At 39.3% G+C, this 72089-nt stretch overlaps 3 protein-coding genes and 2 long non-coding RNA genes across 5 annotated transcripts; 2 read left to right on the forward strand and 3 right to left on the reverse strand.

Moving 5' to 3' along the window:
- Window positions 1–11566: 11566 nt before the first annotated feature.
- Window positions 11567–36404, forward strand: aig1 (androgen-induced 1 (H. sapiens)). The gene is made up of 6 exons (XM_044376611.1): window positions 11567–11908; window positions 16112–16267; window positions 20515–20616; window positions 33036–33151; window positions 33368–33534; window positions 35802–36404. Exons 1-6 carry the CDS (start codon window positions 11768–11770, stop codon window positions 35819–35821), a joined length of 702 nt encoding a protein of 233 aa, XP_044232546.1. The 5' UTR covers window positions 11567–11767; the 3' UTR covers window positions 35822–36404.
- LOC122999594 lies at window positions 28758–33287 on the reverse strand. Its single transcript, XR_006407780.1, has 3 exons — window positions 33274–33287; window positions 33084–33188; window positions 28758–29249 (listed from the first exon to the last, which is right to left on the reverse strand). It is a non-coding gene; the product is annotated as an uncharacterized LOC122999594 (long non-coding RNA).
- On the reverse strand, window positions 33485–33969 carry LOC122999595. The gene is made up of 2 exons (XR_006407781.1): window positions 33929–33969; window positions 33485–33514 (listed from the first exon to the last, which is right to left on the reverse strand). It is a non-coding gene; the product is annotated as an uncharacterized LOC122999595 (long non-coding RNA).
- A 6924-nt stretch (window positions 36405–43328) lies between the features above and the next one.
- Window positions 43329–46445, reverse strand: adat2 (adenosine deaminase tRNA specific 2). The gene is made up of 6 exons (XM_044376612.1): window positions 46190–46445; window positions 45286–45390; window positions 44977–45127; window positions 44416–44522; window positions 43649–43721; window positions 43329–43444 (listed from the first exon to the last, which is right to left on the reverse strand). Exons 1-6 carry the CDS (start codon window positions 46259–46261, stop codon window positions 43416–43418), a joined length of 537 nt encoding a protein of 178 aa, XP_044232547.1. The 5' UTR covers window positions 46262–46445; the 3' UTR covers window positions 43329–43415.
- A 559-nt stretch (window positions 46446–47004) lies between these two features.
- pex3 (peroxisomal biogenesis factor 3) lies at window positions 47005–55828 on the forward strand. Its single transcript, XM_044376610.1, has 12 exons — window positions 47005–47281; window positions 48386–48517; window positions 48615–48696; window positions 48825–48868; window positions 48999–49120; window positions 49568–49634; window positions 49769–49823; window positions 50841–50979; window positions 51102–51172; window positions 51260–51382; window positions 52758–52854; window positions 53461–55828. The coding sequence occupies exons 1-12, from the start codon at window positions 47209–47211 to the stop codon at window positions 53542–53544; spliced, it is 1089 nt and encodes a 362-aa protein (XP_044232545.1). The 5' UTR covers window positions 47005–47208; the 3' UTR covers window positions 53545–55828.
- The last annotated feature ends 16261 nt before the right edge of the window (window positions 55829–72089 follow it).

Below are 72089 nucleotides of genomic sequence, written 5' to 3' on the forward strand. Positions count from 1 at the left end.
CAATTAAATTAAATTAAAACCTAAATGATTTTGGATCAAAAGACAATTGACGAGATAGGAAACAAGAATCATGACAATTATTTGCTGTTTTACTGTAAAATAAAGTTTTACCTGTGAGGAAGCTTTGTCAGAGCTACACTGATATCCTCTTTCATTTCTGCTCTCTCTCAAATTAACATCTCTCCCTTTAAATAGGCCCTCCAATCTATCTTGGCAGAACCATATTTCTATCAGGGGTGTCCTTTCCCTTAGACCAACAACTGGTGAATGACATCGTCACTTGTATTAGTTAACATTGTTTACACACACATCAACTACAGCATTGTTCCTTACCATAAACCAAAATAAGTACAAATAACATGAATACAAAACCAAACATTTAACTAAATAAAATAAGCCCCCCTATACTTGGTCTAACCCATGACATCACTGGTGATGTCAGCAAGATCTTACAATCAGGAAGTGGTTCAGCGCTTCCTCTTTTTGTGAGCATCAGGTTTGATATGAGTTACATCATTTTACATTTTTCCTGAAGCATTTAGACTAATAAATGATTGCCAGCATTCAGAGGACTCCCTGATCATATTCTGGGTTATTACATAATGAATTCACAATCAGGATATCAATAAATACAGATGCAAATAATGAATAAATAATATAAACGCATTCTGCAAGTAGAAACGGTTCCCGTGCCTCTGAGCAGGACACAGTATAAATACAGAATGCAGGTTTTTATTCATGTGCAGGTGTTTGCTAAACAGGTAACAGGCTGCAGAGAGAAAGAAAGAGAGAGCCCAATATTTGTATTTGTATCTGTATTTGTTGAGGCAGCAAAATTATTTGTATTTGTATTTTGTTTTTATTACGCTTATAATTTTAGAAAATTAAAGAAATGTGCGTCATGTAGCAGGTGGATGTGACTCCCCTCATTGAGACCTGCTGATAGACGTAACAGCGGAGCAGAGGAGAGACACTGAGATAGCGACTATAACTGACCTGTTCACTGGTATTTGACATGTTTTGTTTTTTTCTTCCCAAAAACAAATAATTTTAAAAATATTTGTATGTAAAAAAAACCCCACTATTTGTACTTTGCTGAATAACATATTTGTATTCAGGCACACCCCTACTGTGCACCTTTTATTAATATCAGCACAGTTCACATGTGTGCAGACACAAACTCCATCACAAGTCTCTACAGCTGTTAAAGCCACCTGACAGCTGTGAGCAGCTGCAGACGTCATCAGAAACGGACGTCACTTCACGAGATGCGTCAGAGGAAAGGACGTCTCATTTCTCTAAAAATATATTTCCTCGTTTCCTCTCTCCTCGCCGCATCTTTTCCTTGCATCTTTAGTGGGAGGGACTAAGGATGCAAGTGAGGGAAACGTGGATGCAGTTTAAGGGAAATGGGATGTAGCCTTTGTTTATAAGAGTAGAGTTGTGAGGAGCAATGTCCTGAGCTGGTGTCAAACCCAGAACCTTTCAGTCTAACAGGGAAGGCTGATTGTTAGAACCACAGAGCCAGCAGAGATGTAGCGGAATAATAAAGAGTGAAAAGAAGAAAGTGTGATTGCTACAGCGACTGGTTCAGCAATCACACGGTTACATGAAATGTCATATTTTTAATTTGACCGTTAAAGATGCGTCCTGCATTTTAATATTCAGCTGAATGTAAGTGTGATGTACTGTAGCTCATATGTGAAGTGTCGGTACAGACAGATGCTAATTAGATTATGTGATGATTTAATGTCCTCAATCTGTCTTGCCGTTATCTAACTTCACCAATGCAATGAAATTATATTATAGATCCATACATGCATAAAAATAATAGCTAAAAAAATTATACTTTAATCAAGGGGATGATATAATTATGATCATGAAACTGTGAATCCTGTATGTTACTTTCTCTTTCTGTCTCTCTAGCAGTCAGCAGAGTTTCCACCGTGGAACGTTTTGGAGAAAGATGGAGGAAGACAGAGAGAAGGAGGAGGAGGAGGAGGAGTGGGGAGGAGGAGGAGGAGGAGGGTGGAGGGAGGGAGGAGAAGGGAGGAGGAGGAGGGAGGAGGGTGGAGGGAGGGAGGAGAAGGGAGGGGGAAGGAGGAAACATGTTGCTGCCAACTCTTCAGAGACCCTACAGAGCTGGCATAGTGTGTGTGTGTCCCTCTGTGAGGTGGGAAACTGACATCCTGGTACAGGGAGGCTTATTTCCACAACGGGAAACTTTTCACACATGCCTTCAAATGCACACACACACACACACACACACACACACACACACACACACACACACACACACTCTCTCTCTCCCTCTCCAGCGTTCTCCAGGATTCTCAGGGATCTACAAGGGTCAAAACATTCCATCCGGCATTTTCCACAAAACTCCTCCACATCCCAAACAAGCTGCATGAAGCTCTTTCTCTCACAACAACCAGGTTTACTGGTTTGAATCCCCAGTCTGAACTGTTTCCACACCCTTTTATAAAGGCACTCAATCCCAAACATCTCCAGGGGTGTTCTCAGTTTCTATTTGACTTATTTCAGAGGAAAAGTTTTTAAAAATGTACTCTGATTCACGACTTGTTGTTCCAGACAAACAGATGATTCTTATCACTTGTTTTTTAAGTTTGATTGACACTATTATCACCACAAGCTTTATTGTTTTGTAGGGGTGTGCCCGAATACAAATACATTATTTGGCAAAGCACAAATAGTGGGTTTTATACAAATATTTGTTTCATACAAATATTTTAAAAATGATTTGTTGGGGGTGTTCCCCAGAGATAAAGCTGAACTACTGACACAAGCAAAGTGCTCCCAAGAGACTCTCCATAACCTGTTGTTCCTCTTCTCCTTTCCACAAAGTTAGGTTGTAAAAAATAGAATAAATGAAAAGTGCAAAGCAATAACTGCCTTTTGAGTTCTTCACTACACATTACACGTGTTATGGGTGTATAAATAGGTAGAGGTTTGTCTGCAGTGAGGCGATGAATAAAGTTTTAGCTCAGTAATCAGCGCAGTCGTCTATGATCTGGGAGACTCCAGTTTGAGACCTGGTGTGGGGACCTCCTTCATTAGATAGTTTATTCATTTGCAACACTTTAATTTTCTAAAATTAAAAGTGTCATAAAAACAAAAACAGGATTTTTAAGCCTCTTTCCACTTTTATTCGAATACAAATACGGATACAAATACTGAGATCTCTGCACATCCCTATTGTTTTGTTTTGGCTTAAAGACAATAATCGACCCATCATTATCATCATCATCATCATCATCATCAAAACCTAATCAGTTGTTTCTTGGTTCAAGTCCTGCTGACAGACAGGAGAGAGACCCAGTGGGTCAAAACTGATGGTCGTAACTATACAGTAAATGGTAGAGATACATAAATAACAAAATATTTTAAAGGGACAATTATTTATTCAGTTGCATTATGGGATTTGTAGGATTGAGTGATTTTGGAGCTTGACACATATTAGGGATTTGCTGCATTGATTTTGATCTTCTTTTGTGAGTCCCCCAACTTTATGGAAGTGCAGTGCTAAATTACCAGAGTGCTCTTTTATGTACATGATTGTGGAGGTTGGTGTTCAGCTGCAGGAGAGAGAAGATGGCTCAGGAGAGCGGTGCCAGGTGAGTTGAATGGCACAGCTGGTGCTTGTTGACTAATTGTTCTCTCCCTTTCAAATGCGGTAGCGTGCTGGACCTCAGATGACTGCTGCTCACCACAGAGACAGACGGCACACTGGCTGTCAGATATTGTTTGGCGAAGCCTGAAACTATTATTTTGTGGGACTGAATGACTCCAGAGACCAGGCCGCATGCGCCAAAAGAAGCCGGGCAACGACAGGCGCATGATGGCTTGATAATTAGTTATGTTAACGTGCGTGCATGCAGTGGGGAATAAAAGGAGTTCTCTGTGATTGATCTGTGGTGTCGGTGAAACTCTGTTAATATTCTCAGGCTTGTAGACAATGAATGTGGTTATTTGTGCAAAACTGCAGCAAACATCAACCCGTGAAAGATGAAGACTGACCATCATGTATTTAAGTCTCATTGGATAACTGATGAAGATTCAGCCTCTTGTAGAGTAGGCGGTAGGCTTTAAATCACCCTGATGAAGGTCTTGTTCTTGCAGAAGACAGCTTAGTGTTGCAGAGTTCAGGTAGGAACAAGAGTTTCCACATCGCAATGAATGTCTTAATGTTTTGACTTGTCACCCGCAGCAGATGTTTTTAACTCTCAAAAAATTTTAAATTTCAAGAAAAACTTTGGGTAAATTTGAAAGTGCTAGTCTCTGAGTATGAAGCTTCTCAAAAATGCAGACATACAGTATGAATGTAAGAAAACAATGTGGAAAAAATGTCAAAAAATACATCTAGTTTGACAACTATGTTAATGGGTCACTTTACTCGAATCTAGCCTCTAGTTTGTAGACATGCAGAAATGCTTTTTGCTGCGTTGAACCGAACCTTTACTTGCTTCTGTCACCTCCAATTATCTCTGTAATCATAATTTGTATGCCAGTGTAGCCATTTACACAATAAAAGTACATTAAATTACACAATTTTGTAATGACTGCGCAAGTAATGTATGCAGTCATCAACAAGGGTCAGAAAAAGTGACACTTTTTATAGTGTTTTTAGTTTATTTCAGTCCAGAAAATGTATTCATTTGTTCAAGAACTTAACAATGACTTGTGTTTATGTGGTGGTACAATGACTCTCCTCTCTGAGTAGCAAAAACGGAGGAAACATGACGTCATTATGACGCCACAACAGCTCAGGATGGAAGGTGACTTCAACAGGGTTTGACTCGTCAGTCATCCTTTGTTTCTTTTAACCATTAGTGTGATATTTTCCTAACCTTAACCAATCAGGAAGGAAAGGCTCTCACAAACAACTTATTTTGTCGTTGCTACGTACTTGCTGTGATATTAATATTGGTCTAAAAAAGGTCATTAGAGAGGAAGAGTTGGAAGCAGCGTAATGGAAATTCACCCTGCTGAGACCAAATGGGGAGTTCGGCCATCTTTGTCCAACCCGTCTGACCACTCTACTCGCCAGATGGTGGAGGTACTGCACCGATTCATTGTTGGCCGACTGCCATTAAATTCAAAGAGAATCTTTATAATGATAAAGGGTTTAAATCATATGCAGAAATCTCCCCAAAAACAGATACCTTGGTGGAGTTATCAGCAGTTATTGCTTTAAGGAATCAGGCGAAAGATTTTATTGGGACAAATGTTTACTAGCAAGAGATATATCTCTATTTAAACTCGATAAAGAAGTTATAAACATAATATCATCTGATTTTTTCCAGCTCTGAAAAGGGACTGGGTCATGGATCTGAGATGTAGTATAACAAATGATGAGTGTAATGAGGTCTGGAGAAGAGCTCAGTTAATCTCCAAGAATGTCTCTAACTCAGCTGAAATCATTACACAGCTATGACTGGACTCCCAGTAGGTCATGGAGGGTGGGGTCCGGGCCCGACGGCACTTGTTGGAAATGCTTGTTTAATAAAGGGTCACGTCTAAATGTGTTATGGGAATGAAAGTTTTGGACTGATGTTTCCCAGAAAATCTGTGCTGAGATAAAACTTTGCATTAATCCTGATCCCTGACTTTGTATAACAGGGATTTTGTCAAGATTAGCTAATCAACAACATAATAAATGGCTGTCTGTAACTTTGGCTGTTGCAAAAAAGTAGATTTTTCTTTTTTTTTGTAAATGGACAGACAGCAGATTCAACACTTGACTGACGCTCTGTTGAAAATAGCTAAACTTGAGAACTTGTGAATGTCGGATCTCTAGATAAGTATCAGTCAGTATGGTCACCCGTAGCAACCGTCTCCTGAAGACTACAGATAGAAAGACGAATGTAAACCTATCCACCTGCTACAGTAAGGTAGCAAGTTTATGTCCTTTTCCTAAATTAATTACATACTTATTTTATCTATTTATTTTTTCTTTGTTATTATTTTGTTATTTATTTATTTATCTATTGTTACTGCTGTTGTTTGCTTGTTAGTTTGTTTGCTGGATCTTTGAAACTGACTGGTTGTCTGTATATGATATGAATTATTGCTCTGCTGTCTGGTGTTTTTTTTGTATTAGATCATTTAAAAAACTTTAAAAAACATATTCAGAGATAAGGAAGAAGAAGAAGAGCTGTAGGCCGAAGGCAAAATGTTGTTTTCATGTGATTTAATTCATTTTTACTGGTTGCAACTCATGCAGGAACCAAACAGAAAAGACCCTGTTAGGGGTTTTTTAGTGTCTGTAAATGCATCATGATGTGTTGCAGAGCATACTTTACGTCTTTAATGTGAATTCTTCTGTACAAACCAGGGAACTTCCAACTGTATGTTCTTCTCAACAGTGTGCTTTTATATCTGGGAGAGTGAAACCCAGCATGGTTTTATTGATCTGGAGGTCAAAAGACTTGTAAATGGAAAGGTTACAACTGGACTACAATTGTGTAAATGACTTGTGAAGCAATGCAGATTACAATATAATATTTAAAATACTATTAAAACAACAGTTATAGCTAATCTAGATGTCATTATTAGCTTAGTTTAAACGAGACATCCTTTGACTTTAACCTGTTGAGCTACTTAGCAAAATCTTTCCCACCAGTGCATGAACACAACATGCTGGATGTGGCTGAAGTCGACTTTATCTAAAGCAGAAATCTAAGATAATGAAGATAATAATCAACTTTATTTGTGTAGCACCTTTCAAAACATACTTACAAAGTGCTTCACAACAGCATAATGAAAGGCAGAAGCCAGAAAAATGACAATAAAATAGAGGCATTATAAAAAAGAACATAAAAGTAAGAAAGCCCTGATAGCTGATAGCACCACTGGTTTTCTATCTAGATCTTAGGATCTCTAAACTGTTTTTGAAACTGGGTTGCATCACCCACATAAAGAAGAAACATGACAGATGTTCGTCTCTCTAATCACGAATATACACAAACTACAAGATTTGAAAATAATGGCGAATCACACACTAAAGGATATTATTAAAGGGGACCTATTATGCTTATTTTCAGTCATATTTATATATAATGTTACAATGTTGGATGTTCATATTAATGTCAGAAGTATCAAATAACGAGGTAACGTATGTAGCAGTAATCCCTGCAGCTTCAGGCTGCTCTGAACGCTCAGTTTCCAACGTTTTTTTCTACTTTCAGCGCGAGCCGACGTCGGTTCATGACGGATTTCTTTATATGGTCGTCTGCTCCACACACAGCGCGCCAGTTCACTGCTACGATCCACTGACATTATGGCGTTTTTCCATTGTTTTGGGGTTGGTCACACCGAGCCATCGCTCCAGTACACAGCAGGGCAAAGTCAAATAAGTAGGAGCTGTGCTGGTCATCTGCAGCTCTTCATCAAACATCGTCATCACTGTGGTTGTTTCTGCTTGTACTCTGCGTTATTTCTATCTGATCTGCTTAACAAATAGCTCCAAATATCTCTATAGCTTGTTGTGTCGACTGGTTTTTAGCAGATGTAGGCAAAATATAGACTGGTATGGTGCAACAACTTGCTTTATTAAAGCTCTTTGTCTGTACGGTTATGATTTAAAGACACGTTATATAGGCAGTCATGTTCTTGCCAAATCTTTCCTCCATCTCAGCTGTCCATCCACATTTTAAATCCTAAATATCAAACATGTTTGGAGGTTTAAGACTAGATCTGTAAACCCTTCACATTACCAGATAATCTGTGCCGAACTCCTCTGATTGTCGGGAGGGTCAGAACTCCTGTAGTCTGAGCTTAAAAGGGATCCACCAGAGGATCTCAGGCTACACTTAGGCTCATATGGGATTAAACATTCATTGATAAACTCAGCAGACAGTCCCATCCGCACAGGTAGCCAGTGAAATGAAGCTACAATAGGGGTTATATGTATTATTTTGTTTTAGTTATTGAGTCTGGCAGCCTTGAAAGGTTATGTTTGCTTTAAGCACGAGTGAAGTGAGTTACAGTAGTCTAGATGGTTTGATAAAGATCAAAACAGATGATAAACTATAAAAGGCGTCTGTATAGCAGGAATAAAGTGTGTGAAACTTTCCTTTTGACCGTGAGAAAACAGTGGGTGCAGCAGCGCACATCTCCGTTATGAACAAAAGAAATCAAACAGATGTTTCAGGCCCTTTAGAGAGAAAGATACCTGTCAAACCAAAGTTGTACCTCACTCACACGGCCTGGATTTAAAGGTCTCGCTTCCTGCTGCAGTTAAGGCTCATCTGCAAAATTCAAATCTAGTGATCCTCTCTCTCTGCAGCTGACCGAAGTTACAGAATGACCTGAAACTGAGTGGTTACAAAAGAATTTTGTTACTCATCCTTTTTCTGGGAACAAACTGACACTTGTATGAATGCCAGTGCACAATCTCTACTGTATCTAACCCTCAAACTATCACTTTATAGGGCTGAAAGTCATTGGTGGAAGAAGTACTTAGATCCGTAAGTAAAAGTACCAATACAGTAATGTAAAAATACTCCAAGTCCTGCATGAAAAATCCTATTTAAGTAAAAGTACATAAGTATTATGAGCTTGATGTAGTTAAAGTATTGCAGTAAAAGTACATAAGTATTATGAGCTTGATGTAGTTAAAGTATTGCAGTAAAAGTACATAAGTATTATGAGCTTGATGTAGTTAAAGTATTGCAGTAAAAGTACATAAGTATTATGAGCTTGATGTAGTTAAAGTATTGCAGTAAAAGTACATAAGTATTATGAGCTTGATGTAGTTAAAGTATTGCAGTAAAAGTAGTGGTTTGGTCCCTCTGACTGATATATTATTATATATGACATCATTAGATTATTAATAGTGAAGCATCAGTGTTAGAGCAGCATGTTACTGTTGTAGCTGCTGGAGGTGGAGCTAGTTTACACTACTTTATATACAGTTAGCTAGTTTAGTCCACTGGTTCCCAACCTAGGGGTCGGGGCCCCTCCAAAGGGTCAGCAGATAAATCTGAGGGGTGGTGAGATGATTAATGGGAGAGGAAAGAAGAAAAAACAGAGTTCTGATACACAAATCTGTTTTCAGTTTTTGGACTTTTTCTCTAATCTTTGATTTTTTTGTGAAATATTGAATCATTTGAACATTTATTGAAATGAAAGCATGTGAGAAGTTTGTCTTGTGGTCAGAAAGTCACAGGTTTGAACCCTGCAGTGGCTCATGTAATGAGAGAATGACGTCTGCATGCGATCACCGAACATACACGTGAATCCTCTGGTCCTGCTAACACTGTAGCCGCTACATGAAGGTTGGGTTTAAAGCTAATAACAGACTTTTATAATGTGAGTCTGTGTGTGTTTGTGTCCATCCATCCATTCACCTGTAAGTGCAGAAACAGCACCGCATTCAATGTCTGAGTGGAGGTTTTGTGTCGCCGTGGCAACAGCATCACCTCTTTCCTCTCTGCTGCAGCTCCTTTTCATGTCTTTCAACACCCCCCCCCCTCCCTCTTTCCCCTTTTTCCATTTAAATCAGTTAATTTCTATTTCAATAGCTGCTTTATTGGCACATCGCTGGTAACTAATCCTGCATCACAACAATAGACAACACAATATATTTACATTCAGTCTATTCACAACAATTCAGGAAATAATGTTTGGTCCGATCAGAGCTTTTCTTCACTCAGTGTTGCAGAAATGTGAAGCTCCACAGTGAAGAACATGACACAGTCTGTCAGCCTGCTGGCAAAATCCAGGAAATAAGAATAAATGAGAAAATAACAGGAATAATCATACGTGACAACAGTTGATACAATATAAAGGTAAACAGCACACAGGCTCATTAAAATCAAATTAAATTCTGCATAAATTAGCATCAACACGTCCGACACCACGTGTAATTAATGTTATTATACATGCGTCCTTCCTCAGGCCATATATCCATCTTTAACAAGGACAGATACATAATTTTGTCCTTTTTTTAAAAATAGTTTTTAATGATTTAAATGTTTATTTACATGCTATATCATGCATTAGTTGTGTTTATTGTTAATAGTTGTCAGATGTGTGGATTTTAATGTCCAGTTTGAATGTGTGTAATAATAAGTGTTGAATCGGCATGAAATAACAGGCGTATAATATAAAGAAATAAATGAATATGTAAATAAACACTAATTATATTCATTATAGATTAATCTGACAATTATTTTTAAAATCAGTTAATCAGTTTTTTCTATAAAATGTCAGAAAATAAAGTTGAAAGTGACATATTCCGATAGATTGTATGTACAGCTGCAATTATTAGTTAATTAACTGATTAGTCCACTACATTTATTTGACTTTATTTTTTTACATAAAATAACATAATAATAAACTGCATTGTTACAGATTAAACCAGAGGTTCCCACTTTTTGGCCTTTTACATTAAATCAGTGTATTTGTGTCTCTTTGTCATGTTTGTTCGTCTGTGAGATGTTTGTAGTTCCACCAAAGAGAGAAAATGCTTAAAGATTAAAGAAAAGTTCTGAGAAATGAATCCAAATGTATGTAGCAGATCTTTGCTACCCGATCTATCATCTCATGACCCTCACAAAGCAGTTCAAACTAGCTCCACCTCGAACAGCTGCAACAAAACGCCGCTTATGCATTTAGCCGTAGTCGGGGTCACATTTCACATGTCTATGAGTTGTTAACAGCTCCACCAAATAGTGATTGTTCCCTCGAAACTTCTCACATGCTTTCATTTCAATACATGTTCAAATTTGTGTATCAGAACTTTGTTTTTTCTTCTTTCCTCTCCCATTAATCATCTCACGACCCCTCAGATTTATCTGCTGACCCTTCGGAGGGGCCCCGACCCCTAGGTTGGGAACCACTGGACTAAACTAGCTAACTGTATATAAAGTAGTGTAAACTAGCTCCACCTCCAGCAGCTACAACAGTAACATGCTGCTCTAACACTGATGCTTCACTATTAATAATCTAATGATGTCATATATAATAATATATCAGTCAGAGGGACCAAACCACTACTTTTACTGCAATACTTTAACTACATCAAGCTCATAATACTTATGTACTTTTACTGCAATACTTTAACTACATCAAGCTCATAATACTTATGTACTTTTACTGCAATACTTTAACTACATCAAGCTCATAATACTTATATACTTTTACTGCAATACTTTAACTACATCAAGCTCATAATACTTATGTACTTTTACTGCAATACTTTAACTACATCAAGCTCATAATACTTATGTACTTTTACTGCAATACTTTAACTACATCAAGCTCATAATACTTATGTACTTTTACTGCAATACTTTAACTACATCAAGCTCATAATACTTATGTACTTTTACTGTAGTAGGATTTTTCATGCAGGATCTGAATACTTACAGATTACAGACACTGAGTGAAACATTTAACATTTTTTATAAATATTATGAAATAATTCATGTTTGAGTCATTTAAAACTACACATTTATATGTATACAGTAACATACAATAGACTCGCTGTGTGTACTACAGGGCTGCAGACAGTTGAGATTACAACACACACCCTCCCCTCCCCTCCCCTTCGCATCATCATCATCATCATCATCATAACACGGAAGCAGTAGACAGAGGGGGGGCAGGAGAGGCGAGGATAGACGAGGGGGGTTGAAGACAGGTAACAATAAGGAGCACCAGACACAGACAGACAAGCAGGGACAGGTGCAGAGAGGTAAAACAGCAGACAGGTAAACAGAAAGACAAGACAGCGAGCATCATGGCGCTGATCCCCTCGCAGGTCCTCCGGGTCGCCATCCTGCTGTCTTATTTCTCCATCCTCTGTCACTACAAAGCTTTGGACATGCCGGCTCACCAGACCTACGGAGGCAGCTGGAAGTTTCTGACCTTCATCGACCTGGTGAGACTGAATGTTTCATTGTTTTGTTTTTTTTTAACCCCAAACAGCCCGGTAGGTGAGCTAGCTTAGCATGAGGAGCTGCAGCCCCGGTGCTTCATGTTGTGTCACATTTGAGTGATTATTCAGCGTTTCCGCCTCTCTGCCCTTATTATTCGGCTGTTTAATGCATAATTATACAGAAAAATATGTATTAAATTATACTAAATCATGTCCAGAGTCACTATTGTAGCCCCCAGCGTGTGTAAACCGGTGAGCGTGTAGAGGCTGAACCGGAAAGCAGGTGTTATGGTGCAGACTGCGCTGCTGTCACAAACGATGCCTCAGCGCGGGAGCGTGCCGCGCGCGCACTCCCCATTCATTCCATATAGCCAACAGAAGCGCCCACAAAGAGATCAATATTCACACATTTTACCGCTAAAGGTAAAGTATTAGTGTTGTTAAAGCGTTCAGTAATTCCTCACAAACTCCTCTCAGTTTATTTTTGACGCTTTGAAAGCCACAGTTCATGGTTTAGTGTTTAATTTATTGTTTTTGTATATACACATAGGAAAAAAGAAGTGAAAACTCTTTTATTTTATTTTATTTTCTGCAAAACACTTTGATTTGCTCTCTGTATGAGCTGTGCCATATAAATAAAGTTGCCTTGCCTATATATGTATATAGTCTGCAGCCTCCATCACTGAATAGGCTTTAAAAAAAAGGAAGTAAAACATTTAAATAAACATTTGTAAAAGCTGTGTATCAGTTAAAGAGTGTCAGCACGCATTAGGCTTAATATCTATTATAGATTCTGAAGGTAAATTAAATTACTCTCTAACGAGCAGTGAAAACAAGAAGACTGTGACGTAGACACACACACACAGCTCCCATTCATCATTCCCTGCAAACAATGCACACATACATACACGCGCTCACAAAGAGGCGGTCGATGGTATGAGCCAGTCATTCACAAACACAGCATGTCAACAATAAACTTACACAGAGATGTAACGAGCTATAAAAAGCTAATTATTGTAAACAAATAGTCAGCAGGAGGTCGCCCCCTCTCTCTCTCCATTTGAAGAACAAATCAACTTACATGTCTTGGGTGTTTCTGTCTGTTTATTTCAGTAATAATTTATCCTTTAGTCAAGCAAGAAATAGAAACAGAAATAATAACATGTGTTCAGTATAACTAGCTGGTTAGTGGGGATGCGTTCAAGACCAGAGCTCCAACAATTAATCGATTAATCGCTTAGTTGATCAACAGAAAATTAATCGAATAACTGTCATTTTTCAAGTAAAAACATTAAATATTCTCTGGTTTCAGTTTTTTAAATGTGAGGATTTGCTGCTTTTATTCATCATATGTGACAGTTAATTAAAAATCTTTAGGTTTTGGACTGTTGGTCGGACAAAACAAGCAAATTGAAAACATCACTGCAGGAGCTGAGACATTGTGAATGCCACTTTTTTTTCACATTTTATAGACAAAATAATCAATTAATCGCGAAATTAATGAGCAGACTTTTCACAACATATAGCTAAAAGTCAACGGCTCATACAGTCTGAACGTTAGCTGCGCTTCCAGCTGTTGTAGGATATCATTGAAAAATTAACTTCTTATAGGAGAAACGTCTTTATTATCAGCAGATGTTACTTTGCTTTTGTTGTTTTCAGTTTGTTGTGTCATGTAAGAACTGATATCAGAGACAAGTCTGTGAGAAAAAAACAACAGTTGCAACTTTTAGCCGATTAATCTTTAAGTCGATTGACAGAAAATTAATCGGCAACTGTTCTGCTGATCAAATAATCAGAATTTTTCAAAGCAAAATGCAACAAATTTGCTGGTTGCAGCTTCTGTGTCGTACATGATGTTAAAATAAATATCTGTAGATTTTGGACCGTTTTTCACTATTTTTTTGACACTTTATAGACAAAACAGTTAATCATGAAAATAATTGTTTGTTGCAGCTCCACAATTGAATTAATCATAAGTATTGTTATTTATGATAATAACAGTCATCTGTAACAAAATACTAATAATATGTGTGTGTGTGTGTGTGTGTGTGTGTGTGTGTATGTGTGTGTGTGAGAGAGAGAAATAGCGATGTCATATTTTCCACATTAGACCTCTCCACCTGGTTAACTGTGCCGTTAATGACCTGTACGCACCAGCAGCCAGGAAACACACACCGCTATAACATCTGGCTCTTAATCATAGTGTGTGTGTGTGTGTGTGTGTGTGTGTGTGTGTGTGTGTGCGTTTGAACATGGGGCAACATGAAACCCTGCGAATGTGCGCTACGCTGACACTGAAACGTCGACATGATTGCTTTTAGATCCATTTCTCAAATGCAGACGCTTAGATTATATATGTGTGTGTGTGTGTGTGTGCGTGTGTGTGTGTGTGTCGTTACTGCTCGGAGCCTCATCGCTAGCTGACTTCTCACAGAAACCTTTTATTCATGTAGCAGCCAAGCTTGACGTCAACACAATTCTCACTTAGTAGACACACACACACACACACACACACAGCGAGCAGGTTAGCAGTCAAGTATTTACACACACACACACACACACACACACACACACACACATATAACTGTAACATCTGATAGCATTAAAGCCCTCCAGCGTCCAGCCGTCTCTTCACCAGGCGGATGACAACCGATACTCCCGGTGGGAGGAGAGCGTGCGCATCCTCTCCATCTTCCTCCGGTGAAGAAGGTCAGATCCATCGTAGCGAACATATTGACGAGGGTGTTTCATTACACACAGAGAGGTGAAAATACAGCGCACCACGATGCACTGAACGCTCTGCAGCTCCGTCTGAATTCAAGTGTTTAATCTGATTAATACTTATGTGAATATACTGGTTATAAGGGAGGTATTTATATGTGTTGATAGAAGCTCCAGTGTTTTCTACTGGTCTACTGGAGGTGGTGAGGTTGTGTTTCCAACATGGGAAGTCAAGGATATGTTTAGCATTCAAGTGGTTTTAAATTGAGGGAACTCCGTTGCTAGGTAACTGGCAATAACATGCAAATTGGCAAGTCATTTTTTTTTTTTTTTTTTTTTTAGCATTTAAATGTCAAGTAACTTTAGGAAGAAGAACAAAAAACCTGAAAAAAACATGTTGGTTTATCTGAATATTCTCATTTTACAAACATCAGTATGTCATTAAAACAGGTTTCATAAACCCCGTCGTGAAGCGTTTAGCAGCTACAGAGAATGAACACTGGACCTACATTCACCAGGTGGACAGAAAAACAGAAACACGTCTCCACATGAATGATAATAATGTTGCTGCGTAGCTGCTGGATGTGGAAATAAACGACTGTTTGCTGACAAGTTCAACATATCAACTGAAAAACTGATGATGCATCAGTTTACTGTTTGTCGCTGCCGTCACCGTGTCGACGAGGCCCACCTCAGCAGATCAAACCCAGAAAATAATATATAGAAAGACGTCCTATATTATCATAACATAACATCCTACTATGAAGAACCTCGGAGCCAGCTTGTACAAAAAAGTTTCCATCCACAGGTTGCTCTTAAACCTGAGAGGAAGAGAGTCAGTCATCATCATCATTATTTAGATTATTGGGGGACAACGACTCGATCTGAGAGACTCTCTCCTGTACTCTCAACCACTCGAGGCTCTCAAAACGAGAAGGGTCTCGTCAGGAGTTTCAGAATAACTCTGACTATTTTGTTCTGAGAAAGTGTGAAGCCTGTTTTTTTAAGGTGTGAAGTGAAGCCGTTGCACCATAAACATGCTGGACAAGAGCTCCTGCCAGCATCACCATCGCTTTCCTGCCCAGAAATTGTGAAATCCTGGCTGAGAAGCGTGTTCTTTAATTGAGTTATATGACCATCCAGCAGCATACAGCAAAGGTCATCGACTGTAAGATTGAAGTCTCTTCTCTGGAGGGCGTAACGTATGAAATCACTGACTTGAAGTAGAAGCAGGTTAAAGAAAAGTGGATCCACAAGATGAAATGATTGCAGTTTCTACTCTAATGTCTGGTTTCTCTCCACCTCTCTCTCCTCGTCCTCTCTGAACTCTTCTCTGATAAATTTCCTGTCTCAGCTCTTTCTCTCTCCCTCTCTGAAGTATTTGTCGTGTGAAAGAGTGCTGAACTCCTCCTCTCTCTCTCTCTCTCTCTCCGTGTGCGTGTGTGTGCGTGTGTGTGTGTGTGTGTGTGTGTCTCTCTGTAGGTGATCCAGGCGGTGTTTTTCGGCCTGTGCGTCCTGATCGATGTCTCCAGCCTGCTGACTAAAGGAGGCGACAGCAGGGAGCAGGAGAGGCAGCTGAGGAAGCTGATTGGCCTGAGGGACTGGATGATGGCCGTCCTGGCCTTCCCTGTCGGAGCGGTGAGCAGATGGATGCGCACAACACACACACACACACACACACACATATACTGTACACACGATAGCCTGGGGGGGAAGAATGAGCCTGGCTCACAGGAATCAAAGGCTTGAGTTATGCATTTGCAGTATAATCAGCTCTCTCTCTCTCTTTCTCTCTTTATATCTGCCTCTCTCGCTCTTTCTCTCAAGGGTGACAACAGTTTTCTCCTAAATGTGAAGATTTTTAGTTTCAGAATAATTTGTGATGTGATTATTGTATCAGCTCATTAGAAAAATTCATGTTAAACAACACAGAAACGTTAGCTTACGGTCAGGTTTGGGCTATTTATTTAGATTTTTTTCCAAGTTTGTCACATGTTCAGTTAGCCGGAGGCTGTCAGAGAACGTTCAGGCTTGAGGGTTTCCTTAACAACAACACTAAACTATTCAACAGCATCTCCCAGTTATAAAAAAACATGTAAGAGAATCTATCTGGAAACAAGGATACAACTAGACAAATGTGAGTACAGCTGAGTATATAAGAGGAGTTGTCCTTTCTCTGTTCTAACATTAAAAACTATCTTTTGTAGTTTCCTGTCAAGTGTTGAGATAATTAGTTGATGAATCAGTTGAATAATTTATAAAATAATTTAATAACCACCCGTTTATTTATTAAGCAGAAACTTCAACACTTTCTGGTTTCAGATGATCAAACGTGAGGGTTGTCTTCTTCCTGCTTCCTGTTTCAGGTTATTATAAACTGAATATGTTTATTCAACACTAATTAAGATAAGCAATTAATGGATCAAGTCATTTATTAAGCTAAATGCAATTAACTGGTTTCAGCTGCTCAAGTGTTTCCTGATTTTCTTTCTTCTAATATTGTCGTAAATAAAATATCTTTTGGTTCATTTGACGTTTTTTTCGATACAATGCCAGTATAATACTGGGTTTAGGTACCAATACAGAAACAATACCTTTTTGATACCTAACTTTAAAAATGTAACACGATTCTCTGCAAAACCTTTCTTTTAACTTAAGGTGACATATCATGCACATTTCCAGGTCTCTGTATTTATATTCTGGGGCTCTACTGGAATATCTTTGCATGATTTCCAGTTCAAAAAACTCTTTATTTATCTTGTACTGGTCCTTTATGCAGCCCCTCAGTTCAGCCTCTGTCTGAAACAGGCCGTTTTAGCTCCTGTCTCTTTAAGCGCCGCCCCTCCTGATGAGCCCACTCTGCTCTGATTGGCCGGGTTCAGGAAGCTTCAGGATTCAGATTTCGCTTCTTTTTCTTGTTCTTTACTCAAAGTATAAACTTCTCAAACGCGTCATACACCGAATCCGATCTGAAATATGTGAGTAGACGACGTGAACAACCTCAGCAACAAAGACTACAGGATGTACGGTGGTGTGTGCGCGTGCACGAACAATCTGATGTCATCTTGAGGAGGAAGGCTGAAGCCCTGACTTTTGACTTGCAGGAAGCTTTTTTTTTTTTTTACATATGTTTAACTCAAAAGTTTTGGAACTTTCATCATGTTTTACAGACATTTAACATCATAACAATATAAAAACAGCAGAAAATCACAAAAAGCCTCATATGTCCCCTTTTCTCACAGCGCTGGCAGACACAGATCACATGGTTCTGTCACACTAACACACACACACACACACACACACACACATACACTTTTATACAGGATTTCAGCTGGCAAGGTGCCCTGTGTCAGCCCACAGCTGTATTCTAGTTTTGACACGCATGTGCGCACACACACACACACACACACACACGTGATCACGCACAGTTGATATCGATTGTTGCCACGGTCGGAGCCACAACACACATCCTCTCTCTTCCTCTGTTACACACACACACACACACACACACACCTATAGAAGATTTCAGCTGGCATGGTGCCGTGTGTGTGTGAGTTGCCGTGTGGGCACCGAGTTCAGTTTACACACAGTACAATAGACATGATTATCACCACGGCTAATGTCTGGAAACCTGGCCTGCCTGATATGGAAAGTGTGTGTGTGTGTGTGCTTGCATGTTTGTGTGTGTGTGTGTGTGTGTAGCTCCGGTTGTACGTGTTGTATACATGCATGAGTGTGCAGGTGCATATGTTACATGTTTATATGTCCGTGTGTGTCCATAAGCAGCTCTTTTTGTGTGTGCGGGATTGTGGAAAAATGTGGAAGTCTGCTGCGTGTTGATGTGACACACAGGTACAGGGTGTCTGGTGTGTGCATTTCCTGCCACCGTTGGCCTGTTGAAAGCAGAGAACATGTCGGTCAGGGTACAATAGGGGGGGGCGGAGGGGGGAAAAGGGGGGGGGGCTGGTTGGTTCACATGCCTCGAACTGGAACCCAGATGACGGTCAGGTAATTCCACCCCCATCCTGCAGAACATGGTCTGGCCCGAGTCCAAACCGTCTGCTGGAGATACGTTAGACGAGGAGTTTGTTAGTTTATGTTGCGCTCACATCATGTGGGATAGAAGGTGGCTGGATCTGCTGGCTGCAGGATTTTCTGGCTGCGTCCCAGTCGACCCCAGGCATAATGAAAATAACAAGACTAAACATCTATAGCCGTGCAAGTGTGCTTTTGAGGCGGTAATGCTCCTCTTTACACTCATACAAATTGCAATGTTTGGCCGTAGGGTGACACAAACACAAACACAATCACAAATCCAATATATTTTCGCGTTACTCATCTTAACTTTTTCTGGCCTTTAACGGTGCTATGGACCATTGTTTTTAATGAGTCGCTCACTCGCATGCATGTGCACATACACGAGTGATGCAATACACAGTGTAGCGATCTACATGTGGTTATAATGTGCCAAAATACTAGGGCTGCAACTTATTATAGTTATATTATTATAGTATACAATATGCATGATTATTATTTTACAATCCATCAAAAAATAGTGAGAAATTCTCATTACAATTTCCCACAGTCCAAGTAGACGTCTATAGCTTTCTCTTTTAGTTCAGCCAACAGTCCAAAATCAAAAGATATTCAGTTTACTATAAATTATGACAAAGAAAAGCATCAAATCCTCTCCTTTGAGAGGCTGCAACCAGAAATGTTTAGCATTTTTACTTAAAAAATGACTATTCAATTATTAACATAGTGCACAATACATTTTGTGTCGGTTGGCTAATCGGCTAATCGTTGCAGCTCTATAAAATATGCAGCAAAGTTAAGAACGAAGAAGACTGCAAGCCAGTAAACATGAATGTAAACAATGCAGGTGTAGAAGTGTGTTCAACATGTTTGTTAGACCTCAAGAATACACACACAGTATTTTGTTGAGTAATAAATTTTGTTTGTTTACAACAAAACTGCAGGGTTCCTTTTAATGCTAACATTAGCATGCTAACGTTAGCATGCTAACATCGAACTGTTATGCTAAATGTTAACAGGATAGCCCACTAACATGAGCACATTACATGTTAAATGTTAGCATGTTAACATACCAACATTAAGAGTGTAACATTGTGCATGTTACCATGGTAACATTTTAAAATGCAGCACATTAGCATGCTAATATCTCATCAGTTATACGTTGTCATGAACTAAAGTGAAGGACAAGTAGAAATTCTTGAAGTTATGAGGATTCCTCTGGAGTTCCTGACTGATTTAATGTTTGAGCAGCTTTCATCAGCTCAGCTCTTGTTCTGTTAGAAATGAACATTTGTACAAGTTTCACAGTCAGTTCTGTGAGCTGTTTCTAACACCACAGTCTCACCTGGTGACAAGACTTTACCTGCCAGTTCCTTTCATCAACCTGCTTCTCTAACGATGAAACTACAGATCAGAACATTTAGCATCCTTAATAAAACACTGACTGTAGGTGAAGCTTCATTATGACATTTTCAGATTCAACAGAGACAGTATGTTCTGCTTATTGAGTCGTTGCTGCTGCTGCTGCACGACAAAAATAGCTTTAATTACTGTAACCAATGTCCTCGCGACACTCATTGGCATTTTCAAACGAGAAAAAAAATAGTCAACTACTCCCACAGAGTTGTTAAAAACCCCCTCCTGACACAGTGCAATAACACGTACGGCTGGATATGAGGATTATTTCTTATCGCCGACCTGACCGCATCCCACTCATTCATTAATCTTGATGCATACTTAATTTGAGTGTTTTTGTGCAGCTGCTTGGCGTTGATACGTGTTATATGAGGACTCCTGCACACTGTTTGCTAACTTTTGTTTCTTTTCTTTCTCTCTCTCTCTCTCTCTAGTTTGTGGTCTTTACGTTCTGGTCTCTCTACCTGTACGACAGAGACCTGGTCTACCCCAGACTACTGGACAACTTCATCCCTCAGTGGCTCAACCACGGCATGGTGAGTCATACCGCCTGTACTCTCACACTGGTGACTGTTAATAGTTGGTTAAAGAACATTAAAATTTATAACCGCCTGGTACTAAATGCGTTTGTTGTGTTCTTTAAAAACATGCGAAGAAAGTAGGTTCCTAAAGTTTTATGTTTGTTAAACGGAGCAGCAGACTTGACAGCTTTTTTCCCCCCGGTTCAGTGCAGACCTTAGAGACGGGAAAGCAGATTGAAGTTCCAAGAGCATAAATAGAAGTTAACGGCCTTTTGTAGAGTTAAATTTGCAAGTCGCCGAAATGACGGCGCCTCAGACAGTGGAGTGTTTGAGGTGGAGCCGCTCAACTTTTTCAACTTGCCGCCGCGACTTGCCTTGTGACCGTGGCAACCACAGAAACTATAATGAGGGGAAACTCATTCGGAGAAAACGACGCAGGAGCTGCTTCCTGAATGGTGCACCTCCTCGCTAGCAAAGGAACAGACAGGAACAGGTATCTGTAGCTGCCATGGCAACCGCTCGCTTTGTGGAAGCACCTTTTTAGGGGACGGAGTGAGTTGGTTTTGCAGGATTCCTCCTGGACGCCTTCTTGTAGATGCAGACTAGGGCCATGCTAGGGGTGATTAGCTTGATACGGGTTTTGCTAACCTTGCTAACCTCTTTAAATGAACTTCCTGTGGGTTGGGTGCAGGTCTCTGTAACATATAATACATTCTAAAGCTGCAACAATTAGTCAATTAATCGATTAGTTGCCAACTATTAAATTAATCACCAACTTTTCAGTCATTTTTTAAGAAGAAAATCTCAAAATTCTCTGATTTCAGCACCTGAAATGTGAATATTTTCTAGTTTTTTAGTCCTCTGACAGTAAAAAAAGTACATTTTCTGACATTTTATGGACCAAACAACTAATCCATTAATTGAGAAAATAATCAACAGATTAATCGATAATAAAAAATAATTGTTAGTTGCCTTCCTGTAGATGCAGACTCAGAACATGCTAGGGGCGATTAACTTGATACAGGTTTTTGTGTTGCTAACCTTGCTAACCTCTTTAAATGCACTTCCTGTGGGATGGGTGCAGGTCTGCATCATATAATACATCCTAAAGCTGCAACAATTAGTCGATTAATCGATTAGTCGCCAACTAATAAATTAATCACCAACTATTCTGATAATAGATCAATCGTTTTCAGTCATTTTTTAAGAAGAAAATCTCAAAATTCTCTGATTACAGCATCAGAAATGTGAATATTTTCTAGTTTTTTTAGTACATTTTCTGACATTTTATGGACCAAACAACTAATCCATTAATTGAGAAAATAATCAACAGATTAATCAATAATAAAAATAATTGTGCCCTAATTAATGACAGATCCTTCTATTAGCATCCTACATGTCAGAACATGTAAAACGAGCCCTTCTGGGGTCATTACTCATATCAGTGGATTATAAACTTCATAAAGTACTTGATTAATCTTATCAGCGGTGAACGCTGGTGTGGGTGAACCTCTGAATTTGAATAGAGTCAGCGGCGGGTCGCTGGCTTTGATTTGCCATCTAGAGGAAGAAGGTTTAATCTAATGTTTAGACAGCGACTAACACACACTGTGCACCATGTCGCCTGACTGATAACACCGTCAGCTGTGTGTGTGTGTGTGTGTGTGTGTGTTTCAATCAGCCTGTGAGATAATCTGACATTTTTCCAGCACTCTGTACGCAATATGCAAAAATCTCCTCATCAAACTTCCTACTGCCAGAACACTGACCGTACTGACACGCTGGCACGCACACACACACACACACACACACACACACACACACACACATGCAGAGAGCAGTGTGAGGTGAAGTGAGGTGGTGTGTGTTTTGTGTTTAAAGAATTATCATTCCCATAACACTACTTTAATTGAAAGAGACAAAGACAGCGTGTGTGTGTGTGTTCGCTGTCTCTTCTCCTACTCCAGGAGGTGATGTAATAGCTGAGCGGTTGCTATGGTGGCGTCGCCAAGGACCAAAACAATCAGAACACCACCAACTGCTGTCTGTGTGTGTGTGTGTGTGTGTGTGTGTGTGAGAGAGACAGAAAACGTGAGAAAGTGTGTGTGTGTGTGTGTGTGTTTCTGTTCGAGTCCAGCGTGGTTGTAAATATTTTGCGGTATTCCATGGTATCGCTGTTGTTTATTTGTACCGGCTGCCACGGCAACCGTGTCACCGTTCCCTTTGGAGGAGGGAGGGGTCGACAGATGTAGAGGGAGTGGGAGAAAAAGATACAGTAGTTTATTAAATGTGTTTAACGGCCATTGGAAGTGATTAAGGGTGTACACGCAATAAACAATTATGTGGCTATCAATTACCAATCTGCCTTTTTTTTTTTTTTTTTTTTGTGTTAAATACATGAAGGATATTACGTAATGAAGAAATACTGATATTTCAACTCTTAGATGAATATTCCTCCTGTCTTTTTTCATGCTTTTTTTGTTGAAGTTGGACGTCTGTGTTAAACACGGTCACGGCTTGTTTTAACAGATGGCTTCACCTGCTGTGAACGCTCCGGTTGCAGAGTTACCTCTGCTTCCTCCTCCTCCTGATGACATATTGTTCGCTCGTGCCCGCAAAACATCCGTCGTCGGTGGCCTTTTGTTGCAGAGCCCGTTCCGCTTGGTTGTTCGCCTTCTGCATATATCCGATCGGATTCAGGCTCAAACATGCACGGATGTATGTGAGAGGAGTTAAAACAGCCTGTTTGAGACAGAGGCTGAACTGAGGGGCTGCATATAGGGACCAGTAGAAGATAAATAAGGTGTTTTTTAACTGGAAATCATGCAAAGATATTCCAGTAGAGCCTCAGAATATAAATATAGAGCAGGAAATGTGCAGAATATATCCTCTTTAAGGGCTTTACAGTAGTTTTGCATAGTTAAAAACACTTCCAGTAAAGACTGGAGACAGGCCTTTTGATGTTTTTACTGGAAGCGATGGTGAAACCGGACCCCTTAGTGACAGTGCACTGTGTCACTGGTTCCTTCTGAGCAGCTCCATCGATGAGTGATCTCCCCGTATTAGATCGTTTGATATGATTTGTTTCAGACGTCTGAAGAGGTGAAACTATATTGCACAAAAGTACTAAAGATGAGAGAAAAGTTTGAAAAATAAACTTTTTTTTTTTTGGTGGTATTTTCTACACCAGTAATCATCTTTTGATCCCTTAGATTAATCTCACCAACCACTGTGAAAGCTGCTGCTGCTGCCATTTCAGGGATTACTGTCGCTGCTGCTTTTCATACGTGGTCCTAACTAGTTTCTGTTGTTTCATTACAGTAAATTTATTCTAATCTTTTAGGTAACAAGATAGAAGATACTCCAAAAAAAATGTTGCTTTTTGTCTGCAGATGCTGGTGTATTTTATTGTTTTGAGTAAAAATCAAGGCATTTTTTTAAATCAGTTTTCAGTCATATTTTAAGATAAATGTGTAAAATTTGAGCTAAAAAGATAAAACAACTGAACATTTGCATGAACATTATTCTGCACAGTGAAGGTCAGTCATGCTAATCAAAACAAAAACTTTATATCGTTATAACTGTTTGCAGTTTTACTGATATTAGTTATTGTCCTGTTGCAGTGAGTCTGTGTGTGTGTGTGTGTGTGTGTGTTATCCTTCACCCTGACAGTTCATAAAGGCTGACCCACACACACACACACACACACACACAGCCAGGTTTCTCCTAGCAACAGAGGATTATAGTCTCACACTGTGTATGACGCCATTGACCCTTGACACACACACACACACACACACACACACACTCTCCCTCCGAAGTGTTGTTATAAAAGCTCTGCTGGTTTAGAATCAGCTATTTTCTCACATCTGGTGAATTATTGTCGGGTCTGGGTACATTCATGCACACACACACACACACACACACACACATGCACAGACACACACACACACATGCACACACACACATTCACACACATGCACAGACACACACGCACACACATACAGACGAACGTGGGATCAGCAACCACATTTACCCTTCATCTTTTCTCTGCTCTACTTACATTGTTAGGACTGTGTGTGTGTGTGTGTGTGTGTGTGTGTGTGCATTCAATTAGTCTGCTGTTCCTGCATCTGTCATTTTTTTCTTTTAGGCGTTTATACAAAATTGAAGTAATATATTTATTACCAATCTCCTAAACAACCAGTAATAAACAAATAGCAGACGTTTCTCTTTTAATTTATTATCTATGTAATACAAACTATGATCTTTAACTGATTAATAGTTTTTCACTGTGAATAAACGAGATCATGAGGTTGATACATGTGACACCTTTTAATGCAGGTTAAGTCATTTTGAGGGTGAATTATGGTTAAGCTGAAACTAAGTCAGTCATGAACCTTTTATTGTTTCTGTGTTAGAGAACATAAATCCAGGCTCCAGAGCTGCAGGGATTAGTCCATCGACAGCAACTATTTCAGTAATTGAGTAATTGTTTTAGTAATTTTTTTTTAAGTAAAATGCACATTTGCTGGTTGCAGCTTCTCAAATGTGAAGATTTGTTGCTTTTCACTGTGATACATGATAATAAACAGAATATCTTTGTTGGTTTTGGACTGTTTATCATCGGCAGTGGGAAAATTATAACAAGCATTTTTCACTGTTTCCTGACATTTTACAGACAAAACGATTAAATGAGAGAATAATCTGCAGATTAATTGATCATGAGAATAATCATTAGCTGCAGCTCTACCAGGCTCGTCTTTATGGAATGATACAGTAATTAAAAACAGCAGCGCAGATTTATTTCAAAGCACAGAGACGCTGCAACAGAATCATTTTAAGCTTTTGGATATATTTGGTTTTTTTTTTTAAAAAAAATGTAGTAGGTCAGAATTCAAGAGAAAAAGAGGAAATGTGGAGTAGAAATTTTATTGAAATCTATCTAATATGGTCTGCTACAATTTTCAAATCGCAGGAGGTCAAAATACCAAAATACCAAACACACCATAATCATTTTAATATAGTTTTTAATGAAAATGAGAATAAAGATGTAAAAATGATCATTCCCTCTGATATCGCAAATCATATCGCAACTGCAGTATCAGTCAAAATAATCCCAATTAGATATATTTCTTTAAAAATCGTTCAGTCTTAATTCAAACAAACAAATATTTGAATCAAACCAAACGTCTTTCTTCTCTTCACTAAACATAAAACAGCTTCAGTGTTTCTGCAGAGTTCAAACTCAGTCACAACTCGGCTGAGTGTGTTTCTGAAAGAGTGGAACAGGATTGTCCCTCTGTGACATGATAAGCTCCTTAAGTTAGAAAACTATTGTGAAAAATGTCAACAGGAGACTTATCATTTGATTTTTTCAGGTTCAAGCGGAGTTCAGTTTAAAAACCTTTATCAGGACTCAGCGAAAAAGCTCCGCATCAGCTGCTGCACTTTGACCTCTTAAACTCTGCTGCGGCCACCCGCTGGATTCATCTCTATAATCGTATGTTGTGAAGCCAAAATTTTTTTTTTTTTTTTTTTTTTTTAAACCCCACAGAAGTTTATTTTAAATTCTATGAAGGAGACAAAAAGTTTCCAAAGATATCAAATGTGTCCGTCTGACTTAATAGAAACAGGTTGTTCTGCAGCTTTAAAAGTAGTTTTCTTGGTCTTGAATATCAAACAGTTTAGTTTCAATGAAGTGTTGCAACAAGCAGATACAGATGTTGACATACAGCTGGGAAAAAAAAGGTACATTTTCTGTTTTCTAAATTAAAATAAACTTTAAAGGTGGACGCTCAAAATGAACACTTTTACTTTTACAACCCCTGCAAGTGAGGCGAGACGCTGGTTGACTAACTTAAAAAAAGGGCAAAAGGTGGACATGGTGATCAATACAAGAGATCAATAAACAGGCTACAGAAATTAGAAATATTACATTTATAGGTAGCAGTCAGGTAGCCATGTTCCCTACTATGCTATAATAATAATAATAATAATAATAATAATAATAATAATAATAATAATAACTAACAACAACAATAATAATAATAGCCCAAAAAAGGGTATTTATGTAGCATTTATCAAAATTTGAAAACAGTAAAATAATGTCACAGTTTAAAGTGACATCTTCAAATTCAAATGTAACCAACAGTCCAAAATCCAAATATATTAATTTACCTTCTTACACAAAGAAAAGCAGCAAATCCTCATAAACTACCGGCTGTGACTCAGGGACGTTTGTGACTGAAATGATTAATCAATAATCAAAATAGTTGCCGATTTATTTATGTGTTTGTCAACCAGTTAAGCTCTGATATACAGTACATATCTACATGCACAGTAGACAAACACACACATGCATCAAAAGTTTGTGGGCATCCAGTAACACATCCCATGAGTCTTTTTCGTCAATTGGGACATTGTCAAAGCATCATGGGAGCAGGACTACCTCAGTCAGCTGTTTTCATGTGCCGCTGTTATTCCGAACCAACCGCAACCGATGTGATAAAGGCTCCTTTTAGTCAGTAAAGCTGTTTTTTTTTTTTTTTTTAAATGATATTTTGATTGAATATCGCTGTCAACTCTCAGGTCACACATCCTGCGTCTTAAAAATCACAGAGTTAATCTATTTCTGACGCATCGGTTTCAGTCGTCTCAGTTTCGATTCATCGCCACCGGAAGACGTTTGACCCCTGTGAACCCGCTGTCAGCCATGTGACCCCAGAAACCGCCCAGCCAAGCAGCGGGAAGCTCCGGGTCTGACAAGTGAAGCTAATGTGGAAGTGACTTAAACCTGCGTTCTCTCTAATGGCCATCAGGGGGCGACGCCACTGGTTGCAAAATGAAGTCCGATTGAGTTTATGGTCTCAATCGCTAGTTTAAAGTCTTCTTTAATACAACATGATGGTTATTTTGTAAATTAAAGTCCATTTATAGTAAAATAGATGATAAAGCAGCGTATGCTTTAGTGCGTGGCTACCTTGTGATTGACAAGTCACTACCACGGCAACAACATTGTTTACTTACGTTACGTAACATAATCCCAGATTAGAATAGGAGTATAAGTGTAGTTGTTGCTATTTTAGTGCGTTTTCAGTTCATGAAAGTTAATTGTAACATTTTAGTGGCCTAAAAAGTCTTGTTCGGTGTTCGGTTGTACTAAAAGACCCTCTAAAGAGTCGGATGTTCAGTTTTTCTGGTAAGTTTTTTGCTAGCCAAAATTAGCATTAGCATTAGCAAAATCAAAGTAAACCATAAACTGTGTCTCAAATCACGTACTTCTGTTAGTACACTTTCATGTAGTACACTGTGTACAATATGTACTTACTGGCGTAGTGCGCAAATTTCTACAGGGTAGTGTCGTCTCAAAGTAAACACAGCCGTTGTTCACTTACCGGAAATGACGATTGCAAATTAGCATTAGCTAGCGTTAGCATTCGCGCTACCAAATCATTACAGACTGCTAAATTAACCCAAAAAACATACTGATGGCTTATATCCGACAACAGTATAGTAGCCATTTCCAGTTTGAAAAATGGTCCCTCCCCTTCCGCTGCGTAGCCAAGATGGCGACCATTGAGGGCGAGAAGCGTTTTGAGTGCACCATCCGGGTTCTCACAGTACACTGCATTTTTCCATACTTCTCTTACGCACTTGTGCACTCAAAATGTTAAGTGAAAGTATAGAAGTATGCGATTTGATATGCAGCAATAGACTGTAGCTAGCGGCTAACGCTAGTGTTAGCGTTAGCTCAACCCTCTCGTCCAAATATGGTCAATTCTGGCTTCAAAAAACCAAGATGGTGAAGGTCAAAATGCCAAACTCGAGGCTTCAAAATGGGAGTCCACAAACCAGAGGGTGAAGTCACGTCCATTTTTTTATTTTTTATTTTTTACAGTCAGTGCCCCCCAGCTGTGTATCTCTGTGTGAAATGGTTTGTCCTGTTTTTAGCCTCAGACCACAGGATCGAACCACGGCTGTTTGCCGAAGAGGGGGGGGGGGGATTTTCCACAGAGGCAGAAAACCAGCTGCCTCTGTGGTGCGAAACCACAAACCCCCGGGGGGGGCGAGGGGGGACATAGAGAGAGAGAGAGAGAGAAAGAGAGAGAAAGAGAGAGAGAGGGGGAGAGAGAGAGAGGGGAGGGGAGAGAGAGAGATAGAGGGGGGAGAGAGAGAGAGGGGTGGGGGGGGACAAAAAGAAAGACCTAGAAACAAAAATAGAGAAAGAGGGACAGCGAGAATAAAGGGAGTATTATTTACGAGCGGCGAGTCCTCTCAGCAGAGACTAAACTTAAACACGACCAAGAGACTGGAATTCCACCGAGATATACTGGGTAAAAGTGCAGCGTCAGGATGTGTGTGTGTGTGTGTGTGTGTGTGTGTGTGTGTGTGTGTGTGTGTGTGTGTGTACAGTATAATGATGGGAGGGAAACCTAGAATTTAAGACCCCAGGAGAGAAAGCTATTCTGTCCTCGTCTGAGAGCACTGAGACGTTGTTACTCTTGTTAGTTTGCACATACTTGGCATCTTCAGTCTGACCTTTTCAAATCCTCCGAGGGGAAAGCCTAAAAAAAAAAAAAAAAAAAAAAAAAACCCGGATCGTTCCAAGTTGAGATGCGACACAGCGGCCTCCTTCATTTGGTGTACTGTATTAAAATAAAAAGCACAATACTGATTTTCATGTGTTAAAATACAGTTTGAACATCTGAGAATTAGGAAACTGTCACTGAATATCTTTAAATTTGATCCTGCAAAAAAATATAAGAGTATTCAGTGTTTCCCTGCAGATTTTTATTTTGTTCCATGCAAGCAGCAGCAACCTCGGTTTGAGTGCCTATCACACTGTTTAACTTTAATTTTTTACACATGGAACAATGATAGACTCTTTCCCCGACGCCAAGAAAGACATTTTAAGTCTAAAATACAGATTTTAATGAGTAAAATGCATCAGGGGGAGGGAGGGGAGGGAGGGGAGGGGAAGCAGTTGCTGGACAAACAATCCTCTTAACGCCGTCTTCCTTTCCCCCCCCCCCCCCGTCCCCGTTTGTGCCGACACATTATGGAAACCTACTTTTCCACTATTTTCTGGATGAAATTTCGGTGGGAAAGTGGACAATCGACAGAGGGAACAAGTGATTCATTTTTAACTGTGGTGGATGCAGAGAGAGAAAAAAAAAACAACTGCGAGATACAAACTGTCATGACCTAATGCTGCACGTCCGGATCCAAGTTGGCCCGGGACAGACGGACTCTCTGCACTCCGGTTACTAAACTAGACCTTTCTTGGACTCCGTCGAATCTTAAAGTGATGTTTGACGCTTCGATTAATCAGTTAAAAAAAAAAAAGGGCTCGTGCCAGGTCACGATATTGCTTATCGACAGCTGAAGAAGTGTTTGCTGATTTTTTAAGATGATTTATCAGGTGAATATATTTATGAACTGAGTGATGCTACTTTAAGGTTCCAGCTACTGAAATGTGAGGATTTAATGGTTTTCATTGCCGTACATGACAGAATATCTTTGAGGGTTTCGGCCTGTTGGACATGAATACATCTCCTTAATATGTGGCAAATTATAGCATTTTTCTCTATTTTTTGACAGTTCATAGACGAAACAAGCATTCAATTAATTTGGGAGAGTAATTGGCTTATTAATCAATAATAATAAATAAATAATAATGGTTTATAACACACTATAATGTGGTTATAAGCAGATAAAAGGAGATTTTAAGTGTTTATAACAAGCATCAAGATATGAATGCATATTCATTATAGTGTATTATGCTAATTACGCTATAATATAGTGTTATGTTGTTATAAAAGTCCTAATCAGTCTGCTGTGGGAAACCACTAAAGTTACAAATAGTAATAATGTACAAAAAGACAAAAGTCCTGGGATAATGCACTTAAAATGTAAGTGATGGGGGACAAAATCCTTCTGTGCAAAACTGTATTTAAAAGTTTATCTGAAGCTAATATGAAGCTTCAGCGTCCAGATGAGTCAAATCAAGTAGATATCTTTCAACGTTACAGTCTTTTTAGTGCCAAAGTCCCTCTTTTAGTTATTATACTTCCACTGAAAGAGGGAAGTTGATGCTATAAGGACTGTAAATGTGTCAGATATCCTCTTGATATGACTAACTCAGCCTCATATAAGCTTCACATCAACTTTTAAATGTATTATTTGCATTAAATGACTGTGTGGGGATGTTTTAATGACACCTAATATCACCTGACCGTCCTTTGACCATGCACACTTCTCATACTTTTCAGTCCGACTGAAGCAGGTTGTGTTCAGTGTTAGACGTCTCTGAATCTAGTTTCTTTGTCAGAACTCTTAACAGGAGACAAACGCTGGATTAAACCCAACACTTAAACCAAACCTGTGCCCACATTTACACCTACTGCAGCACCACAACGTCTCGCTAAACCCGTTTCCATCCATCTGGGAATAATTATCGGACGGAATTATGGGGAGGAATCCCAGTTGTTGCTTTCCTCAATGTAACATAACAAGGCCGACAAGCCAGACTGCAGGAGACAAGAGAGCTCAGCAGTCTGACTTAGCCCTGGGTGAGCGGTCTGACACACACACACACACACACACACACACACACACACACACACACACACACGGATCTACAGCTGTGCTCCTGAGAGTGCAAATGAGGTAAGAGGTCTCAACTCTGCTGAGACAATTACGCCTGGTGTGTGTATGCATGTGTGTGTCAGTGTGTCTTTGTATGTGAGTGCCCCCTAGTGGACGAACAGAGTAGCTCACACGAAGGCAGACGAGCAGACTTTACTGCTGCTGCTTGAAGATATTGATCGATTGATTTGACAGCAGCAGGTAGGGAACGTTACTGTTAGAGGATACGTGTGTGTGTGTGTGTGTGAGACTTCATGAATATGTGTGTGTGTGTGTTTAAGTGCTGGTTCACGGTGAGTCACAACAACATCGATTAAAAGCAATTCTCACATGTTGCTATTTTCAGCAAATGCCATGACCTCCATTATAAATGTGTGTGTGTTTAGATAGATTACACACACACATTGTATATAGAGATGAATAAATGATTAAATGATAAGGCTGGAGATCAACAAATCTCATGTTCGGAGTCAAACCAACAATAAACTGATCTACTCACAAGTATTATGTATTTATCCGTGAACCTCCTGCATCGTCTTGACTTTAAACTAAAGTTCTGTACAACGTCTCATGTTGTCAACAGGTTGCGAAGCTGTAAACAGAAACCACATTCCTGCACATGCTCAGTGGCGTCTCTCTCCTGAGAGTGAAAACGTGATCGCTGTTAGCCGTTTTAAACAAACTAGAGCTGCAATGATTAGTCGATTAATCAATTAGTTGCCAACTATTTACTCGATTAATCACCTGGAGTCATTGTTTTTAAAAGAAAAAACGTCCAAATTCTCTGATTCCAGCTTCTTAAATGTGATTTTTCTCAGGTTTCTTTAGTCCTTTATGACAGTAAACTGAATATCTTGAAGCGGTGACTGTTTGTTGTGATCCAGATGACCTTTGCAGCTGCCGGAGTCGTAACAAGAACCAAAAAAAGCACATATCTTCAGTTCTCACATCGCTTCATTGGCCACCAGTTTCGGAAAGAATTAACTTCAAAATATTATTACTTGTCTATAAATCATTGAACAGCTTAGATCCAAAATACTTATGTGAACCTCCGGACCGCTCAGGTCGGCTGGCTGAGGGTTCCTCGTGGTTCCCAGGATTTAAACTAAAACTGGCTCTGCTGCTACACTGAGACTAGAGACAGAGCTGAGCATCTTTAAATCTCAACTCTACACCCTCAGGATCTTTTTACAGTTGCTATGTGTGTTATGTTTCCATTGTTTTAATGTTTTTTTATGATTTCCAACTGTTCTCTGTGCGTTTTGATCTGCTTGTTCTCACTTATGTTGTGTTTTTCTGTATTTCTGTGGAGCGCTTCGAGTTATCTTGTGCAGGATTTGCTTTGCCTTGACTTTGAGAGCATCACCTCAGGCTTTGGGAAACAGCGATCGACCTTTTCTGATATTTTATAAAAGAAACAACTAATCGATATAATCATTAGCTGCAGCGTTAAAACAAACTAACGCGCCCAAAACTCTTTGTGATGGAGGAACATGTCATAGCGGTGCGGCTCATTGACATAAGATGTAGAACCATGAATGACTCCAAAAAGATGCATCCAGTTTCTCTTTCAGCTTGTCATTTTGAGCACTTGTTTGCTCAAATTTATATTGTGTGACTCCAATTAGAGCCAAGATGGCGGCTGACAGCGATAAACCTTCATCCAGGCTTCAACATGCTCAGAAAACTACAAGTGATGATCAGCCTGAGGAGGTCAAAACATGTCGACGTCTGATTTACTCTAATCTTTTTTAACTGATTATCTCCCTCTCTCTTCCTCTCAGCACACCACCGTTCTTCCCTTCATCATCATCGAGATGCGGACCACCCACCATCGGTATCCCAGCAGGTCGTGGGGTCTGGCGGCAGTTTGCTTCTTCGGTTTGGGATACATCCTCTGGTACCGAGTGTTTCCTATTTCCATCACCAGTTAACACCTGGAAACAGACTTTAATGTGTAAAATCAGTGGACTTCCCCTACTTTAAACAGACTCTCGTATGGGATTTATAAAGCAATTTCACCGTTTTCTCCAGTTAAACGTGTCCGCAGTCTGTTAAGAATGCGTTTTAACCTCCTGTGTGCCCCCCCCCCCCCCTCATCTCCCTCCCCCTCCAGGACGTGTTGGGTGCACCAGGTGACGGGCGTGTGGGTCTACCCGGTGCTGGAGCGCATCGCTCCGCTAGCTCGGGTCGTCTTCTTCAGCGCCATGACCGTAGTGATTTGTGTCTTTTACATTCTCGGAGAAATCCTCAACAGCTACATCTGGGACCAGCCACACACAGGTAACAACACACACACACACACACACACACACACACACACACACACACACCAAGACTAACCAAATACACTTTACTGTAAAGTATATCCACTTTGACAAGACATTACGTAGCCGTTGAGAGCAAAAAATATATTTTTACTCAAAGTTAATAATATTCATTATTTTCTTCTTGGGCTTGAGAGTAATTTGATCCAAAATAACGGGACAGAGTGCACAGTAAACTCTGTTTGGTGTTTTCAGGTTATGCTAGCCCATTGTTGCTAACTTTGGAGCTAACCCCCTTTACTTTTTCAGCATTTGAGGAAACAACAGACGTGACTTTTTTAGCATTTATTAACTGACACACTGTAGTTTGTACTGTACATTTACTGCCAGACTGACAACTTACTACTAACCTTTTCCTCTGTCCCGCTCGCATCCACCGTCACTTATCTTGTTCTCACTCTTTCCCCGCTCGCTACGCAAACATACTCCTTAACGGAGCCACGCGACCAGTGGTTTCCCAGGCAACGACAGAGGTTGACTCACGTACCGGAACAGCGCTGCACAGAGACTCCCAAACGCTGTCGATTTCCAATCAAATATTAAAAAATATATTTTTTTTGGCCTGGCGGGGGTTCTCGTTGTGTCATTATGGAGAAACACAGATTCAGTAAACGTTCAGCACGTTCAGTAAACATTGAGAATAGTTAGACCCAGCGGTCTCCGTTAGGTTGGGCGAGTTCAAAGTTGTGAAAACAACGGGGGTGTTTTGAATACACCCCCCGTTGTTTTCACAGGTAATTAGTTAGTCTGTCCCTCCCGCCGCAGGAAATAATGGTTTAATCCTGGAAAGCTTGTTGATGTTGCACTTTTCTCTTTATGAAAACAACACGGAGATTATTCGACCAATGAGAATTTAGTCGGACGAGAGCATATCGACCAACTAATCGACCAGTCGACCAGCAGACTACAGCCCTGAATTTGACATTTTATTACTTTTGTTTATTGCTCTTTTTTTCCAAACACACAAGTCAAATACCAAATGTTGTTGAAGCCTTTATTTGACCATAAAGTAATTAAAACATGGTTCACATGTTAATGGATGTTAATTAAAGATAAAAAAGAGAGCACAAAACAAGTTTGAATGGAAATCAATCTACTGGTAAAAAGTATGGTGAGCTTTGTAAACCTCAATAAGTTGTGCTTGTGTGTTTTATCCCTCACATGTAAATGCAAAATCTTTCATTCATGGTGAATTAAATGTCTTTGAATAACAAACTTTAACTCTAACAACTCTGTATGATAAATATGCAGCGTTGCCAGATTGAGCATCTTTGCACTACTTTTTTATTTAACTGTGAGGTTAAACATAGTTTTGGCTACTTTTTGTACCCTTTGGTCAGTTTCCACAGACAAAAAGTTCAACTATATCCCAATGAACTGATCCCTCTTCTCATCTGAGTAGATTAAGATTGACTCATGCTGCGTTCCTGTCATATCGGAGTTATCGTTTTGTGGTGCGTAACAATCAAAAAATGAAGAAAACACAAGTACCTACACAAAGTTAGAGAAAAATACTCCTACCACAAAAGATAAAAATGTACAATTAAAATGTGCAGTATGATAAATATAGTAAAAATATATTTTGCAATGCAAAATTACAAATAATTGTGTCAAATTAACGCACCATTGTTCAGTGTGATGGTTACACTGGTGTGCAGATGATGTCATTTTTACGTTATTATAACGTATAGTGTCCATGTGTGTGATGGAGGCTGCAGCGAGGGGTCACTGAGGTCACGCTCTCTTTTCCAGAGTACAGAACATACAGAAAAATTTGAAAGTTTACTGTGTACAAATAAACAAAAAACAAACAACAAGATTTACAGCGAGCATAAAAAAACCCAGAGACAACATCCAAAGACATTCAATCAGAGACATCAACATCGTTCAACGAGAGCACGCACAGCATCCACACTGCGACAAATCTGCCAACAGATGTTTGAAATGAGTATTTTAGCACGCTTCTGCCAGTTGTTCCACTTGTGTGGGGCAAAAAAAAAAACAAACTTGTTGTCAGTCTCATCTGGAAACACTGTACTGTGCCCTGTTGACGCCTGGGACCCAATATGCAAACTGTTGTTTTTTCCCCTCATGTTTGAGAGCTCACTATCTGCATATTTCAAACTAAACACGCACACAAAAATCAGGATTTTGTACTTAAAAGTTGCCTCCAAATCTTCTGCCAATGACCGATTCTCTCTGTGTCTTTTTTTTTCTCCCTAGAAAAGGTCAAAGGTGAGTGATCCTCTATGGAAGCTGGCGTCGGTCAGACGAACGAGGACAGACGAGTGGTGCCCCGCCCCACTCCGGACAGCACAAGAACGGAAAAAAACAAGCGCCCCTCTCTCTGGAAGCGGACCGTTAACCTTTTGAACTGTATCCATCGATATAATCGTTTAAAAAAAAAAAAAAAAGACAGAAAAATAATCGGTTAAATGTGAATATGAGAATTTGCTGATGGAACAAGAAAGAATCAATAATCTTTTTTTTTTTTTTTTCTCTCTTGTTGTTGTTTTTCTGTGTCATAAACTACGCCGTCGCATCCGGCTTTGATGGTGGACAGTAGAGAAAACACACTACTGTACATAAACACACTAAGCATACACACACACACACACACACACACTAACAGTATTTGTATTTACTGGTATGAACTATTTACCAAAGTGAATGAAATCCTTCATAAGCTTCTATGAAACTACTGAACATCAATATTGTGTTGAATATGATTACTAATCATTTTATGAGACATGTATGGAAGAAATTAGATGTTGGTACGAGATCAATAAAAGATTTGACTGGGAAATATTTCAGTCCGGTTTTGAATTCTGAGTGAAATCTTTTGACTCTCTGTGCTTCAGGGTTTTGGTTTGATAAAGTTGAGAAAGAGTCTCAGGTACGTTGAGAAACACGCTGCATCTTTATGAGCTTCGACACTCACAGTATGAGATGTCGTCTCGTTTTATTTTCGATGAAACGGGTGATTCGTCTGCATACAAAACCTGATGATGTAACACAGTAGAAAATAATTCAAGCTTGTTTCTTTATTATTTTTCCTTTATTTGATAGTCAGTGTATTGAGACAGGAAACGAGAGAGAGAGAGAGAGAGGTGTGACATGCAACAAAGGTCCCGACCGGGAAACAAACGGTGGACGTTGGGGATTATATAATACGCCAATAATTCAACTTTTAATAGCAGGATATGTTGTCACCAGCTGTGATTTGGCCCAGAAGGAATGTCAGACACATTGAAATCAACTATTATAGCTTTACAGTCCTTCTCGACTTGTAAATGTGATCAGGCATCAGGAGACTTCCGAGCAAGAAAAGACGGAAGCACACTGAGAGATTTAAAGCCTTTAATAGTGCAAACAGACTACTGTGTGAAGTCGATAAAAGCATGAAGACATATAGTCAACCTAAGATAGGTGTTCACTTAACTTTTTGGGTAGAAGGTGGAACTAGAATTCAAACCTATTGGATAACAGATACAAGGGTGAGAATAACCAGAGCCAGAGTCCAGCTGCCACAACCATCCATTAAAAACAAGAATACAGTTGCATGAAATCAAGCACAAAATGTTCTGCAGCAAATATGTCATGAATTAAAGGAACCATAGCAAGTTTAGCTCTTCATTAAGGTCAAAGGTTCAACTGTGTTGAGAGCATGAATCCGATATTCCCCAGAACTTGCAAGACTGTTAACACCCCTGTGCAATATCTCTAAAATGTTCAGCAATTCAAAATTGCATCATCTTACAATAGTTTTAGTAATTTTAGAGTGAAGTGCAGGATATTTGATCTTATTTATCATTAAAAACAAACAATTAGATGGACTAAATTGACAATCTAGGCCTCAAAGTACAACCTCAATGCAACAAAAGCAAGAACTGTGACTTCCAATTCAGACTTATTGCCTGAACAAGGTTATAAAAGAACCTGTTAACGACACAACTTTCTCAATGTTGGCCTGGTTGTGTCTCAACCATCATGGCTCCACACGGTAATTTCCAGAATAAATAAGAAACCAGATTGCGAGACTTCCTGAAGTTGAGAGAAGGTCAGAAGATCATCAGTCAGTAAGCAACTGAACAGAAGCCAGAACACAGTTGCAGCAGTGGTTCAGAGGTACAAGAGGAACCATACCACCAGTAACAGAAGTTGCAGTGGTCGTCCTTGAAAAATGACGGCACTTAAAATTGGCTATTTATGCAACCTTACATCTGACTTGGCACAAGGATTATCTGTCACAATTGGTGTTTCAGTGGCTGTTAGCGACATGGTGAAGGACGTCAACCTCTACGGATAACGTCCAAGAAGAAGAAGAAAACCATTGCTCACAAAACAGCACAAAAAAAAACTGCAAGATTAAACTTTGCCAAAGAACATGAAAAGAAGCCTGAAGAACACTGGCAGCACATTCTTTGGTCAGAGGAAACCGAAGTAAATTAGTTTGGATCAGATGGGGTCCAGCATATTTGGCGTGGACCTGGCCGGGACTACCACAGTGACTGCATAATGCCGACTGTGCTGATACGGGGCTGCATGAGTGCAAAAGGTGTAGGGAGATGATATTTATACATGACATTACATGTTTTTTTTTTACCCAAAGTCTCAAGAAGGTTGGCAGGAGAGGAATTCTCCAACATGACAATGAGTTTGTCCCCTGACCTGTATCCAACAGAACGCCTTTAGAGCAACAAAACCCCTCCAGCAAAGAGCTGCTGACTAGACTGGTGTCATTGATGCCCAGAAGGATCAATCCTGCCGTCAAAAATGACTTTTGTCACAGTTTGTTCTTAAATATGAACCTTTCATTCCACTTTAATCAGTCAAACATTCAGTTTTTCAAGTGAATTGGCTTAATTCTTCTTGGCTATTGCCTAAAAACAAATACATTTATACTACATGTAAGGGATTTGTAATTACTTAACATTTTAGTGTTATTGATCGGGGATCTACTCCAGTTTTGTTACATACTGCACATTTCACACTTTGTCATGTGCAGCTTACAGGCGAAGCAAGACGATCAAGCTATAAGAGGACAGTGACCCAGAAAGAGGAAGTAGTCAACAGGAAGTACGCAAGTATGTGACAAATGCATAAACAACAAGAAAGTTGTGCAACAATCAACAAAGTGCTCAAACACTGAAGGGTTCAAGTGTTGAGGCGTAAGTTTTCAGGCGGTTCTTGAATGCACCATGTGGAGCTGGGTGGGTAGGTCAGTCCACCACTGTGGAGCCACAAACCAGAAGAGTCTGGATTGTGATTTCCAGACCGGAGCGAACGGCCTGATGAGTGACTCAGTGTAGCAGGGTGTCGTTCTACTGGTGGCCTTAAAGGTAAGTTTGATATGAGCCGCCACCAGCAGCCAGTGGAGGGAGATGAACAGAGGTGTGACACGGTTCTCCTGTTGTCCCGTATTATATTCCATATTTTGATGCTGGTCTTTGCTAGTCTTTCTGTCGGGGCATTGTAGGGCATTTTAGAACCTAGTCCGAGTTTGTTTGCTGCGGTCCGAATTAGTGAATGAGTTTGGTATTTTACTCTTGATTCAGTTTCTATTCACAGAAAAAATTCAAGCGAACCAAAATGCATCACTTAAAGCCAGGTGAGAACGTTACTCTCATTGGTCAGATGTGTCTGAGGTGAGACTGAGAACGTAGAGACAGGAAGAAGGTCCTGAAGAGGCAACGTACTTTATCGCTAGTCCTTGCTGGACCTCGATTCACTCTCCAGCTGGCCGCTGGCAACTCCACACTCATCAACATCCCGGCATGCAAAGTGCACCCAACTATGGGAGTCACTTAGCTGAAATTTAAGGCCTTGTAGTCAAATCAGACGGAGGTCAGATCACCACAAACGAACCGCTGCAGACTTGGTTTATAACCAGACTGAGACCATCTACTCTAAAAGTCCTCGGTGGGGTTGTTTTTAATCTGCACCAGAGTCCAACTGCATGCACTGAAAAAGCAAAACCAAGTCTGATTCAACCGGATTTAACGATGCATGTTTGAAAATGATGTAAGAGTCTGTTGTCCTCCGCTGTGATGCACTACACAGGAAAAAACAACAGTCCCGACACCCCCGTGTGTTGGATCAGGCTGACATCTTAACAATGAGCTTTGACCACTTGGACCCTTTTAGTTTTGAGGTAAGATTGTTGGGTCGTTCCTCCTCCAGAACAGCTTCAGTAATCCGGAGTCTTAACTTTCCATGTTGGGTTGGAGAAACAGAGACAGGTGCAATCAGACAGACAGGTCAAGCAGGAAGACAGAGGCGGGTAATGCTGTAGGCGTTGACGATGACACAGATACAGACCGGATGTTGACAGATGACACACAGGCAGTTTCACACAGTTGCAGCAACAGACAGATAAAATGAACCGTGTGTGATCCAGAGATGATCTGCCTGAGTGTGCAGTCATCTCGATATGAGTTCATGTTTGACCTCAGTCGCTTTCCTGGCTGGATTCACACACACACACACACACACACACACACACATACAGCGGCTGGGTCAAGGTGTAGAACAGCGAAAAAAAAAAAGCTTTTAAAATGGTCCAGTCTACCTCGCTGCTTTCCCTGCTCTCTATCACCATGGAAACCCAAAGTGAAAACACACACTTGTTTTCTCCTATAAACACAATGACATCCACTCTGTCAGAATAACACAGAACAGAATAGATTTCACTCTCTTTACGTTAAAAGCTAATATATATACGAGAGAGAGAAGCCGATACAGTTGGAGCAGAAGAGGAAGTGATCGCAGACAAAGACAGCTGATACGAGACCAAAAACAGTAACGTGCGGTGGGGTCTGCAGGAAGTCAATGACTGAATTAAAAAAAAAAAACCCACAGAAGTGTAAAAAGACGGCTGACGAAAAGGCAAAAACAAAACTGAAAGAAATAAATGTTGCAGTTGATTAAGAATAACAGAGGATGCATTGACTAATTAATATAAAACTGGTTTAAAGAAATGAAGAAACGGTGCGTCGCATTCCTCCCCCAGCACTGAGCGGGAGGGTGGAGCGAGACAAAGACCATCTGCATTTTTATCTTCTTCGTTCTCTTTTTTTGGACTGTAAAGGTTAGCGGAGTGAAAACCACAAAACACGTGCAACACTTCCTGTCAAAACTAACTTAACACCCCTCCCCTCCCCCCTCGTCTACCTCCTCCTCCTCCTCCTCCTCGAACAAAAACAAACGCTCCCTCCCTCCTCTTTCCTCTCTTTCTTCCTTCAGGTCATTCGGTACTGAAGTCATAAAAAAAAAAAAACCCTCCTATATTTTCTCTGCCACTGTTGTTCTCTCACCTTTACACAATGTGACATCTCATATTACACCACTTTTTGTAGTGTTCAATATGTGTGTGTGTGTGTGTGTGTGTGTGTGTGTGAGACTCTTCCACTGCTGTCACTGTCAGTTTGGAAAGGAAAATTTGACACAACACACTCTGTTCATTAGCGCTTAACAGCTAACTCTGTACCCTGTGTGTGTGTGTGTGTGTGTGTATGTATGTGTGTGTGTGTGTGTGCGTGAGCGCCGTCTCTTCATTAACACGTCAACTCCTCCGCTCTGAGGTGACACATTAAAACATTCTGGAATATTCTGCTCTGCATTCATTAGCATAGATTTACATGCTAACGAGCAGACAGGAGCTGGACCCCGCCACGTGTTTCACAAAACCAACCTGCTCTTATTTATTTATTTATTTGTGATATATTTCTGCTGTAACTGTCCGTCCGAAAGAAAATTATATATGTATATGTATATATATATATATATATATGTGTGTGTGTGTGTGTGTGTGTGTGTGTGTGTGTGTTTATGGAAATGTATGGAAACACATCTGTGTCTGTGTGAGAAAGTGTGAAAAGCTGTTTCACATGTGACGAATTCATGATTCACACATTTCTGTATAAAAAGGAACATAAAAGAGGAAGTTGAAAAAGGCTTCGAGAAAAAAAAAACAACTGATCGGATGAACCACTGAAGACAGGAGGGAGTAAAAGAGGAGAGGAAGGAAGGAAGGAAGGAAAGAAGCAGGAAGGAAGGAAGGAAGGGAGGGAAGGAGGGGATGGAGGGGGGGGATAAAAACAAGGTGATAAGCGACTGAAAAAAGGAAGGAGAGAAAGTAAGACATGGATATGATGAACTATTGATGAAAGAAAGAAAAGCAGGAAGGAGAGAAGGAAATAAGACAAGGAATGGAGGAAATAAGCAGGAAGGAGGAAGGAAGGATGGAAAAAAGGGATGTGATGGGCGATTAAAGGAGGAAAGAAATGAGGGAAGAGGGTAAAAAGGGGAAGAAGGAAAGTGGTGCAGAGAAAAACAAACCACAGATGAAATGAAAAAAGGAAGGAAGGAAGGAAATGGAGAGAGGGAGAGAGGAGACGGATTGAAGGAAAACAGAGAGACAAAGATGTGAATAATTATTGAAAAAAGAGGATGAGAAAGGAGAAAAAGACAAGAGGAAAGAAGCCGAGAAAGAAAGCAACACAAGCTGGGCCACTGACGGAAGAGAGGAAATAGGGAGGAAGGAAGGAAGGAAGGAAGGAAGGAAGGAAGGAACAAAGGGGATGAGAAGGAAACAAAGAGAGGAAGAAGGGAAGGAAAGGAGGAAATGAGCAGGAATAAAGAAGGAAGCATGAAGATATAAAGCTGAAGGAAATAGAAAATGAAAGAGAGGAAAGAAGAAAGGAAGCAGGAAATGGGAGAAAGAAAGGAAACGATATAAACCGTTAAAGGTGTAAATGAAAGAGGGAAGGAGGAGGAAGTAGTGTTGTAAAAGAAAAAAAAATATATGAAGACAGGAAGAAAGGTTAAGGTGAGGAAAAAGACAAAAGGAGGAAGGAAGCAGGAAGGAAGGAAGGAAGGAAGGAAGGAAGGAAGGAAGAAAACCGGCCGCAAGAAGACGGAAGGAAGTGGTGAAGAAGAAAAAAGAAAAAAAAAAAAGAGAAAGTGTGAAGGAGTTTAAAAATGACTCCATCAGTTGGTTACTGGGAAGAAAAAACAACAGCGGGACACCTGCAACACACACACACACACACACACACACACACACTCAGCACAGTTTCTCTCACATTCAGCACACACACACACACACACACACACTTGTCAACTCCTCCCAGCGGCAAACACTACTGCAAACACACACACACACACACACACCCACCAACATGCCACAGAATATGTGTGTGCACGTCTGAGAGGAAGTGAAACGACAAAAAAAGCCTGCAGTGTGTGCGTGTGTGTGCATGTGCGTGTGTGTTTGTCTGTTATATGAGCAGCTGTTGAAGGTCAGTCCTGTTGAGAAGCGCTGCTCTACACACACACACACACACACACACACACACACACACACACACACACACACACACACATACACACACACACATGCAAGGGAAACTTCTGTGTCATTCTCAGAATACAACACACAGGAAGTGAAGTGTTAAATTTGGATATTAAAACCAAACTGAGTCATTGTGAACTGTTAGAAACCGACACACGGCTGCACCGACGGAGACGAAAGCAAACGTCTGCGGACAATTCACCTACAATATAGATCATAAAAAACTCTCATACTTTCATATTGATCATTTCCATATTTGCATTTTGCTTCTACAGACGGACCTGAGTGTGAAATGTTTCCTTTAGAGGGAAGTTAGTTGATCTAACTGCTCCACCTGCTGGCACAATCATTAAAATGCATCTAAATGTCCAAAAGTCCATATGCAACACATGCAACATGATGCATAATGTCATTTATTAAATAGAAAATTAGAAGAGGTAAATACAAACAATATAAAACATGTCAGTTGGGTCTGGGAAGGTTCAGTCTTTCCTGGTTTTGGGTTTAGGAGCTGAAACAGAGAGAAAAGACAAGTTTCAGTTTGTGCTGCTCAGTGAATTTTTCTGCCAATTTGTACTGAGAACAAAACAGGAACTGAAAACAAAGATGGGTGAAGATGAAAGGAAACATTACAAATAGAGAAACAAGAAAACTGAGAGCAGACGAGAAAAAAAAAAAAAGAGAAGAAGAAGAAGAGCAGCTTGTTTCTAATCACCGTTTGGATTCTCCTGTTTATAGAAAGTCTTCAACATCTCTACGGCTTCTTCTGCTCTGTGGCCTGAAACACACTGAACACACACACACACACACACACACATACACGATTCAATATGGCCGAATGTTTGTGGACACGTGAGTTTTACAACCACATGTGCTGCTGTAACAAGCTTCCACTCTTCTGCTTTCAGATTTTCCACCAGATGTTGGCACCTGGCTGCAGGGATTCGCTCCCGTTCAGCCACAAGAGCATCAGTGAGATCCAACACTGATGTTGTGGAGGATCAGGTCTGGCTCAGTGTCGGTGCTGGATGGGTTGAAGTCAGAGCTCTTTCACATCAAACTGGGGAAGTTTAAAGCACATTATAATGTCTAAAACATCACTGTGTGCTGCAGTATTAAAGGGCAGGTTGACAAGTGTGTGTTAAAGCAACAGTCAGGTGTCTAAAAAGACTGTAACGTTGAAAGATATCTGCTTGATTTGACTCATTTGGACGCTGAAGCATCATATTAGCTTCACATGAACTTTTAAATACATTTTTTTTGCACAGAAGAAGAGTTTGATCATGTTAGTTTGTTTAGAAACGGCTCCAAAGACGAATAACAGCGATCACGTCTTCAGTCTCTGGAGAACAGTTCTGTGCTTTTGTTTCTAAACTAACTAACATGACTTTAATCTTCACGGTGAAGCGACATGTCAGCCAGTGCAGCGGTGAGGCTCACTGATGTCCACATCCTTTAACTCTTAGATAAATACACACAGACCTTGAACGTGGTCCCGGTGTGAGGCAGGTCAGCAGAGGAAACATCCAGAACTGAACCGCAGCCTCCAAACCGCTCGTTCCTGCAGCCGTACACGACCACCGGGATGTCTGACAACCGGCTAAGGAACAACTCTCAGTCAACACTAGAGCTGTTAGTCAATTAGTCAATCGACAGATAATCAATCAGCAACTATTTTGATGATCTAATTACCACTTTAGCCAGTTTTTAAGCCAAGATAGCAAAAGTTTGCTGGTCTTAGCTTCTAAAATGTGATGATTTAATGATTTTCTTTGTCATATATGACGATAAACTGAATATTTTTGGGTTTTGCGCTGTTGATCAGACAAAATAAGACATTTAAAGACGTAACCATTGACTCGTCATTTTATCGATTAAACTAAATAAACTCATTCAACTGAAAATAATCAGCAGATTAAAATAGTGTTTGCTGCAGCCCTGGTCAACACACACACACACACACACACACACACACACACACACACACACACACATACATACACACACACACACACACACACAGAGGCGGGGAAGGAAGGATACTGAGCAGACGCAGGGCTGCGGCACACATGATGCACGGCTCCACGGTGACGTACAAGGCTGTCCGCTCGCACACACTCCTCACATCCAGGTTGCTATGGCGACACCAGTCCAGGACCTGGTCCAAGGCCACCATCTCAGCGTGGCGAGTGGCCTGAGATACACACAAACACATATACACACACACACACACACACACACACACACACACACACACACAGACACACACACAGACAGAGAGAAAATAAATGTTCTGCAGGGTCTGACTGGAGTTTGTTCAAACAGAAACGACACATTCGTCATTTTTCCTACGTTTTTGGTCTCGTTGACCTCGTTGCGTCCCTTCCCCACCACTTCATCGTTGTAGACCATCAGACATCCGACCGGTACCTCTCCGTTGTCCAGAGCGTCTTTAGCCTGCAGCGACACATTCACAGGATATAAACTACACACAGACAGTTAGGTAGTACTGACCAGAGGAAAATAAGTCACTGATGCAACAATTAGTTGATTAATCATTTAGTTGTCAACTATTAAATTAGTCTCCAACTATTTTGATGGTCGATTATTCGATTCCAGCTTCTTGAATGTGAATATTTTATGGTTTCTTTAGTCTTCTGTGACAGTAAGCTGAATATCTTTGGGTTGTGGACAAAACAAGACATTAGTGGACGTCACCTCAGGCTTTGATCAACGTTTATCACCATTTTCTGACATGTTACAGACTAAACAACTAATCAATTAATCGAGAAAATTATTGACAGATTAATCGATAATTAAAACAAGCGTTAGTTGCAACCTTATTTGGGTCAATTAAAAATTATGGAGCACTTACTTTTTACCATTTGTGAACAGGTGCCATCAAACAACTCACATGCTAGAGCTACAACGATTAGTTTATTGATCGATTGACAGAAAATTAACTGGCAACTGTTTTAAGTTAAAAAAGTCAAAATGATTCCAGCCTCTAGAATTAATATAATATATTAAGAACGTGGAATCAGAGATGTTTTTTCTTGAAAACTGACTAAAATCTATTAATCGATTATCAAAATAGTTGGCAACTAATCGATTAATCGTCACAGCTCTAGTTTAGTTATTATTTAAGAACTTGATATCCGAAAAAATGGCTTAATCAAAATTATTTATTTAAAATTGTGACTAGCTGAACGATTAATTTCCTGATTACAGTATCTGACTGTTATCGATCACCCACCATGTCAAACGCGCTGGACATCCACCTCTCAATGTCCTCATCAGTCGGACAGAAACTCTCCTCTGTTCCCATGGCGACCACAACCGCTACTTATCCTCAACAAAACTCATATTACTCGCATATTGTGGAAGTTTATCGCCTGTTTGTTCGCTTTTTGGGGACAATTTCGACCGTTGTCGTGTTCATGGCACGCAGAACCACGGAAGGGGGAAGATAATATTGGTCGGACCGGTCTCAGACACGACCAATCGATCTTCCACGTTTTGATGCATCAAGTTCACTATAGTAAGTTAGATGTAAACCGGAAGTGGGGTGATTTGCGTATAAAATGAATGAACACAATTTGTTAATGTGTTTCTCCAGCGTGACTTCAGGCAGTGGTGGAAGAAGTATTCAGATCCTTTACTGAAGTAAAAGTACCAATATAACAATGTAAAAATACTCAATTACTAGTAAAAGTCCTGCATGAAAAGTCCTACAACAGTAAAAGTAAAATAAGTATTATGAGCTATATGTATGTTATATTATCCATTGTGTCAAATCTTCATCTGAAAACTAACTAAAGCTGTAAAATAAATGTAGTGGAGTGGAAGTATAAAGTAGCATCAAATGGAAATACTCAAGTAACAAAAACTTGAACACAGAAGGAGGACTGTGGATTTTGTTCCTCATCACTTACGTTGTAAGTGCTTTATGAAGGGATCTTCTAACGGTCAGTATGAACAGGAGGAATGATTACAGCAAGAAAAACATGTTTCAATGTTGATTTGAGCTCCTGACTGTTATTTTAGGACAGACTTGAAAGGTCGCGGATTTAATTTTGAAATTCATAACCGGAACTCGCGTCATTCACTCTGCGTAACTTGATCGATATACTTTTTGACTGTTAGCATGTTAGCAAGGAGCTGCTAACTATCCGAAACTCTTCAGATAACATGTCCGTAAAATAGTCAGCGCGAAGTTAAAAAGTACGGAGTGTTTTTGTAGTTTTAGTTCGTGAATCCCTCACTTGTCCGAGGATGTTTTCGTCTGCCTGGAATTTTATTAAACGCCACAAAAGGAAATTTATCTTCGCCGGAGCTGTAGTTGGAGGTAACTGGTGTTTCTGTTAGCTCCTGTGCTAGACACCAGACTCCACCGAACAACCTTGAAATATAATTTTGTTTTAAATATAAGTAAAAGTATAAGTCTCTTGAGATATATTTAAAGACCTTTTAGCAATTTAGAGGAGTGTCCTTTTAATTTGGCACACATTTTTTCTCCATCAAGCAGCTTAATTCCCAGTCTAACCAGCTGTTTATCTGGTCTCACCTACCCACCAGATGTATATTAATGGGAAATAACTGGAGCAAAACCAGACGACAGAAGTAAACATTTCAACTGGAATTGTGTCGGTTTTATACCGAGTTATAAATGACTTGTAATTCAATGAAGGTGTTTAGTTATATTTTATTTGAGGCTTCGCTTTTTATAAGTAAGACATCTTTAAAATGCCAGAAAATTGAATGAAGTGTGGCGTGACGCTCCATGCATGAGGGCTGCTAGTTGTTAGCATATTAACTTATCACTAAGCTGTTGAAATGCGAGGTGGAAATGAAACATGACAGATGATCAACAGCTATAACTAAACTACCGGTTAGTCAGTGTTAGACATGTATATATCTCTCCTGTGGCTGGAAATAATGATGTTTTATCAAATTTCTATTTATATTGTAATAAATCGTGATAGTTAATCAGGCAATGACATCTGCATGTGTTCAAGTCTTAAATACTGCAAAAGTTTGTGGATTTGTTATTTATAAAGCCACTAAAAGCTTTTGGAAATGATTGGATCTGTCATTTAGAGTATGTGTTGAGTCAAACAATATAGAATAAATATGTTAAAGTGGTGAAATAATTTTATAGGCTAATAAATAGATAACATTTATACCTATCGCTAGAGAAAGATTCAGTTTTTTTATCATAGAGACCATAAAATATTCACATTTTAGAAGCTGGAACCAGAGAATTTGTACATTTCTTTCTTAAGGAATGACTCCAGACGAGGAATCGCTTATCATAATAATTGGCGATTAATTCAATAGTCGACAACTAATTGATTAATTGACCAACAGCTCTATATTAAAGTTGTATTTCAGGTTGTTTCCTGTATTTATTATCTGCTAGTACTACTTCTAACTCACTGTGCCTCCTCAGGAGTTTACTTCCTGGGTAAATATGCCCAGAAGAAGATCAGGGACATCCAGGAGAGGGAGGCGACAGAGTACATCGCTCAAGCCAGACGGCAGTTCCACTTCGAGAGCAACCAGAGGACGTGCAACATGACCGGTAACCGGTTCACACTTATCCTTAAGAGTTCGGCTTTTCTCTCACATTAAATGTGTTTGGACTGTGTTGACGGTTCGTGTGTGTTTCTGCGTCACAGTGCTGTCTATGCTCCCTCCGCTGAGAGAAGCCATCGTCAATCAGCTCAACTCAGAGAGTCTCACTGCACTACTCAAGACCAAGTGAGCGCTTTCAAACAAATCATTCCTAATCAGCTAACACACAGATAGAACACACTTTCTATATATGTAATGCTAAAATAAACTGCTTATTGTTATTATTATTGTCCTCCTCTCTCCTTCTCTCACAGACCAGCCAATAAACTAGAGATCTGGGAAGATTTAAAGATCATCAGTAAGCGTCTCTCATACTAAACTACATCTGCACAAAAAAGGAATTTAAGCCTTTAATTTCTCACATTCTTTCCAGAGACTTAAGATCCAGTGTTTGATGTTTAACGTGTGAAACTCGTTGTCTTGTTCAGGCTTCACTCGCACCATCGTGGCGGTGTACAGCACCTGCATGCTGGTGGTTCTTCTGAGAGTCCAGCTGAACATCATAGGAGGATACTTGTACCTGGACAACTCTGTAGGCAAGAACGCAGTGGTGAGGAACACCTGGACGTTTATGAGCTTCTGCTGTTTTAGAACATTTACAGCAGAAACTTTAAACTAAGATCTGAAGAACAAATTTTTCTCATTTTCACAGTTTCTCAAACTTACACTAAACACAAGTCAAGTAGTAGAATATATAGTTTTAGCACTCAGTCATATGAAAAGCTGTTACTTAAGACTTTTGGAAAGTAGTTACATTGTGCTGGTTGTACTAAAGAAATATAATTACTTTCTTAAGATTATGTAATTCCTTTTAAAACATGATTTTTTGGACATAGATTTCTAGAAAGATGAAATGTGTCTTCAAAGCTTTAGTGTTTCAAGTGTTTTACTGGGTTTTTAGAGGAGAGAACAAACTAAAGACTCTTAAAGTCTTAAAGTTAAACTTGTGACTGTGATAAAAGAAGTGAAGGTATTAACGGTTTGTGTTTTCTCTCAGACTCCTCTGGCTCCTCCAGACGTCCAGCAGCAGTACCTGTCCAGTATCCAACATCTACTGGGAGACGGTACCACACACACTTTACATATGAACACTTCAGTACTGTTCAGTCTTGTTTACTTCATTCAGAATGTGTCGCTGCTCTCTGAAGATGAAGATGAAGATGAAGATGAAGACTTCTCTCTGTCTGTGTCTCACCAGGTTTGACAGAGTTGATGACGGTGGTGAAGAAAGCGGTTCAGAACTCACTGGGAAGGTGAGTGTGAGGAGCTAAAAACCAGGCCTGAGTGACTGTATATAGAAATCCTGTAGGTGTTGTTTTAACACCTTCAGTTTTACATCAGTTTCAGTGAAGAATACAGTTTAAACCACAATATGTAACATAATAATAATAAAACTATTTCACTACAGTTAAAACAGATAAACTGCAGTCAGCTGACCAAGATGTGTTTATTAGCTGCCAGAAATCCAACCAAGCAGCCAGATTCATTAGTCATGACCTCAAACTACAGACCAGGCAGCAATTCAGCCAGTTATAAAATGAGTTTTGGGGTTTAATGTGTACACAATGTGTTCCAGCTGTAGCAGCTGCAGATGTCATATACCATATACCTGGTGAAATGTTTGAAAGGTATTAAATTATGAAAAAATAGATACAACACAAATCTACTGATGTCTGTTTTCATTATCAACTAATAATGAACAGTTTTTGATTAGACCCTTAATTGTTTAGTGTCAAAATGTTTGAAAATAGTGTAAAATCCCACGTTAACATCTCAGGTTCCTGCAGTTCAATTTTTGTCCAACAAACAGACAAAGAGATGCTGTTTATAATGATATAAAACAGAAAACAGCAGCGAATCTTCACATCAGAGAAACTGGAACCAGAAAGTTTTTGATATTCTTCCTTTTTGAACAACAGAAGTGATTAATTGAATATAAATTGCTGCCCATTGACTTGTTGTCCCGCTCTAGTCTTGATGCCGTCTGTCTGTCTGTATAAACACATTAGAGCTGAAAGAACTATTAACCAATTATTTGATCAACAGGAAAATAATCAGCAACTATTTTGATAATCAACTAATTGTTAAAGTTATTTTTCTGGCAAAAACTCCCCAAAAATGATGATTTTCTGTTTTTCATTGCTGTGACAGTAAACTGAATATCTGAACATCATCTCAGTTTTCTGACATTTTACAGCCTGAAAGACATTAATCAATAATGAAACCAGTGGTTGCAGTTTTAACCTCCGTGTTGTGGACTTTGTGCTCAGGGTGTCGTTGAAGCAGAGTCTGTCCCTGCTGGAGTTGGAGCAGCAGGTGAGCTGGATCAGAGCGGAGGTGGAGGCCGGCTCCGAGCGCCGTCTGTCCTGGTACATGTTGGCTGACGACGAGAACGCGCTCGCCGACCAGGTGACTACACGCACACGCACACACACACGCACGCACACACACACACACACACACACACACACACACTGTACGATTCACGGCATTCACACACAAACCTGCGTCTGTTTTCTCCTCTGCGTCAGGCGTGCGGTTTGACAGAAAACGACGTAACAACCATTCGACTGTTAAACGAGACCAGAGACATGTTGGACAGGTAAACATCACACCTGTGTTTGTTTGTTTGTTTGTTTGTTTATATCATTAACGTGAACACGCCTGTAAAGTGTGTTTGTGACTCCAGTCCAGACTTCAGCACCGTTTTAAACGCCTGTCTTCATCGGGGTTTCTCTCGTCTCCTTGACAACCTGGCTGAGTTCTTTCGCCCGCCTCCCGGTGACTCCGCCCCCAGCTCCGCACCTGATAGGTGAGCAGTTTAATGACACACCTGCTGATCAACTTTAATCATCAGTGTGTCCCATATCCATTCTATATATACACATAAACATAATAAACATCACAGTGATGAAGCCTTTTATACTGACAGGAAACCATCAAATATGTCCGTCAGACGTTAATCTCACTGCTGATTAAAGGCGGGAAAATGTCTCTCTTAAAGGTGCAGTGTGTAGAATTATGTTTTAATCAATGTAAAATCACCTGAAAATAAGAATAGTTGTGTTTTGTTACTTTGGAGTCATTTCTACGTACACACAGAACTCGCCATGTTTCTACAGTAGTCCAGAACAGACAGTGCATTGCATTGTGGGAGAATAGTGTGTCCACCAGAAACACACTCAAAAATCAAATCTAGTCTCCATACTGACTACAGCTGCAATGATTAGTCAATTAATTGATTAGCTTCCAACTATTAAATGAATCTGCATCTATTTTGATAATCTGTTCATCAGTCTGTGACAATAAACTGAAGATCTTTTCACCATTTTCTGACTTTTTAAAGACCAAACACCTAATCGATTAATCAAAAAATAATTGACAGATTAATCAATAATGAAAATAACTGTTAGTTGCAGCACTAATACTGTTTTATGTATATTTTATTTAGTCACTTTTCCTGTGAACACCTGAAACCTACATGTGTAATATGGATTTGGGACATTTGTCAATGTTTTTTGTTTGTTTGTTTTTTGCATTTTTATTCAGGTATATTACAGCAGTAATATTTGTTTTATGACAACGTGTCATATTAAATTAGAGCTGCAGCTGATGTTTGATTTCATTATTTCCCTGATTAATCAATTAGTCATTTGGTCTATAAAAATCCCAATATAGTAAAAACCTGAGTTAATGTCTTCAAATGTCTTGTTTTGTCCACAACTCAAAGATCTTCAGTTTATTGTCACAGAGACTAAAGAAAATATTCACATTTAAGAAGCAGAAATCAGAGAATTTCTTAAAAAATGACTCAAAATGATTAATTGATTATCAGAAAAGTTGGTGATTGATTTTCTAATCAACTAATTGTTGCAGCTCTGTATTAAATTAACTGTATAATCTGATGAATTATATAAAGAAACACAAGCAGCCTCTAAACTGTCTGTAACTTTCTCTCTTTGATGTTTCCTTAAAGATCATAAACAGTAAATTATCACAATGACGAGTGATTAACACGAAAATAACAGTTTAACTTAGATTGATTGTTGAACTTGACTCTTCTGTGTGTGTGTGTGTGTGTGTGCGTGTGCGTGTGCGTGTGTGTGTGTGTGTGTGTGTGTGTGTGTGCGTGCGTGTCTGTGTGTGTGTGTGTGTGTGTGTGTGTGTGTGTGTGTGTGTGTTTTCAGTCTGTCTGCAGTCAGTCTGCCGCTGGCGAAGATCATCCCCATCATCAACGGTCAGATCAACACCATCTGCAGCGAGACGCCCAGTCACTTTGTTCAGGTGAAACCAGTCTGCAGTCACGTCAGTGTTTCCAACGTTCAGACACACAAACATCCAAACGTCTGTTAGATTAACGTCAGGACGAGACGCCGACTTCCACCTCTTACTGTTTCCTTACATTTTATAAAGATGATTCTAATAGTTTTACTTATTTAGCACATTTTGAAAAGCAAAAGTTACCGAACTGTAAAACGATTTACAGTAAAAACAAAGAAAAAAGTCATAAAATCCAAAACATGGAAGATAAAACTTACCAAACACCATCAGTTAGATAAAAAAAATGATTCCCCAGTCGAAGCTAAAACAAACAAGCGTTCACGTCTTCAGCCGACTCGTCTGTCGGCCACCAAATTTAGTCAAAATAATCCGACCGACATCGGCTCCGTTATCTGAAAACCAAACAGAGTCCTCGGTCCATTAATTTTTATGTGACATCGGCGCTGATTTAACGTCGGAAAACACAACATACCAGAAATATCAAAGACCCATTTTAAGTCAAGTTTTTACATTTTGAAAATAAAGCAGAAACGAGAGCAGCCAAAGCATAAAAAAAAAAAATCTTAAATCTTTTCTTGTTTTTCTTCTCTTTGAACTCTTTTGCTGCAGGACCTGCTGATGAACGACCAGGTGAAAGAGTTCGCCGCCAACGTCTACGAGACCTTCAGCACGCCGCAGGAGCTGCAGAAATAACACGACGACAGGAAGCGAGATAAAAGCCCCGAAAAAGACTTTTATTCCCTCCTTCCTGTTTTCTGGCGAGACTCTTCTTCTTCTTCCCTCCTCGAGATCCTCGCAGACTTTTTTTTCTCCGCTCGGTGAAAGATTTGTGGCTTTAAAAAAAAAAAACGTCCACAGAACAGAACAGAACGGTGGAAAGGAGGACGGCACCTGCGTCGGGTTTGCCTGTGAATAAACCCCCCCCCCCGGGGGACCACAATGCATCTTGGGAGGCCTCATTTATAAACCTGGTAATGTGGGTTTTTATTCGCCCTGAGCGGTGGAGGAGGGGAAGGTAAGCAGGAAACACAACAAACTGTCGGTGATCGGACCTTTCACAGGCGGGATTACACTGAATTATCGTCAGTTTATTCTGTTGAAACGACAGATTTTATGATGGTTTTCCCCCTTTTTTTTTTTTTTTTTTCTATCAGCGGCGGCGGTGAGTGTTTTATGTCTGATTGTGTCTCCAACACTTTTGGTTGTGTGTGTTTTTAGATCAGAAGGGTTTACAAGTGTATAAATCATCTTTTTTTTTTGTTTTCCACACTCATTAATCAGGGCGGTAGAGGGACGTACGGAGGGTCGGATGCACAAAAACTGCTGATTTTTTGGGGGGTTTTTTTGTGCTAATACTTTTAAACTTTCTCATCATGGTTGGAAAAAGTATCTGCAGCAGCTTGTTGGTGATTCGGGGATATTAAAAACTTAAAAAAATAGTAAAAAGACAAAGAAGCAGATTAAATTATTGTAATAAAACAGTCGACACCTTTTCGTTTAATTTTACACTCAATCTCGTCATCTGTTTAAAAATTGCATTTTTAATTTTCATGTTTAAAAGATGCAAACACAGTTGTTCGGGTGCAGAGTCAGAAAGTTGTTCATGACTTTAAAAAAAGCACATTTATTATCATTTTTTCTGTCTTCTGTGTTTTCAGGTGTAGTTCTTCTTCTTGTCCAGCAGGTGTCGCACTCTCTCAGCTTGTCGTCTTCGTAGGGAATCACTTTAAACCAACATACTTCACATGAAGGGCTTCATTCCAAACATCTCCTGGTTTTTTTTATTTTTTAGGATCAAATCAAACTCAGTATTTCTGTAACATTTCATTCCTCACAGTCAGTTTTAATCATCCACCAGGTTTTTACTGTAATAGCAACATTTTCTCACTAATTGTCAGACGTATTGTTTCAGAATGACATTAGTTCAGTTTGTTTCTTACTCATTTGTTTGTTTCTGTTGTTTTTTTTTTCCACAGAATTATTTGTGTGTTTTGACATCATGAAACACTGAATTTTAAAAGTCTTTTCTGCCTGGAAGTTATAAGACATGTTTACACGAAAGAATCGGTGACGTTTCTCTTGATTTTAGTCGACACGCGACTTGAGTCAGTGAGATGAGTTATTCTCAGACACGCGTAGACTGAACGGACAGCGATGGCTTTCACTAGTGAATTATGAACCGTTTTTCTCATTTTCATGCCTGTAAACTACTTTTAAAAACTTATTTTTTTTTGACAGCACTCATGTTAACTCTTATTTAAAAGCCACAGAAACACAACAGCTGCTCGTTACCGCGGTTACAGGTGCGTTACATCATCCAGACGCCTGTAATCATAGAAATAAACACCCTCTCTAAGTGTTACTACATTATTCTGACAGATCTGTTTCTCCCAAATACTACTTAGGCTTTGATTTATCACACCTCTCAGCCAGGCGGGTGGGGTTAGCTACATGTGAATGTAGTGGAAAGTAGATTTTTTTTTAAATTAATCTGTCCATCAGGAACTTCAGGACAAAATAGTTTTATTCAGTCCACGTCATCTGTTTTAGTTCCTAATTTGAGTTCAGTGCTTTTACACTGAAAATCCTCTGATTGGTTGCACAAGTCCGACTATAAAAGAGTAAAAACTGAAGCAAAGTTGTGGGATCATGCAGATGAGATTTAACAGAAACTAACATACAGATTTAAAAATAGTGAATCCGCTTCCTTCAGTTCTATTGGTGGGTGACGGGTTTTTTTTTTTTTTTTTTGGTGTCATCCGGAGGTCAAAGGTCAGATTTCGGTGAGATGAGAGAACATCAAGTGTTTCCTGGGTTTACGCAATTAACGCGGCGGTCATGTGAGAATGTACAACCCTTGTATGTAATCGATGATGTCATGCGTTTTGCAAGCATAACATCCTTAATGACAGTTGAAATGTATGTTTGTAGCAATTTATTGAAGAGATAATAAATGTTAAAAAGCGATTTAATTATACACGCTTCATTTTGTGTTTTCTTTAGAAAAAAACAAAACAAAAAAACATTAAACTCCAAATAAGTTTTAACTTGATAAACAGTCAAGAAAATGACTGACGATGATGGTGATGATGTCATCTCTAAATTAATGATTTTTCTTTTTTTCCCCACCCAAAGTAGAAATATGGCATTTCAAAATAAGACTCAACTTTGTTATGGAAGTCGAAAGTCAGTAGTAATTTTTTGTGACCAACTTGTTATTTGATTTGTTTTACAGCAGTCACAACATGACAAACTTACATTAACAGACCAAAGAAAGAACACAAGAAAACAAATAAAGGAAAGAAAATTAAAGACAAAACTACAAAATACAGACAATAATGAGTTTTTCAGTGTATTTTTTTTTACAAAACGAACTCCTTCCTGTATTTCGCCGGATCATGTGACCGATCTGCCCGAACAAGACGCCATATTTGGTTGAGTTTACACATGAACGACTCTCATGAATCACGTTTGTCACAATGTTTTTAACTGAGAGCCAAGAACGTAAAAACAAAACTGAAAAAAATGAAAGACAAAAGCAGCTGGAAATGAGCTGTAATCTCTTCCTGTAATCTTTTTGTGAGATGTTGTTGGGGGGTTTTTTTTTTTGAGATCTATTTGTGTATCGTTGATCAATTTACTGATATTTACTATGATGATGAGAACTACAAAGGTGCTGTCAGAGCTCTAAAAGTTAAAAAAAGTGGAAAGGTGTAATGTTGTAATGCATAAACTGTGAAATACGCGGTTTTTACCGTCTTGTTTTTCTATGCAAACTTTTCTTCAAAGCATCTCGATACCATAAAAACTTTAATAATCCAAATAAATATTTGCATTTAACACCTTTTTTTTTTTTTGCAAAATTCAATATTCAAACCAAAGTGAAAAAGCAGAAAATGATGCTTTCTGGTTAAGTTACGATGAAAAGGACCACTTATAAAACCTTTAACCCTCCTGTTATGTTACGTTAAGTCTCAAAAGTGACCCAATCATGTGTTTAACAGCAAAGAAATCTCCCAAACATGAAGTTTGATAACTTTTCCAGTTCTAATCATTAGAAAAAGTGAATTCAAGGCCTTTTAAAGGGTCCAGAGGTTGTCTTTGGGGCATTTTTAACCCTTTTCTAAAAGTATTTACAGATGAAATTAAGTATTAAATGTCTCAAATGTTAAAGGAGTGCAAAGCGAAATTAGTGGAGCCCTTAAATATATATGTAAATATTACAGAGATGTATTAGCTACAGACAAATAGTACCTAAAATATGTATTTGTAACAACCCTGGGGTCACTAATTCTGACTCAGACCCTCAATCTTTAATATATAATCATAATTCTTCTCAGTTTCAGTCACAGTTCAGTCGTCGGGTGTTATGAAACTTACCCCATACAGCTTTTTAACGCTTGTCTTTAAAAGGGAACTTCCTGATTGATACCCTTGTTGCCTTTTTCAGGTTGACGCCTGAACACATCGTTGATTTTTAAGTTCTTCGTGAGGTCGACAGACGCCGTCTCTTTGGAAAGGAGGAGCGGTTTCAGTCGAGGCTTCACGTCATCTCGTGATCACTGGATCGTATCGTTCCGATGTCTCTGACGACGCTCAGGCTGAAATCGATCAACCGGTTTATTATTCGCAGGAAAGATGTCTTAAACTCTACAAAACTCCTCATTTATGCAAGTTTTTACTGTCGCTTGATGCTCAATTAAAAGGGTTTCAGATTTACTATGTTAAGTCTTGAATCTTAGTAGATAAATAATCAATATTTTTACAATTCACAATCATTCTGTTGCTTTTCTTTTGTACTTTTCTCTCACTGTTTGCCTTGAAAAAAAAAAAAAAAACCTTGTTTTCCCTCAGGACAAGTTTTCCCACAGATTTTCCCCCCTTGAGCCTTGAATAAACACAGACAAAATCCTCGGCGGAAGCTTTTGAAGAAGCCGGCGGGTTTTCTTATCGGGACGAAGGTGAAAGGATTGCAAACACTGGAAAAAGCCAGCAGACAAAATATCAGCAAGCCAAACGATAACATCTCACAAGAGTACAAGGGTCACCGCAGCAGCTGAGAGGAGGAAGGAGCGATCAAAACACTCATCAATCATCAACTATATTGATTTATTATATTTCAGATAAATGGCGTTGAGCCAGGATGATGAATTAAAGAGCAGTTTAAAGTACTTGGAAGTGTAATCCTGGATGTGTGACATATAGTGAGAGATGTGTGTGTGTGTGTTATTGAGCACATAATGATATTCTCTTCCTGGTTGAGTGTGTGACTCAAAAGATGACTTCATCTTTTCTCCTGACCCTGTCTGTCATTTTTACCTTATAAGGAGGAGGGATGAGGAGATAGTTTTTTCACCATATGACACTGAACTGCTGTCAGCCTGCGATGAGACGGAAGTTTCTTCTGACCTAAAAAAAAAAAAAATAGGGATGTGAAACTCTGTGGCTTCTTTTTCTTCAGTGAGTAATTCATTAAAATGTTGTCATGTATAATAAAGTTTCTCTTTCTTATAAAGAGTGTCGGTTTCAGTGAAGAGTTTTTGTGTCTTGTGGTTTTTGTTTTATTTTTAATTTTGTTTTCATTCCTAATGAGAATAAAAAACAAGAAGGAAACACTGAACACGTCATATATTTCACTTTCTACTGTAGATAAGATATTTATAATAATAATCTGCACTCTAAACCTTTATTACATATATCACACATTACATCTGTGATATAAAATCTGTATTCTACGTTGTGTAAATGTTGTAATAACGTGATTCATCTTGTAAATCCCTGTAATTCTACACTGTTATGGTTTGTCTGACATGTATAAGTGCTTGTTATTTATTACACACAGACAGAGGAGACTGCTGCTCTGCTCTCGTCTCTGTATGTTTTGATCTGTCTAACTTGGGAAATACCCTTTTTATTATCTCGCCGTCTTGTTTTTCATCTGGTTTTCTATCGTTTCTGGTCTCTGAGAGTTATTAAACATAATTTCGTCGTACGGTTTGCCTTCGATGACAAATAAGATAACTTTAAACTGATATTAAAGGTGATATAAAGTTAAACACAATGAGAAAATGAAACTCTTTCTGATTAAAGTGTGTAAACGATGATACTGACTCAGCCTTATTCCCCCCGGAACAGACAAACACGTCTGGATCTCATCCGATGTGAAACATAAACATTTAAAGGATGTTGCATTTTGTCATGAAAAAAAAACAACAACTAGGTTGCTAACGTTACATCCGCTGGGATTAGAATGATATTAGTTCAGAGCTTTTTGTGTTTAATCCATTTTAAAATAAGCGTTAGATATGAAACAAGCTTTTATTGTACTTTTAAAATAGAAAATAATTGTTGTTGTGTTTTTTTATGACTCACACACACATTGCTTTGACTCGCTCTGATTTTTATACTGTTATGATGTTAAACATGTAAAAATGCTGCCTGCAAGACAAAAATCAGGGCTTCATCTTTGCTCTGAGTGCTTCCTTTGCAAAGTTAACTTCGTTATCGAACTGACGCCAGATTGTTCACAGACGCCCTCAAACAGCCGTCCGATCGTAGTGTTTGTTGCTACAGTCGATCCGTGTGTTGTTCACGTCGTCCAATCATATTTCAGATCAGATTTGGATTCAAACATGTACGAATGTATTTGAGAAGTTTCCATTTCGAGTAAAGAACAAGAAAAAGAAGCAAAATCCGACTATTACTGTTTTTTTTACGTAGCTTCCTGAAGCTGACCAATCAGAACAAAGCGGGCTCATCAGGAGGAGGTCCTGTTTACAGCCGGTATTAACATCCGTCTCCGGTGTAAACGCACCCGAGACGCTTTGAGGACGGATTGAGATCCGATCACTCAGACCACATTCTGAGGTGGTCTGGCTCACATGTGACCACATTCATTCAGAAATGTAGTGTACTCATCTGACGTCCTGTATTTTCCAGCAGACTAGGCAGAGAACTGCATCGCTGCCTGCCGGGTCCAAAGCTGTTCAACTAGTTTGATAACAGGATGAACAAATTAATTTGTTCTTCATGTGAATTAAAAAACTTAATCACCTTCCTGTTTCTTCCTGTTTTTCCCGTTTCCCGAACCGGTTTCTCTCTTCAAAGAGACAATTAGAATAGTAATTAAACCAAAACCAAACTTTCCTGTCAAGTTGACCTCCTGATCGATCAGGAGGACGACTGCTTCACTACAAACAGTATGAACTTGGACTGTGTTTGTGTAACAGCTGATCTGTTGGATGTGCAGAAGAAACAGAACATTATAAACATTAGAGCCGGACCGATCCTGTCGGACTCAACTGAGTTATGCTGCTGTGTCTCGTGAGTAAATGCGCACAGCTTTTCTCTCTCTCTCTCTCTCTCTCTCTCTCTCGCCAGTTAACATCGAACGAATTTGGTCTTTGCGAACGGAAATGACGTCCGTGTTTATTTTCATATCGAGCGGGGAAGTGAGATCCAATCACATGTGGTCGCTCTAGACGGATGTTAATAGCAGGTGTAAACTGGGCCTTAAAGTGACAGGAGCTAAAACAGCCTGTTTCAGACAGAGGCTGAACTGAGGGGCTGCATAAAGGACCAGTAGAAGATAAATAAGGAGTTTTTTAAACTGTAATTCATGCAAAGATATTCCAGTTGAGCCCCAGAATATAAATATAGAGCTGTAAATGTGCAGAATATGACCCCTTTAACATCCTCATAGGTTTTAAAACATGAATAAAACCTGCAATATTCTGAGTTTACAGCAGATGAGAATGTTCAGCTACTTTATATAAAACACAGGAAGAAACAGGATGTTCTTCAAAATACAAAACCATCACTGCAGGTGTTCAGTTATGAAAGGTTCGCAGTAAGAGAGACAGAAACAGCTGAGTCAGCTGCACCTGCCACACCGTCACACTGTTCTTACATGTTCTGCCAAAGTTTTTTATTTATTTTGTTCAGGCATGTAAATTAAAGTTAATATGCATAGATAATATATATATATATATATATTCACAGTCTGTTGAGGTGGCATGGGCCCCCAGTGATGCCGACACTGATCCTAATAAACAGCCAAGATTTAATCGGTCTATAGTCTATTAAATGTCCAAAGGTAATGAAAAACTGTCCAAGATAACATCCAACACCCAAAGATATTCAGTTTATAATGATACAAAACAGAGAAGATCAGAAAATCCTCACATTTGAAGAGCTGGAAACAGTATTTTTTTGGTTTTTTGCTTGAAAAATCACAAAAAAATACAATAAGTTGATCAAAGGTTTCAGTTTGGAGGTGAGCCCCCCCCCCCCGTCATGTGACTGTGTGTAAGCAGACTTCACCCAACCTTAATTCAATTATAAACCAACAATAAAACCCATTCTCCATCATTTTCCATAAATCTCGTCCCTCCCAAGGCCTTGAAACACTTAATTGGTCGTCACAAAAACAGAGAAGCACACGAGCACTTTGTCTGGCAGACGGTTAACAAACAGCCACATGATTAAAAAAAAAAAAAAAAAAAAAAAAAAAAAAAAGCCCTGTGGTTTGCACCACTGTGAGTGTGTGATATGACCTTCTGTAAGTTTCAACACAAGAGCCTCCAGTCAGCTGCAGCCTCACGACCCCCGCTGACCCGCTCCGCTCCAGAGACGACGCTCAAAACCGACGATACCCATCTGCCGCTGACTGTCGGGTATGAAAGGTGTCAGTGGGCCAGTCACGCTGACGACATCATTTCTCACTTCCTTAAAATAGATCCACGTATAAGAATGGAGGCTTTTGTTCCATAAAAAGGGGCCTTTATTTGCTGAGTAACTTGTGTTGCGGTGAAGCGGTTGAGTCACGTTCAGAGCTCTAACAAAAACAGGTTCAGCTGAAATTAACTCGAACCACATGACTTGCATGTCACAATTTGAACTTTTTGTCGTGGTGGTGGTGGGTGTTGTTGTTTGTTCTCGGTCCACAGAAAAGTGATCATCCTTTGCCCGGTTTGTGGCCCCACACCGCTGGAATTCCCCCCCCCCCCCCCCCCCCCCCTCCTCCCAGCTTGTTATTGAGCTGAAAGTCTGAGCCACTGGTTGTGTGTGATGCTGCTCACGTCTGAACCCCTCAATAAAGTGGAAATTATATGACGAATGGAAACAAGTAGTTCTCATCTGTCATGTTATGTAAGGTACTGATGAAATCCTAGAAAACAAAAAGCTTTCAGTGATCTTTATCTGCTGCTCCCATGTTCCAGATAAGAGAGACAATAGCTCGATAGACAAAAAGGTTAAGACTATAATGTTTTCTTCTCTGTCTGACTCATTTTGTGGTTAAATGAGTCTCACAAACAGGTTTGTAGCTCAAAACATGAACAGGAACAAAGTTGATTCTGACAATTATTTTGCCACATTAGTGATAAAAGTTGTTTTTTTGCTTGAAAAAATAAAACCTAAATGTTTCTCTGACAATAAAAAATATCTTTTATTTACATTGAGCAACACGTCAATAAAAGATTTGACACCTTGCACCTCTGCTGCATTATTTTCAACATCTCTCTGAAAGCTTTTCACTTCTTTTTCAAGCCTCATTATTATCTTCCTCACATGCATTATCACCTCTTTACTCCTCATATTGACATAAACGGCGACTCTGCATCGACTCTGAGCCACACGTGAGCTGTTTTGCGCGACGTTGAAATGCTGAAATATTTAGTAGCCAAATGTCCAATTATGTTTGAACCCCTAAACTTTGGGCGCTGTGTGTTAAAAGGGCTCTAACTCCCACACAGGTCTTTCTATTTTCATGTAAAACCACTCAAATTAAAGCTGAGACTTTGCACTTTAATATAGCGTCCGTTACTTTATTTCAAATTGAATATGCTGAAGATCCTGAACAAAAACTGTCCGGACTGTATATTCTGTACACTAGAGAAGAACACCAACAACCCAAAAATGACTGACATGTATGTTTAAGTTTCGGCTCTGTAATTTAAAAAAAAAAAAAAAAAAAAAGATCTAAACACATTCCAGTCTTATCGCAGTTTCATTCTGCTAAAGAACACAAAAGATAAAGATCATCAACAATATTTAAACTCAAACCGACGAGTCAGTGATTCAACCCGAGATTCTGTCAAAGTTTAACAAACTCTTTTAGACATTATTTAAATAAATCCACAACCTCCCCCTCACATTTTTAACTGCTTAGAGCTCCGAGTGGGCGACAAAAACAGCAGAGTCATCCTGAAGCCAAAAACAGGGGAAAAACCCCCCCCCCCCATCAAGAGGTTTTACTGTAATATTAAGAGGTTCAGTTGTTTACTGGGACTAATGGTTTGAGTGGGTTGAAAGTTTGTTTGTCATTAGTTTCAGATTATCTCACATCAGTTAAATCACTCAAATATCAATATTTACATTCCCATCATGTGGTTGACAATACATTCACTGTGATGTGACGTTAAATAAAGTGAAGTGAAAACATTTACAGTTTCAACACATTTCATAACTGATTAGAAAGTTTCAAAATATAAAAATACAACATCAAGCAATAAAAGTGGCTCCAAACGGAAGTAAAGCATGTTTTTAATGTAAGACGGTGACTAAGACAATCAGCAAAAACAAAAGCTGATACAAAAAAACCTCAATTCCTTCCAGTGAAACTTGGCGCATGACACAATGACTCAGGTCATGTGACCTCTGAGTTGGCATTAGGTTTGCCTGTAACCATTGTGCCTGATGTAGGAGTCAGCGTTTGAAATTTTCCCTTCAGGGTGACATTTCCTACCGAGCGTAAAAGGATCTCTGGTGATCTTGTCAGGTGCGTGCGGGTTGTTTCAAAAACTTTCCAACCGTCAGACATAACAGCGACTCAGCAGGTTTACGGTACAGGTTCATGTTTGGGTTTGTTTCTTTCGGTTTAGGATCTGGTTTTCTGGTTCAACTAATACTTTAATTGTTTTAATTACTACTGCTATTACAAGTACTTATATTGCTACAACTACTATCCTACTACTGCTGACACCAACCTCATTTGTCAGAGCTTTCTGAAACTGTTACACATCACTGTTAAAAACTAATTATATTTTATGATGTGACATCGCCGTGGTTAAGGTCTGGTTAGGGTTAGGCACAGAAACCACTTGGTTATGTTTACGGAAAGATCATGGTTTGGGTGAAAATGACTACTTGAAAACGTGGTTAGGCAGCCTTCGTCGTCATGGCAGCAGTAAACACCATGACAATCGTAGTTAGGGTTTTTAAAAACAGTCTTGACTTGTGGTTGGAAACTGGTCTCCTGCAGCTTAATCTATCTATCCAACCATCCACCCAACCCGCCTCCTGCTAATATGGGAATTTGTTACCTTATACTGATGTCATATGAACTGTTTCACTTCTTCGGATCATAAGGGAGTTGTTTTTACTTTTCACGCCTTGGTGATGTAAAACATCACACTGACACGGTAGATCGGCGGGTGTATAACACACTTTAGCGTGATACTGGGCTGGCTGATACCCTGATTTACAATGACGATTACACCAACAACTGCTTCTACTGCTCCGTTACTCTGCTATGTCATTACTCCAGAGAGTGGTTCCGTGTAACAACGTCATAACTAAAGTTATTTAGGATGTACGATGTAGTACAAAGTCAAGAGGTTGTGATATGTAGCGCAACAAGCTAGCGAAGCTGTAAACAGAACCGCATTCCCGCACATGCTCAGTGGCGTCTGCCTTACACAGAACTACTCTCCAGAGACTGAAAAGTAATCGCTGTTATTAATCTGATTTATTGATGTTTTTGGACAGTAACAGAGGTCTACAGCACAGAGGAATAAGATATATCAGACTTTGGACACACACACAATACTTAAGTAGGTAAGTAGATCGATTCAGTGTTGGATTGGCTCTGAACATGAGATTCGTTGCCAATAGCAACAATACAGAAAATAGTCGGCCTTATCCTTTAATACCTTAAGCGTATTGAACTTGTTACCGCTGGTTGAGTTAACTTTACTCAGTTACATTTTCACAACTCATAAGATGACTTTAAAGTAATTATTCAGCTTAGATTCAGTTCAACTCACATTTTGAAGGCAGCAGGGAAACTTTTTACAGGTGTAGTAGTACTACTCCACAGTAGTACTGCTTCTGATACTATTACTACTATCACAAGTGGCAAAACTCTCACTAATACAGCTGCTGTTATTACAAGCAAAAACAAATCTTTAGAAATATGTGAAAACCCCCTGATCAATCGAAAAAAAAAGGAAAAACACAAGCAGAAACTAAATAATCAGTGTGATGACTGAGCCAGATTTACAGTTTGTAGTATCAACAAACAGCTGATGACACAGAGAGAGTGAGAGAGAGTGTGAGAGAGAGTGACAGGTGAACAGTAGCCGACTCTGGTTTTAAATTGCTGTTACAGCGGTGAGTCACAGCTACTGGCAGTGAATCATACACACAAAAAAGCGCTGAGATCAACCTGTCCACTTTACTCTCACTCCTCTGTCCTCCTTTATTTATTTATTTGCACGCTCGCGTGTAAGTTAATCTGTCCTTCCACCTCTCTAGTACGCTATCTTCCACTCAGCTCCGTCATTTACTGTAATAGTAGTGAGGGCAGGCTCAGGGCAACTGTGTGTGTGTGTGTGTGTGTGTGTGTGTGTGTGTGTGTGTCTACATTATTGATTCCCTCTGAGCTCCACCAGGCAGTAATCTGTGCGCTGAAGAAATCTGATTGGCTCTCTGCCGTCAGGCCTCATTACCTGATAATCCAGATCTCCGCTGATTGGATGCCCCCCGTCCCCCCCCCCTCAGATCCCTCATTAGGAATTCATGATGATGCAGGCTGAGGTCACACTACTGATCGGAGGGGTGATGTCATCTCACCTGAGCCTTCTGATTGGCTCAAACTGACCCAGAGAGAGAGAGAGACGGAGGGATTTTTATTATTCTGTGGTAAATAAGACGAGACACGGGAGAATCTGAAGTTTATAAATGTAAAGATGATGTAAAATGAAGGTTGATGAGACAAAATGAGACTGAAAATCGACAATCAGATGAGAGATTGAATAAAACTGGATGAAATTAGGTTAGAAAAAGTGACATCAAGTGAATCGTGTGAGATGAAATGATGAGAGTAGACAGGATGAACTATATGATATGTCAAATTAAAAGAGAGGTGACAAAAAATGGCAAAATACTGAACTGTATGAAGACTTTAATTGATATCAGATGAAATAAGACGAACTGGCAACAAGAAATTATGAAACAAGAGGAAATAAAATGAGGTCAAGTGTCATGATGTGAAATATAATCAATAGAAAATAACATCTGTAGTCCAGATGTGAATGAAAAGATTTAAAATACAGGAATGAAACTAGATTTAAGATAAAAACTAAGACTGGACAATGATGAAACTTGAAATGTTGATGCTTCTGAAATGATTAAAGGTTTATTTACAGCAGTGATGTTGCTACATTACAATCATTTGGCAGATACAACAAAGTGAGATGCAAACATCTGGCACCGGGTTTCTGTAGGACATTTTATCTTGTGGACAGATATCAAAACACCAGCTCCTCCATTAAATAGATGACCCCGGCTAACACTTGAGCGAAGGGTTTGAAGAAGAAGAGGCTCTGGCAGCGCACCAGTTCACAAGCCAATTAATCACCGTAGCAATCCGAGCCCAGACAGGCCCCAGAAATCCCCTGTTAGACCAAACACATTCACACCTGCCCACCAGCACATCCCTGCACTGTGACAGACAGACGGGTAGGATTACACCACGGTAAGCAACTCTGCCCACAAACCTGACGCTCACTGGTGGAAAGTAACTAAGTACTTTTACTCAAGTACTGTACTTAAGTACAATTTACTTGAGTATTTCCATGTGATGCCACTTTATACTTTCTACTCCACTACATTTATCTGGCAGCTTTAGTTACTTTTCAGATGAAGATTTGGTGTAATCAGGGTCACATTTCACATGTCTATGAGTTGTTAACAGCTCCACCAAATAGTGATTTTTCCCTCTAAACTTCTCACATGCTTTCATTTCAATACATGTTCAGATTTCTGTATCAGAACTTTGTTTTTTCTTCTTTCCTCTCCCATTAATCATCTCACGACCCCTCAGATTTATCTGCTGACCCTTTGGAGGGCCCCGACCCCTAGGTTGGGAACCACTGGACTAAACTAGCTAACTGTATATAAAGTAGTGTAAACTAGCTCCACCTCCAGCAGCTACAACAGTAACATGCTGCTCTAACACTGATGCTTCACTATTAATAATCTAATGATGTCATATATAATAATATATCAGTCAGAGGGACCAAACCACTACTTTTACTGCAATACTTTAACTACATCAAGCTCATAATACTTATGTACTTTTACTGCAATACTTTAACTACATCAAGCTTATAATACTTATGTACTTTTACTGCAATACTTTAACTACATCAAGCTCATAATACTTATGTACTTTTACTGCAATACTTTAACTACATCAAGCTCGTAATACTCAGGATTTTTCATGCAGGACTTTTACTATTTTCACATTTTTATATTTTTACATTGCTCTGTTGGTACTTTTACTTCCATAAAGGATTTGAATACTTGTTCCACCAAGATCTTCAAATCCCAGTCCAGTCTCTGAGTCCTGACCCAACACCCCATGTTGGTTAAAAGTCCTGATCCAGCTAAATACTTCAGTACAGTTTGGTTTAGAAGCACAAATACTGTGAATAAATACACAGTTTATACCTCAAATGTATAGCAACATACTGTTTGGATGACATGATGAGAGCTGAGATACCTTAATGTCGTGAGGCAACAAAACATCTGAACTCGAGTTGAACCAGCATGACATTGCAAAACGAGACGTGAAATGTGAAATCAAACGGCTCAAGGTTACATTGGCCGCGATAAAAACGATATGATGAAATGAGGTTAGAGACGGTGTAAACCAGCTCACATGTTTCCTCACGCTGCAGCACACACAGATCTGCTGTGTCATGCAGCCCGAGACACCTGTGAGCGACCAGGAAAAACACACACACACACAAACACACACACACACAAACACACACACACACACACAAACACACACACACACAAACACACACACACACACACAAAAAAGAGAACCAAAATAACAAAACACATACTGGATAAACATCAGCAGTAAGAAACATGCCTAGTCATGATTAGCAGGGCAGAACTGAGGATTCTTCTTTGTGTGTGTGTGATCTGATGTAAAGAGCAGAAACAGGAAGTAGTGTGACTTCTCAGAAACTACTGGAAGTCTGAAGTTAAGCTTTAACTTTAATGACGGCGGAGCAGCGTCACAGGGAAGAGAAATGAAATACTCTTTTATAACTGATCACATTTAAATAGAAGCTACGTCAAACATTCACCTGAAATTCTACATTATTCATATCTGAATAAATGATTATCTAGAGTCATTTTTCTCATGTATGGCGTCACTTTCATGTCTTTTAAAAGCAAATAAAAGATATAAATATGAACTATACAGATGCTAATATTAGCCGCTAACCCAGATATGTCATATATGACTACGAGTCTATTTACACAGTTAAAGTATCTCCCCAGTGATGTAAAGTCTTTTTTACACCACTCATCGCTTTGCACCTCTTGTAGGAGACAAATAAAGATCTGCGGTGTTTTAACGTCACCGATGCTTAAAACAGGGTGTGTGTGTGTCTGAGTCGTGTGTGTGTGTGTGTGTGTGTCAGGCCACATAACCCAGTTTACACATGATCTAAAAATAACAGCACAGAGGTCGTGACGCCACGTCGAGCCGCGAGAGTCGACAGCCGAGGCCTCGGAGGCCTGGGAATCCTGGGATACGTCCCGTTCCAAAGCTATGTTTCCTTTTTATGATTCCTGGTTGGTATTGATTTATTCTTGAAGCACAGATTTAATATATTTGAGTGAGATCAGCACTGTTTTAAATCACTTCACATGTTTTTTGTTTGTTTTTTTGTTCACATGTGTTTTGTATGTGCTGATAAAATTTCATGTTTCTTGTGTTTTTCATATGTTTCATTATAGGAGTATAATGAATAAATAAAGTTATTATTATTATCTGTTACATAACAATGAGGACATTAATACAATACGTGTGTACTTTTCAGAGTGCTGCTGCTGCTTTTTTGTACAGTTTTGACAAAATGATCTTAACTCAAGCTCCACTTACTCACTTTTTTGGTAGCTTTCAACTGCTTCTTTTTGGTTATATTTTTTTTTTGTTGCATTTTTGGGTCTTTCTCAGCAGTTGAAGTTTATTTTATTAATATTTTGTTCTTCTTTTTCTCCTAAACGTTACAATTTTCTCCCTTTTTCTAACTGCAACTATTGAAGAATCTTTGTTTGTTTACACTAGTTGTTACCATGGCAACAACTACTCCTGCTGTTATCCACAATAGATCTATACAATCTAATCAAAAATATTTAAAAATATGTACAATTACACAACATACAGTTTCAACATCAACATTACATCATTGTAGTTTATTTTATTTATTGTGTTAATAAAATGACAAATCAAAAGCAAACATATGTTTTATATTTATTAATGTAGCAACAGTGTAGCCAATAACAATTATGATAACTGAACACTTTATTGATAATAATTATGTTTTTATTAGGGTGAAAAAACATGAACTAACAACAAAATACAGAGTAAAGAAACAAATAAAGGAAGTAAACTCTTCAGATTGGGACGCGGCCCTGGCAGAGGCTTCCCTTCCCTCCCTCTCTCCCTCTCTCTCTCTCTCTCTCTCTCTCTCTCATCTGTGCCTCTACCTCGCTCGCCCGCCCGTCTGTCTGTCTGTGTGCCAGAGGTTGAAGTCCACAGGGCGTGAATGTGTTGTCGCCGCGGTAACAGCAGCGTAAACATAAACACAAGGGTTGGTGCGGCAGAACCTAAAGCCTCAGTCAAAGATCCTTTTACACAGAATGAATAATAAATGAGCGAGGTCAGCCGGCAGGGGATTCATGGGAAATCTGTTAGGAAAATAACATGTTCTGTATAAACACTGTGTTATATTTAAATTCCTTTCCTGTAGGGAATTTACTATCCAGATGTCATGACTTGGTGTTTTTAAAAAAAACAATTGCATAAATCTTGGAAAGTGTTACGCTTTTATAAAAAAAAATCAGCACATGACTAATAACTATTCTTATTACAAACAACAAAAAGGAAGCACATATTTCCGAGGAGGACCCAGAATCCCTTTATGGATTGCGTAGGACATGACTTTCATGGTCCTGGACCTCCAGGGACCATGAAAGACCGTTAAACTCACAGTTGATTTGGGATAAACTGACTGCAGCAAGTTCACATTCTTTTGGGATTATGCACCAGTCAATCACACTAACAACTGAACTGATAAGAGTTTTAAGGCTCTTTATTACCTCATCCTGTGGCCCTCCTGTAGAGGAGATCTGCATCAATATATATATATAAATATATTAATAAGAGCTTATTAATTTAAGTAGGTGTTGTGTTTAGATGGTCCATATTCCTCTAATATATTTGTGTTTAGTCAAACTTATTTGACAAAGAGTAAACCTGAGACCCAGCTGTAATAACGGAGCTGGACAAAGTTCAGACTGACCTCATGTTTAAAGGTACCTTTGTTCAGCTGTGAGGTTGTTCAGCCAGTGGAAACACTGATTCACATGGAAACTGAGAAGTTATTAAAGGGTATATATTGCACATATTTCCAGATTGATACTTTTGTTCCGAGGCTTTACTGGAATATCTTTACATGATTCACAGTTTTTAAAAAACTCCTGATTTATCCTCAAATGGTCCTTTATGCAGCCTCTCAGTTCAGCCTCTATCTGAAACAGAGGATGTAAACTATTGTAGGAGGATTTCACTTCTTTTGCTCATTTTGTCATCTTCTCAAATACATCTGTACATGTTCAAGCTTGAATCCGATCCAAAATATGAGAGGACGTCATTAGTGAGCGTGTGTGAACTGCCAGTTTTTTTCCTAGTGGCCACTTGCGGTATTGCAGCGGCCCAAAAACCATTTTCCCCAATAGACCACGATTATAAAAGAGACGTCTGCAAAACTGTTGACAGGACGACTCAAACTGTAAATAAGGTCAATTATTCCTCTTTCTATTATACAGTTTTTGATCCATGAAGGTTTTATATTTGTAAATCTTTCCTTGAGCCCAGAAAAGTGATTATAAAATCTGTGATGTCATCTCAGTGTAAAGTCTGCAGGCAAACCTGGAGGCTAGAAATGTTTTTGCTCATTCAGCTGAGTAAGTTTCATCTTCTTCATCCGATATCCAGGTCTTATAATACATCCATGGAACAATCTGACGTCAGTTCGATGGAGACGCAGAGCAGGCTGAAGCCCTGGCGTCTGACTTTCAGGGAACATTTTTACATATGTTTACATGTGTTTACATGTGTTTACATACATACATATGTACATTTACTTACATTCAAATTTTGGAGCTTAACATCTGACGTCATAATAGTGTAAAATAGCAGAAAAATCACTTTAATCTAACATGTTTCATTATGATTTTTAGCTTATTATCACACTACCAGACTACAGACTGTGTCTCACTGTGTCATGTATCGCTCTGATCAATATTAATTTATCACCCAAACCAGAAACATGACCTCCTTTTTTCAGGGCTGAGTCTGTTGAAATTCTGTTGAATGGAAACATGTGACCTTACTCTTCAGATTTTTTTTTCCATTTCCTGATTCCACCTCAAACAGCTGACTGAGGGTGTTATTACATTTAAACTGATCAAATTTTACCACAACATATGTCTGCAAATCGTGTCGTTAATGTCAAACTGCTCCGTTCTCCGCCGCGGTCGTCAGCCCCCCCCCCCCCCCCCCCCCACCATCTCCACCTCTGGTTTCATCAAAACCAGCTGTTCAACGAGCAGAAAAGTAAAAGCCTCCTCAGAGTCTGACAGTTGGTTGAAAATATGAAAATAATTATGTCACGGTTTAACTTGTGACTCATGTCCACACCTTTGCTGACATAATGATAAACATACATACATAATCACCTGTTGTATCGCCGACATCTCAAGTGCTTCAAAAACAAACAAAGTGAAACGAGATGCCTGCAAAGAATTCCAGGATTTCAAACCTGTTTGGTTTCTTTCTCAGCTTGTCGGAGCAAACTCGGAGGGAACTTCCACTTTGTCGTGGAAAAGGTTTGAGGTGGGAACGCCCGATCTTTTCCATTGAA

This window comes from Thunnus albacares, chromosome 16, assembly GCF_914725855.1.
Source record: "Thunnus albacares chromosome 16, fThuAlb1.1, whole genome shotgun sequence".
Classification (NCBI taxonomy): domain Eukaryota; kingdom Metazoa; phylum Chordata; class Actinopteri; order Scombriformes; family Scombridae; genus Thunnus; species Thunnus albacares.

Excerpts from the sequence above, each read along its gene's own strand:
- aig1 (XM_044376611.1), top strand. The coding sequence starts at position 11,768 with ATGGCGCTGATCCCCTCGCAGGTCCTCCGGGTCGCCATCCTGCTGTCT. Across the intron at positions 11,909-16,111 it reads TTCTGACCTTCATCGACCTG|GTGATCCAGGCGGTGTTTTT; the intron begins GTGAGACTGAAT and ends GTCTCTCTGTAG. Across the intron at positions 33,152-33,367 it reads GGTTTGGGATACATCCTCTG|GACGTGTTGGGTGCACCAGG; the intron begins GTACCGAGTGTT and ends CTCCCCCTCCAG.
- adat2 (XM_044376612.1), bottom strand. The coding sequence starts at position 46,261 with ATGGGAACAGAGGAGAGTTTCTGTCCGACTGATGAGGACATTGAGAGG. Across the intron at positions 45,391-46,189 it reads TGTCCAGCGCGTTTGACATG|GCTAAAGACGCTCTGGACAA; the intron begins GTGGGTGATCGA and ends GTGTCGCTGCAG. Across the intron at positions 45,128-45,285 it reads AGGTCAACGAGACCAAAAAC|GCCACTCGCCACGCTGAGAT; the intron begins GTAGGAAAAATG and ends TGTGTATCTCAG.
- pex3 (XM_044376610.1), top strand. The coding sequence starts at position 47,209 with ATGTTTTCGTCTGCCTGGAATTTTATTAAACGCCACAAAAGGAAATTT. Across the intron at positions 49,121-49,567 it reads CTGTAGGCAAGAACGCAGTG|ACTCCTCTGGCTCCTCCAGA; the intron begins GTGAGGAACACC and ends GTTTTCTCTCAG. Across the intron at positions 49,635-49,768 it reads CCAACATCTACTGGGAGACG|GTTTGACAGAGTTGATGACG; the intron begins GTACCACACACA and ends GTGTCTCACCAG.